Below are 69,406 nucleotides of genomic sequence, written 5' to 3'. Positions count from 1 at the left end.
CATTTGGTGTCATTATCACGGCAACTAAACTTTAAAAAAGGGACATGCCAGTGTTCTGCATGTTTTAGCTCATTTACTACACAGAGCACATCCTTTATGTTACTCCCAACCATTTTCCAAAGTATGCTGCAGGGTTTTAGATGTTGGGTAGCGTTTTCCCTACCTTCCCAGGGGGCCATTTGCTTCCATTCACTTCGGTATATTATGAAAATCAACTTGCAGGGACTTGAAACTTGCTTGAGATAAGTAATCAACCGCAGCAAAACATTCTGTTGGCGTTACTCTTCTGTCCAAGTTATGCAATATTTGCAGGGCGAAAGCGCAGGTTTTGAATACAAGTCTTCCTGGTGGTGCGTTCCAGTGCGCTGGGACATCGGGGATTCGAGAGTCGAGCTGCTGAACAGAAACTTGGTAAATGTAAGAGGCAACCAAATTACCGTGATCTTTTTAACAGGTTCATGTTTGATAACTGTTTATCTCCTGTACATAACAACATAGCTTGTGAATGAAATGCTGTTCAGCAGCAGACTCTTAAAAACCTGGTTTTCAGAGCGCATTGGGACTCGCCACCCAAAAGACTCTTGCAGCAATCTGTGCTTTCAGCTGCAATGTCCAACTACGGTAGAGCAAGTTTGACAGAAATGATGTCTGCACAACTTTTAAGGCAGTGGATTACCAATGTCAAGCAAGTCTCGAGTCCCCACAGGTTGCCTTTCACACCATACTGAAATGAACGGAAACCAACGGCTCCTGGGGAAGGTAGGGGAAAAACACATTCATAAGTTTTGAACCGATCGTATGCTGTGGAAAGTGATTGGGGGTACTGTTAAAAGTGCACCATTCGTAGTAAATAGGCTTAAATATGGGAAAACACCAGCACTACCACACTGACGGTCGTTGTTTTTGTTCAATTTTCCAACACCTATGGCAACATCGGTAACTCCACCCTTAATCCCCCAGAGATCATCCAAAATAAAACGGTCACCAGACTTCACCCACCACCAAACAGGAAAAAAAAAACATGGATGAACCTGAGTTAGCTGTTAATGTCATAGTGTCCGTTGGAAGAGCACTTTAGAGCTTGTTCTGCCATTTCTGCTTGTTAGCCACGACGACTCCACTACTTCTTCCACCTCACCACCACCACCCGCCTCCCCCCCCCCTCATTTGCAAGGCTCGGCGTTATTGGTTTTTAGTTTTCAAAGCCATCCAGCATGCCGAATTTCGCCACGAGGGGGCACTGTTACACAACCTCGCACGAGCAGGACCAACTTTTGGATCCGCGGAAACAGAAAATCCGGGTGAAAATCAGTTTCAAAATCTGGGTATTTTTCAGTGAGAATCGGTAAAAACGCCGAGCCTTGATCATTTGACTGCTAATATCCATGATTTGGATATTAGCAGGTTAGCCTTTTTCTTTTTTTAAATACAACAGGGATAAAATATCAGGGTATTTGTGTCCATATAAATCTTCAGAATTGTAATTTTAAATAATCAGCAACAGAAAATGTCACGAACAGTCTCAACAACCAACCCCGAGCTTTGATCATGGCAACAAGCTCCCTCCTTCCTCACAACGCCGCCATCACAGATGAGTGACGTTCCCTCCTTCCTCACAACGCCGTCATCACAGATGAGTGACGTGTCCTCCTTCCTCACAACGCCGCCATCACAGATGAGTGACGTGTCCTCCTTCCTCACAACGCCGCCATCACAGATGAGTGACGTGTCCTCCTTCCTCACAACGCCGCCATCACAGATGAGTGACGTGTCCTCCTTCCTCACAACGCCGTCATCACAGATGAGTGACATGTCCTCCTTCCTCACAGATGAGTGACGTGTCCTCCTTCCTCACAATGCCGCCATCACAGACGGGTGACGTGCCCTCCTTCCTCACAACGCCGCCATCACAGATGAGTGACGTGTCCTCCTTCCTCACAACGCCGCCATCACAGATGAGTGAAGTGTCCTCCTTCCTCACAGATGAGTGACGTGTCCTCCTTCCTCACAACGCCGCCATCACAGATGAGTGACGTTCCCTCCTTCCTCACAACGCCGCCATCACAGATGAGTGACGTTCCCTCCTTCCTCACAACGCCGCCATCACAGATGAGTGACGTGTCCTCCTTCCTCACAACGCCGCCATCACAGATGAGTGACGTGCCCTCCTTCCTCACAACGCCGCCATCACAGATGAGTGAGCTGGTGCTTCTTCAAGTTACTCGAGTGGCTAAAACGTTTTCCGCACTGAGCGCAGCCATACGGCCTCTCTCCGGTGTGGTAGCGGAGGTGGATCGTCAGGTAGCCCGACTGACTGAACCGTTTGCCGCACACAGAGCAGCAGTACGGCTTCTCTCCCGTGTGAACCCTGTGGTGCTTTTTGAAGTCCCCCGCGTGTCTGAAAACCCGGCCGCAGTGGGAGCAGCAGTAGCCTTTCCCCCTGCCCACTTGCCGCTGGGCGCCTCTCAGGCTGCTCCCGCCCAGGGCGTTCTCATTTGGGAGTGAACTGTCGCGTCTTCCGGCTCCAAAACAGTGTGCGTTGTTTGCGTCAGACCGGAAAGAGGCGGCATTTTTAACTGCCGCTAGCTCTGCCGCGCCGTTCTGGTTCAGACCAAACCAGACCCCCGAGCCACAGCAGGGGTCCGGACGGGACCGGGGAGGTTCCAACATCCTGCTTGTCACAGTGGCATCATAACACGGCGTTGTCCGTGTGAAATCCTCGCCCCATTCGGGCTCCTTTTTGATCTCCTCCGACGCAATGAGTGGAGGAGAAACGGGGCCGCTCCCAGACATGGTGTTCAAAATAAGAACGACAGAGTTCACGTGATTCGAGATAGGTGCAAGTGCCGGATCGGGGGTCTCCGATTGAGAGACTCTGGGTCTGTCAAACAGACCCCAGTCTGATTTGGGCAGACTTGCCCTTCCTGGGCTAAGACAAGGGTTGGTGAATGGCTGAACATTGAGGGATCCTTCGCAGAGAAGTTCTCTGGGGGAGTCCGGAGGGAGAAATAAAGCGGTTTCATTCTTGGATGAAAACATGCCGGTTTCCTCTTTCACCGCTCCTTGCTGTCCTTCTGTGACGGGATGTGGTCTCCCCTTGGCCTTCTGAGACACCGTGCAGTCCACTGGGTCTGGCACAACCTCTACACAATAACGAGCTGAGGAGCAGAAAGGAGAAAAACACAATGCTGCATTCAAGACAACTCAGAAATAGTACACAAGGTGATCAGACTATAAGAATGATGATCAAACCCACTATTAGAGGTATCGTTAGGTATTCAGGTGTCATTTCAGAGCTCCAGTTTATCTGACCCGAGCGCCGGTGATGTCACAACAAGAAATAGTTGAACAGAAAAATAGTGGCATTCGTCTATCATGTCTGCAATAAAAACTTAGTTTAGAGAATTAAAATAAAGTAAACATTCTCATTCATTTTTTTGTCAATGCAAAGGATTCAAAAATGTCATTGTATCTGAAAATATCACTAAAATAACGTTCCATGTTTGCGTATGCCTCGTCTTTCTAATTTGGTCATTAGCAAATTGTGAGTGGAGACTGAAAAGGGGAATAATGTATAACAACAATATAGAAGGGATGCACAGAAAGCTGAATCGGTTCATCTGGACACAACGTTTATCTAGAGTAACGCTTCACCACTCAGATCTGAGGGGCCTCTTCAGTCTCAACCGACTGCAGGTTTCCCCACCCTTATAAACAAACCGGTGCCATAACGACCGAAAACAACGACCGGTTTCATATGCAAGTTGCGGTGACCATTAACTAGAGATACAGTGGTCATGTGTACTATCCACAGAGGATTTGGGAATGTTTGCAATCACAGCATTGTAAGATGGCGGCAGATGTTCTCTTAGCCGCCCCCCCCACCCCCTTCGGTTCAGGGATGGTCGTTCCCTCTTCACATAGAGGGCCTCTTTGACTCCCCGTTCAAACCAGCGCTCTATGGAAAGTTTGTATTGGACTTTATTATTCATTATTTCTGTGACGTGTAACGTAGCTGGTCTCACAACCATCTTGTAAAGGGAAAGTTTACAAGATGGCTGTGAGACCAGCTATGTTATATGGTTTGGAGACATCGGCACTGACGAAAAGACAGGAGGTGGAGCTGGAGGTGGCAGAGTTGAAGATGCTAAGATTTTCATTGGGAGTAACGAAGAAGGACAGGATTAGGAACGAGTATATTAGAGGGACCGCTCAGGTTGGACGGTTTGGAGACGAAGCAAGAGAGGCAAGATTGAGATGGCTTGGACATGTGTGGAGGAGAGATGCTGGGTATATTGGGAGAAGGATGCTGAATATGGAGCTGCCAGGGAAGAGGAGAAGAGGAAGGCCAAAGAGGAGGTTTATGGACGTGGTGAGGGAAGACATGCAGGTGGCTGGTGTGACAGAGGAAGACGCAGAAGACAGGAAGAAATGGAAACGGATGATCCGCTGTGGCGACCCCTAACGGGAGCAGCCGAAAGTAGTAGTAGTAGTATTATTCATTATTTCTGTGGGTTAAAAATAATAAAGTCCAATAAAAACTTCCATAGCGTTCCTCCCTATCAAGGATGTGCACGTCCTCATCCTTGAAAGAGTGGCCGCTGGCCTGTAGATGGTGCAGACTGTGGAGTCCTCCTGTGTTGTGCCATCCTCTTGGCCAGAGTCTGTCTGGTTTCCCCGACGTACAAGTCATGACAACCCTCTTGACACTTAACAACGTACACTATATCGCTCCGTTTGTGCCGGGGGACCTGATTCTTGGGGTGGACCAATTTCTGGCAGAGCGTGTTTTGGGGTTTGACAGCAACTGAGACGCAGCGTTTTGGATGTTTCTCTCAAACGTTGTGTCCGGATGAACTGATTCAACTTTCTGGGATTGTCTTACCTGGATTATTGAGCGCAAATAAACACATATAGAAGTGATCGTTATTTATCTCGCTTTTTGCGAGGTAATGAGAATCTATTGTTATTTTACGGCACAACATATTTGATGGGTCCCGGACCAAGAGGACAGGTGGGTTATGACACGAGAAAGTCTGGGAGCCCTCCCGTACCAAAGGAATCAGCCCCGAAGAGCAAAACACAAAAAGGTTAAGAAAATGCAAAAACAAGAGTGCACTGTTTTCCTTAATGGTTGACTTATTACTGTTGTTTTTCATTGTTTGTGTTTTCCTATTTTTTGTGTGTACTCTTAATGTGTTTTCATTAAGCGTTTTCTTAACGTTGTGTTTTCTTAGTTTGTCTTTTCTCAATTTTTTTTTTTGCATTTGCCTTTTCTTAATATTATTGTGTTTTCTCAATGTGTTTGTGGTTTCTTAAAACCAGAATGAGGGACTTTTGCATGTTGTAGCGAATTCGGGGGACAACGCAACCACGGGAAGTGCCGCGGCCGGGACGCGAACCCGTGTCGCCCGCACCGCAGGAGGCGTCGCTAACCGCTCGAGTAAAACATCAGATCCGCCAATCAGCGGCCGCGTGTCTACTTATCCATGCACGTTACACTATAAACGAACGTCCGTCACATTCAAGCCCTTGCCAAACGAGTTCGCACAATGGCGATGAAGCCCATAACACGGCCGGGTAAAGCGCTCTGGTGAATCTGGTGTCTGGGGCGACATTCCCGCGCCGGAGCGCCGGTAGATGTACGTCAACCAGCGAACTCGGCCTCTGATTGGTCGGGGTTAGCGTTAGGGTGGGGCTAGGGTCGGCCAATCAGAGGCCTGCGAGCGCTTTCGTCACACGGAAGTTGGATCTCAAGTTGTTTGGAAGAACGATGGACGCCATTGCTTTGCCAGAGCCGAAGTAGCGACGGAGTAGTTTCCGACGCTCCAGCGCCAAACCGTCCGGTTTGAGACACGAAGCCCGGCCTCCGGGGGGAGGATTAAAGTAATAAAAGAAAGCCAACCATTGGTTTAGCTTTTGCTTGTTGGAGAGCGCTAGTAACTATTGTAACGTGCATGGATAAGAAGACACGCTGGCCGCTGGCTGGCGGGTCTGACCCTTTAGTCGAGCGGTTAGCGACGTCTCCTGCGATGCGGGCGACGCGGGTTCGCTTCCCGGCCGCGGCACCTCCTGTGGTTGCGTCGTCCCCCGAATCCTCTACACCAGTGTTTCTCAACCCTGTCCTCAAGGAACCCCTATCCTGCATATTTTCTTTGCAACCCTGAACAGGTACCTGTTTGTAGTTATTCAACCAATCAGCAATGAATTTTGTCAGACGTTGCACACCTTGCATAATTAAGTGCTGCGAGATGATTGGTCGAGTAAGTAAAAGCAGGGCCACCTATGCAGGGTTACAATGAAAATCTGCAGGATAGGGGGGTCCTTGAGGACTGGGTTGAGAAACACTGCTCTACACGATTAACTAAACTGGCGTCGTGTTTAATTACTCTCACTGCCAGCAATGCAGGTTTAACAGTTTTGTCTTCTCAATGTGTTGCGTTTTTGCGACGTTTTCACATTGTCTTAATGCGTTTGCGTTTTCTTAATGTTTGTTTTTTCAAGTTTTTGCATTTTCTTAATTTTTCCCCCCAATGTTTGTTTTCCCAAAACCTTGTTTGAATTTTTGTTTTCCACTCAATATTGTAGCGAATTCGGGGGGGGGGGGGGACAACGGAACCACAGGAAGTGCCGCGGCCGGGACGCGAACCCGCGTCGCCCGCACCGCAGGTAACATCGCTAACCGCTCGACTAAAGGGTCAGACCCGCCAGCCAGCAATAATCTTTGTATTTTTTTTGTTGTAAAATTTGCATTTTCTTAATGTTTTGCACTTCAGGGCCACCGGAACGAACCCTTAGCTTGCCCCCAAAACAACGCGGAGCGTGGACGCGTGATGTGACGTCACACGTGTACAACTTGGAACTCCCCGCGTGTCCTTGAACGCAGCACAGCTGCTGACTTGATGTTTATTAGGAAAAACAACAAGTGGTGTTTTCCCCGGGGGTTCGTTTTACCGTCTCACCGCTGCTCCTTCACCCCAACCTGCCCTGGAGCTTTAGCGCGACTAAACCAGTGGTTCTCCACCTTTTTGGGGTCCTGGACCCCCTGCGTATTTGTGATCTACCCTGAGGACCCCTCCACCTGATCTTGGGGGAGGGGGGTTGCAATTTGATAGAAACAGTAGAAACTGCATTTTAAATTGCATTATAGCATTTATTCACTCTTTGGGGCAAAAATAAGAGCTTTCAGTTGTAACTTAGAGATAGTTAACAAAACAGAATTCTTATGCAGTAACTTTCAGATATATGTAACAAAACAGAATATGTATTCAGTAACTTTCAGATATATGTAACTAAACAGAATATGTATTCAGTAACTTTCAGATATATGTAACTAAACAGAATATGTATTCAGTAACTTTCAGATATGTAACAAAACAGAATATGTATTCAGTAACTTTCAGATATATGTAACAAAACAGTATTTTTATGCAGTAACTTTTAACAAGGGAAACGGGAGCGAGATCTCTTATTAAAATACAATAAATTACACTTGTGAAACAGATGTAATTAGAGAAAAAAGTCCCGTTACCCTTTATAGTTTAGGTAGCTAAAGGTCTCAGTCACATTTGAGTAAAATAATCCTATATGTCTATAAATGTCATAGGATCTTTCTTTTTTTTTTAGAAGAGATTTTATTTTCACGGACCCCTTGCAATCACACCACGGACCACTAGGGGTCCGCGGACCCCCGGTTGAGAAACACCGTGACACTAAAACCAACCTTCGTTATTCCTCGTTATCTTGTCCTGGAGCTCCAGCAGCCTCCTCTTCAGACTCACGTTTTCCCTCTGGGTCCGGGCGGTTTTCTCCTGGTACTCCGACACCGTCTCCTTCACCGCCTCCAGCACCTCCTGCACCGCCGCGGACAGCAGCTTGGCCACCCGGGCGTTCAGACGCTCCAGTTTAGACATGGTCCTCACACCGACATACGGCGCCTCGGTGTCGGTCTACACTTGCCTGCGACGACCCTGCACAGCCGGTTCTCGCCAGCGCTGCCGTCAGGCCTGTGAAGGGGGGCACGGCGGTGTTCACGACACGCCTTGATGATCGTCAGCAGCCGTAGTTTTACTGGACTCCTGCAGCATTTGATTTAATCCGGAATAACATTAGTTACGCGAATACCAGCTCCCTCCTCCTCCTCCCCCCCTCCCGATGTAGGCTACTACAAACCGCCCATGTCGGAAACGCGATGACGCGCAGGAGGAAGAGTAGTCACGGATTAGTAAGCGTTTCACTGAAGTTACCGTCGATCAGCATATGAACGTGGAATATTACCACACAAACGCTTCAGACGTCGAGATATGTCATTCGTCCCGGCAAGTACTTCCGGGTGATCGCCTCCGTGACCCGGAAATAGATGTCTGTACCGTCGTGCTCATTTATAAGCAAGTGCTGTAGATTGCCAAAAGAGACCTTTTAAAACAATAGCTTTGCTTTAGTCAGTTGCCAATAATTTGATTAAGACTCAGTAAAAATGACGTCCCTAATGAAAAACAGAAAAACACGTAGCGTATATTTTGAGATCAAACGGTTTTTGGCGCTTAATTGGGATTAGTCAATTATAATTTGGCCACATGGTTGAAATCTAATGTTGATGACACATTAGCCGCCCCGTTATTCTCTAGATCAGTGTTTCTCAACCGGGGGTCCGCGGACCCCTAGTGGTCCGTGGTGTGATTGCAAGGGGTCCGTGAAAATGAAATATCTTTAAAAAAAAAGATCCTATGACATTTAGAGAAATAGGATTATTTTACTCAAATGTGACTGAGACCTTTATCTACCTAAACTATAAAGGGTAACAGGACTTTTTTCTCTAATTACATCTGTTTCACAAGTGTAATTTATTGTATTTTAATAAGAGATCTCGCTCCCGTTTGCATTTTTAAAAGTTACTGCATAAAAATTCTGTTGTTACATATATCTGAAAGTTACTGAATACATATTCTGTTTTGTTACATATATCTGAAAGTTACTGCATAAGAATTCTGTTTTGTTAACTATATCTAAGTTACAACTGAAAGCTCTTATTTTTGCCCCAGAGTGAATAATTGCTATAATGCAATTTAAAATGCAGTTTCTACTGTTTCTATCAAATTGCAACCCCCCTCCCCCAAGATCACGTGGAGGGGTCCTCAGGGTAGATCAAAAATACGCAGGGGGTCCAGGACCCCAAAAAGGTTGAGAACCACTGCTCTAGATGGAGCGTTATCATAATCTAGCGCGACGGGAACATGGGTTGTATGTGTGCAGGCTGAGCTTTTCCTGAGATTCAAAGTTTTATTCTCCACCTCAAGATTTCAGGTTTATTTCCCTTTGTGAGTCAGGAGGAGCAGCGCAGAGCAGATGAAAACGGAATCTATAAATCCTAACACCACACTTAATATTCTCATGCATTTTTTCTTTCGTCTAAATTTTACACCACATATTAAAAAAAAAAAAGTGTTATAAGAGTGCAGCACAAAATAGCAAACCGTTCGAAACAGGCAAAGCTGGGGGTTTGCTTTTTTTTTTTTTCATTCATTGCAGATTATCCCTGAAGGCCAACTTAACTGTCGCCTTAAAAAAACAAAACATTCATTTTGTTCATTCTGGCAGTCTGGTTCTCATGGCTGTCCCTCCGATTCGATTTCCTCAAACAAACCAAGGAGGTTCCTTGGTTCGAAGCCAGGGAGGGGGACAGACTCCTCATCTTTGACCCAGAAACAGGTGCGTCTCTTAATTGAGTCCTTGGAGGAGGAGCGCCTGGTCCTGGTGGAGCAACTGGTTGGAGCTGGGTTTTCAGGCTCAGAGTGTATCAAACTCTGAGTAGGGGACAGGTTGTGCCAGGACCTGTGGGAGTGGATGGGGGAGGGGGCTGGGCTGCGTGAGGGTGAACCCCCCAGACCCAAGTGAGAAGGTGTGTTTGGGGGACTAGGGTGTGTATGCATCTGTGAGGCTGGGAGAGGAGTGGAGGTGCTTCCTACAGACAATCTGGATCCGACCCTGTTGAAAGAGGGAAAACATTTAAAGCACTAACATGAACAGGAAGCGAGATAACGTCTTGTTTGACATTAAAAAAACAAAACTAAAAAAAATAAAAATAAAAATAAAAACTTTTTTTGGCCCAGGAATAGGGGTCAGCCGTCACACTAGCCTGCAATTCGTGATATTTGTTTTTTTTTTTGTAACTGTTGAGCTGGTTGCTAGCATGTTGTCCTGTCTGATATAAAGACTGGGAGTAGTCTTACATTGTCAGCCAAGTAAAAATCTCAAGTTGATTACACCAACTATGAGTTTGGGTCTCGTTTTCCCCTCACAGAGCAATTTCAACCTTATGGACCCATCCAAACTGTGAAAGGTCCAATCACAGCTTTGGAGGCTGATCCAAGGGGGATACATATTTGAAATACAACACAGCAGAACTGTAAACAACAATGGCATCAGAGACAAAGTCATAAATCTTAATGTGGACTGATTTCTACAACAGGGAATAAGAATAACTGCAAACCTAAACAAGTTACTGTGTCATATTTCATGTGTCATACTCATCTTTCTGTTTTTCTACAAACTGGTTGTGTTGTTGTATTGTGTACCTGTGGGAGAAGGATGGGGACAGCTCTGTGTCTGTGAGGTCCAAGGGAAACACGGCATCGTCTCCAGAGCTGTCAGGATCTGTGTGCATGGCGCTGAGGGGCACAGTGAAGTCTCTCTCCCAGCTGTCTTTTGGTGGAGTGCAGGGCATAGGGGCAGTGTAGTGGGGGAAGAAGGGCAGGTGGATGGAAGAGAGGAGCTGCCATCCAAAATCCACAACCGACTGAGAGGGAAGAGAAATTACAGATTAAGGGGAAAGTGGGTCTTAACTACAACACAGACTAGCAGTGTGGATTAAAAAGATACTAAAAAATAAGAATAAGAGTCATTTTAACTGTCTACTACTACTACTTTTGGCTGCTCCCGTTAGGGGTCTCCACAGCAGATCATCCGTTTCCATCTCTTCCTGTCCTCTCCATCTTCCTCTGTCACGCCAGCCACCTGCATGTCCTCCCTCACCACATCCATAAACCTCCTCTTTGGTGTTCCTCTTCTCCTCTTCCCTGGCAGCCTCATATTCAGCATCCTTCTCTCAATATACCCAGCATCTCTCCTCCACACATGTCCAAACCATCTCAATCTTGTCTCTCTTGCTTTGTCTCCAAACCGTCCAACCTGAGCTGTCCCTCTAATATAATCATTCCTAATCCTGTCCTTCTTTGTCACTCCCAATGAAAATTCCAGCTCTGCCTCCTGTCTTTTCATCAGTGCCACTGTCTCCAAACCATATAACATAGCTGGTCTCACAAGCATCTTGTAAACCTTCCCTTTAACTCTTGCTGGTACCCTTCTGTCACAGATCACTCCTGAGACTCTTCTCCACCCACTCCACCCTGCCTGCACTCTCTTCTTCACCTCTCTTCTGCACTCCCTGTTACTTTGAACAGTTGACCCCAAGTCAATCTAACTGTAAAGATGACACATATTAATAACACATTTTCTACTAATTCAAGTTTTCTTGTCAGTTACAACAGGGACAAAGGCAGTGCAAGGAAATATGTACCTGCAGTTCTATTCTTCAAAAAAAAATTAAGTCAAAAAGAATGGAAATGGTTAAGTTTTAGGATGAAGGGAAGGACAACTATGAGGGAAAAAATATGAGAAAACGAAAAACCAGAAGTACATTCAGCCAATGTCTGCATGCAAACAGATCTGTTACTTGGTTTCCTGATATGATTGTTAAACTGCCTTTTTCACCTGTGCAGTTAAGTTTACTTGTTCTTGTGTAAATTGCATTGCACTGGACTTTTATGTACTGACGCCATACAGAATTTCTTAAAGGTTTGTCTGTGTCAGCTATCCTGACAGAGAGACCAGAGGCTAATCTGACCTGACAGAGACCATAGCATCAGCTGACCTGATAGAGGGAGACCAGTTTGAGCATGGCTTCTATGAGGAGGAGATAGAGACGTCTCCTCCACATGTGTCCCCTGACCGAGGGGAGAGAAAGAAGCTCGGTAACGGTGGCTCTTTGAGAGGGATCCGGAGCGAGCATCATCTTCAGGATGGCCTGCAGCTCAGCTGACAGGGCTGCACACAAACAAAATTTTTACATTATCATGATCAATGATGACAGCAGATCTAAATAACATTAATCATTTGAAACTTGTGGAAAAGCAGAGGTTATGAAATGATTTAGAAAGGCATTGAAAAGACAAGTAGTTAAAAACAAAAATGAAATAGTCCGCGGTGGTGTAGCGGTCTAAGCATCGGCTTTGTGTCGATGCAGTCGCCCACTGGGGACTGGGGTTCGCGCCCCGGTCTCGTCAGATCCGACTATGGCCGGACTCGATGAAGCAGCAATAATTGGCAACGCTGTCTTCGGGAGGGGGGGGCGGAGTCGGTTTGTGTTCGTCACATGAATGCGTCTCTGTGTGTGTCGGAAAAAGCAGCGGTTCGGCCTGGAGTCGCCTTGTCACGAAAGTGGCAAGGCGTCTCCTTCGAGACTGCCAGCCGGAGAGATGCAATTGGCGAACGCATGTAGTACGAGGGTGGGTGTTTGAACTAAAATAGGGGATCGATTGGCCACTAAATTGGGAGAAATCAGAAATAAATAAATAGTGAAAACACAGACTGGACAAGAAAGACAGGAAATGAAAGTGTATTACCGCAGGTGAACTCGGCGGGCAGGTAACCTTTTCTGAGCTGCTGCCAGCCCTCTCCACCTTTGGGAACCTCCATGGTGCATGCTAGCTCCAGAATAGAAACACCCAAGCTAAAAGAAAATGAGTAAAGTCACATAACTAGAAAACACAGCAGGGGCATGAACAGTGTTTCAACAGTGTGTCTAAAAGACACAATACATCAACTCATTTATCCCCATCACAGAGATACTGAAGTTACTCTGACTTCAAAAACAGTCATGTAAACACTTCTCTATATAATATCTATCAGGGCAAGGTCGAAAACAGTATTAACATAGCATGCAAGAAATAAATCTTCTTCTTTAATTTATTGGTGCAGGTAAACAACCTAATCTGGTTTCTTCTGGCTGGGTCACAACAGCAGGGTCAGCCCTACACATGCGGTTGTCTATGAGTGCCTGAGTGAGTGATGGAGTTTCACCATTGGTCGGGTGGCTGAGTTGGAGTTTCCCCATTGGCCGTTGTTCTTTCAAAACTAATCTGCGCAAACAGTTTTCTATTATGTCGTCAGATGTTCACGGAACTGATGTCGCGCAAAAACAGCCGTTTGATAAATGTAGTTGCGTTCCAGCCATATACAAGGTTTTAACCTAGTCTTGTTCAAAAGTGTGACACGGTGAACTAGATTTTGTTTGTACAATGCAGAGTCCACAGACCTTAGACGTTATTAAAGGAATTGATGTATACCTGAGTATTGGCAAACCTGTGTTATTGTGCATGTAAATGCTTTAACTGAAATATTGCCTTACTCCGATTACTTCCAGTGCTCAGGGCATATGAGGCTGATATAAGGCTCAACAGAGCTTACGATTGTCTTCTGCATTTAACCCATCCTATTGTATAGCAGCAGGGGGCAGCTGCAGCACCCGGGGACCAACTCCAGTTCTTCTTTCTATTGCCTTGCTCAGGGGCACAGAGAGGAGTATTAACCATAACATGCATGTCTTTTTGATGGTGGGAGGAAACCAGAGCACCCGGACGAAACCACGTAGACACGGGGAGAACATGCAAACCCCACACAGAAAGGACCTGGGACGGCCTGGGGTTCGAACCCAGGATCTTCTTGCTGTTAAGCAACCACTGGGTCACTGTGCCGCTTTTGAACTAACATTGAACTATTTTACCCAGCCATTCCTTTCACCTGTATCTTTTCCTCTAATTTATGACTGTGTGTGTGTGTGTAGTTGTACCTTATCCCTCCACCCATTCTACCAGTCAATTTTCTGACCTGAATACGTCAGCTGGGTGTCCACACTCCCCCCTCAGCAGTTCTGGGGCCATGTATCTGGGATCTCCCTCCTGAACCTCCTCTTTCTCCTTCTCTTTTCCGGACTCTGCTCCCTGCTGTGGGAGCTCAAACAGCAGACCAAAGTCTCCCAGCTTGAGCCGTCCAGAGTGGGTGAGGAATACGTTGGCCGGCTTGACGTCAAGGTGAACAAAGTTCTGGGAGTGCAGGTGCTGCAGGGCCAAGAGAAGATCACACAGATACGTCCACACTGCCCCCTCATCTGGAACAGACCATTTTAATCAGTTTGACAGTTTAATGACACCATTTCAAATCTGATTAACGCTACAACCCCATAGATTGCTTTTATCTAATTTACAGACACTTGTAGTGACAATGAGAATTGCAGTGGTGTGACCACTTGAAATCCCAGAAATCCATTCAAAACAAAACTAAAGCACAATTCACACTACTGGCCAATTTAGACTTCAACACATCTTGTTTTTGTCTGACTGTTCACATTCATTTTGAAGGGATCACTATCTGACACAAGTATGAACAAACCTCAATCGCGACTCTACTCGCATGTACAATTTTGTGAACACATTCAGCAATTTCACTTGCAATTTCTTCAAACACTGGTCGATGGTGATATACATTGAGTAGCGTGAACAGAGAATTTTCCGTGAACAGATCTAAAATCAGTGTCCTCTCTATCTTTCCACTGACTTCTATCAGGATGTCACACAAGTGTTTTCCATGAGCTCATTGGACCATAGTTTCCATAAAACCATCGCAGTGATTGTTCAGTGAAAGAAAAGCCATAGTGTTGATCTAGAAAAAGCCAATTCCTCTGATGTTTGTCATGGAGTGATGGAAAATCCCCACCAATTCCCACTTCCCCATACAAACGTAGGCAGCACGGCCACATATCCGATGCTTCAAATGTATGACCATACATTAAAGTGACCCAAATCACAACAGAAAATGTGTTTTTGTTTTTACTTTCTGAGAAAGCCCTACCAGACAGCAGCCGTTAAAATAAACAACTACAAATGAGCTCATAAATTGGATATTCATGGTTTAGCTATTGTCTTGATCAAACCAGAAAAAAAAAGTTTCAAAAAGGACAATATTTTTGCAGATAAATCTTCAGGATTTAAACTTTAAACTAACTGATATTGAAAAGGATATCTTGTGGAAATCTTCTATCAGTGCCAGTGGTTTTCAGGTTTGACTGGAGAACTCTGTTATGACATGGCAAGAATAGACAGAAAAATAACAGCACCCTACAGTCTTTTCTCCCTTTGACAAACCTGGAGAGGGAAGTTGGTTTTCAGCATGGAGCAGCAGGTTGGTGACGCACAGCTCCATCTGGATATACACACGCCCCCCCTCCTCCCAGGCACCCACAAAGCCCAAGATATGGGGATGAGGGGGGAGGCGTTCATGGTTCCGGGCCTCCCTGAGGCTGCACTTTCGTTCTCTACTGCCCCTGAAGCGATGTGCAGAGCGTTTCACTGCGTAGTGACGACCGTCCAGATGGCTCACAACCTGGAGAAACATGTTACACTGATGTCTTATTCGTCTCTGGTGTTGTGATGTCAGCTGGTTCTACTAATACATTTCGACGCCCTGCACATGCCATCATTTCCAATATTCTCCAAATGAACTGATCAAACATGTCTATACTGTCAGTGTCACCAGCTCCTATCTATATGCTCAAATTTAATTTTCTGCTGGGTCTGCTGCTGCAAACCAATTTTCTCATTGGGTTTAATCAATCAGCCGTTCAGTCTGACAGTCTGTTTAGTCAGCTACTGATCTAGACATTCATAATTTCATCAGTCCATCAATTACTAAACATCCATCTGAAAACTTTTTCCCTTCATTACTCTTCTTCCTTTATCAAATAAGATCTGGTCTAAAATCCAAATAACAAAAAAGATCATACAGAGAAGTCTACAGTCTATACTGGTTGGTTCAAATTACATATACCCCCGTCTCGACCAGAACATATATGAACAATTTCAAGCTCATTTGAGGTCCAACTGATGTCTCGCTCACCTTGTAGACCTCCCCAAAACAGCCTTTCCCCAGGAGGCCCAGGTTGGTGAAGCATTGGGTGAAGTAGGACTCCTGCTTGCTGGGGTTGTACAAGGAGGCCACAGGGGGAGTCTTGTTGAGGGAGGTGGAGAGGGGGGTCCAGGGACTGGGGCGCTGGGTGAATACTCTGCTCAAAGCAGCGCAGCCTTTGGAAGGAGGGCGGGGGGGCTGTGAGCATGAGAGGCAGGCTGGTGAGGGCAGATAGGGGGTGGAGGAGGACGAGAAGGGCAGGCGGCGTTTTTTTAGTGAGAAGGATTGCTCTGCATAGGAGAAGTGGGTGGGAACAGGGAGAGGAGTCAGGGACACTGTGGCCTCCATTGCGACTGACATAATGACGACGATGATGATAATGATAGTCCGAGTGTCTTCTTCACAGGCTGGGATCTGCAACAGATGGGATGTTCTTTCAGTCTTGCAAAGCACTTTTTAGACACAGGTTGGTCAAACAGCAGTAAAACAAGACACACCAACACTGAGTAGGAGCTGCTTTGTCACTGCCCATACTACTACTACTACTACTTTCGGCCGCTCCCGTTCTCATTGCCCATACAAACGCCATAAATCCATATCGTTCACCCTCTGCACACACACCCTTTTGCTTTATTATAAGGTTGATGATTACCCCCTTTTCCTGGTCTCATGTAAAATGCACTGCATTTTCATAAATAAAGTTTGACTGATTTAAGCTTCATCAAATACCGGGCAGTTTGGGTGGGGCAGACGTCATAATTATAGAGAATAGATTGGGCAGAAAACCAAGCTTGATCTCATGTCGCTCCTTGAGCCGAAGTTCAGGTTTAAGTATTCTAGTAGGACCCTTCTCAAAACTTGACAGTGTAAGTCTATCGGCGCATCTAAACGTGCAACTGCGCCGATAACGTTGAAATGACGCGGTGCCCACAAATCAGCTGATCTCACGTCAGACGAATCCCTAACAGTAGCGGTAAGTTTTCATAGAATCCTCTCACCAAAAGCTGAGAGCAGCTCTGAGTGAAGGATAATTAACACGTTCGAATCAGAGAAAATCCACGAAGAAGACCCGATTTGCCATTGGCTGACGGCGATTTTGGAGGCTGACTACCGAGATAAACGTTGTGCAGTTTCTGGCATCGGCACAGTATTATAGAGCAGCATTAGCATCTAAAAGTACTACTACTACTACTTTCGGCTGCTCCCGGTAGGGGTCGCCACAGCGGATCATCCGTTTCCATGTCTTCCTGTCCTCTGCAGCTTCCTCTGTCACACCAGCCACCTGCATGCCTTCCCTCACCACATCCATAAACCTCCTCTTTGGCCTTCCTCTTCTCCTCTTCCCTGGCAGCTCCATATTCAGCAGAATCCTTCTCCCAACACACCCAGCACCTCTCCTCCACACACCTCCAAGCCGTCTCAATCTTGCCTCTCTTGCTTTGTCTCCAAACCGTCCGACCTGAGCTGTCCCTCTAATACAGTGTTTCTCAACCCTGTCCTCAAGGACCCCCTATCCTGCATATTTTCTTTGCAACCCTGAATAGGTACCTGTTTTTAGTTATTCAGCCAATCAGCAATGAATTTTTGTCAGACGTTGCACACCTTGCATAATTAAGTGCTGCGAGATGATTGGTCGAGTAAGTACAAGCAGGGCTACCTATGCAGGGTTACAATGAAAATCTGCAGGATAGGGGGGTTCCTTGAGGACCGGGTTGAGAAACACTGCACTCCTTCCTAATCCTGTCCTTCATCACTCCCAGTGAAAATCTTAGCATCTTCAACTCTGCCTCCTCCAGCTCCACCTCCTGTCTTTTCATCAGCGCCACTGTCTCCACACCACACAACATAGCTGGTCTCACGACCACCTTGTAAACTTAGCATCTAAAAGCAGAGTACTGCAATGAAACCGCGTTTGTACGGACGCCTTCCCGTTTAACGGCCAGTTCGCACGTCACCAACTTTCCCGATCCGGCGTCGTCAGCAGGCTTCCATCAGCAGCCGATTCGTCATAATAACAGTATAGCGGGCTAAGCTAGCTAAGGTGGGCGGGGTTTACGGGTAGACAGAATGTTAAGTTAACGACGCGTACGTTGCGTTGGTCTAAACGTTTTCTAGCACCGGCTACATTTGACAGAGACGAACCTATTCCCGGGTGACTTTACTTTCCAGACTGGCTATAGTTACCCCTTCTCCAGGAGTCGCGTCGACGCTAGCCGACCCGGACCCGGGCGGCTAGCCACGTAACCGTAGCGCTTGACCGGCTAAGAGTGTTGGCTCGTGAGCCGACGAAACCGCGGGTTAATCCTCCAGTACTTCGAAGACGGACCGTGAACTTTTAAGTTGACATTAGCTAGCCGGCTAACAAACGACAACGTCCGACTAACCGTGGTCTGACGCCGGGGAACTGGCCCAGGCTTCCCCCGCCCCCCCCCGCGGTTCCCCCTTCGAATCCCGACCCCGACGACGTTACGCGCCAAATTCCGAAACCGCATACGTCATAACCGCGCGACGGCGAGCGACGCGACGTAACGTCGGAAGCGCTTTGCGGTCCGTCGGGTCTACTGAGGCGCAAACAAGAGGGCTGGCGAACCGGCTGGCTAGCTGAGCGCCCAAAATGGTAGGTCCCGCAGAAAACGGGCTTCGCGAAAACGCCTCTCGGCCGTTTTTACGCGAGCTCGCGTCGAGCCCTTTCCCCCCGCGGAGCCGGGCCGCGCCGCGCCGCTACGGGGCTCTCGTTTCCCCGGGTTGTCTTCGTTAGCTGACGTCTCCTAGCTCGCTAGCCTAGCATAGCCTAGCTAGCTAGCTAGGCTAGGCTCTTATCCTTCGCTGTAACGTGCCGGTGTGCTAGGTTACCGAGGCAAATACGTAGTAGCCGCCAGGCTAACCCTGAATGTGATCATAGCGATTGTGCTGACAATATCGTTAATGAACTAAGCTGGCGAGATTGGCGTTTTTGGACGACTGTCGCTGTCTAGAGATTGTGAAGAAGCCGTTGTTTTTCTGCGAATCGAGAATCAGGAAGCTTGACGACTGAGCCTGCATCGTCGTCTGGCTGGTTGCCCAAGCAGGCTGTTGTTGGTGACTGAAAACCAACACCCCCCCCCCCCCAGCATTCATACGAAGTGTCTTGGTGGTTGTTTTTGAAGAAATCAGAACTGGCAAGCTAGCCAAACTCCAGCCTCGTTTTCTTTGCAGTGTTTAACACGAACACGACAAAGGTATTCGGACACCTAGAAATTATAAAGACAAAGACTCGTGCCGTCAAAACTTTACGCCGACTTAATGTCAACAAAGAGTTGCTGAGGCCCTCCTGTCAGGTTCTCATGTTTGGGAATATTCTGTGTTAATCGGACTGTGAAGTGCTGAGATCTCTATTTAGCCTATCTTCATTCGTCTTATGAGACTCATCCTGAAGACCGCTTCTCTGCCGTGTCCCCAAATGCGGCTGATTCCCTTCTTTCACTTTCTTTTGTCGCCCTCTCAGGATGTCTTCTTAATGATCCGACGTCAGAAGACGACAATCTTCACAGACGCCAAGGAGTCCACCACCGTCTACGAGTTAAAGCGCATCGTTGAAGGAATTCTCAAGAGAGCCCCTGAAGAGCAGAGGCTCTACAAAGTGAGTCACGGACTATGTTTCTTGCCATTACAGTCCATCTTTGTTGGCAGGAAGTCCATGTCAGTGTTACAATGGGTATCTTTTACATGGATTATATATACACACAAGCACGTTTTTTCTTGGTAAGACGGGAGTGTTACCATATAAAGAAGAAGGGGTTCGCGCTCAGAAATACACCAGTCAAATAGATTTACTATATCATCTGTCCGGCGAAACACAAAACGTTTTCAGCCATCCGGCCTACATCAGTGTGTACACGCTGATGGTGTATTTATGGTATATTTGTGAGTGTGACCCTGTCTTCTTTATATGGTTACATTCGTCTAGGATAACACACCAGTTGGTCAGAGTGCAGTGGCAACCCTACAAATAGAATTAAGATGGGAGTGTTTCCATTGACAAAGCAGTGCTTTTGTTTTCAGCATATCTCATTGACATCTGTGACATCTTGTTTGTACTTATGTGCAAACAAATGCTGCATTTTTTCCCCCCAAAGTGCGTGTTCCTATGATCTCAAAAGACATTCTGTGTCCGAAATCACTCACTTTGGGTTCGCCATTTTGTAGTGCTGTCCAAATGTATTGTGAGAATTATTATGCCCTATTTAGTGGACTCAAAAGTATCCCACAGTGCATCGTGAAAAATAGAGTACAACCGATGGTCACTAACCAAGCACTATATACCATCACGCATTGTGCTGAAAGAAAACTGAAAAGAAATATTGATATTGGGTGGCATTTCCACAGAGCTCTAAAAGCTGATTTTATAAAGAGTATTATTAAGAAGTATTTTCGATGGAGTGTAGTTTGTTTTTCCTTATGATGACAGGCATGAGACAGCCATAGGGCTAGGTTCAATTAATTGTTTTCCCGATTCGAATCGATCTTCATCATAACAGTCAGATTATTCATTTAATCCCTGAATCAATCTTTTAATGTTTTGATGTTCCCCGTTGACGTGTCATACAGAAATTACAGACTGGGGTGCCCCAGTGGCTTACCTGGTGGAGCGCATACCACATGGGGCTGGGTCCTTGCCGCAGCGGTCTGGGTTCAAGTCTGGCCCGGGCCTTTTGCTGCACGTCATCCCCTCTCTCTCCCCTGCCTTTCCTGTCTCGACTCTCGCTGTCTAATAAAGGCGGAAAATGCCAAAAAAGAAAGAAAGAAATTGCAGACCGGAATCTGCTTTGGGGGTTAATTCTTAATGTAAACATTGATATTTTTAATAATGCACCAGGTTAGAGGGTCCTTGTACAATTTATAGCATTAGTTCTGAGAATCTCTTTCATATCCAAGCAAAATTAGTATTGCAACCGAATATCCCTAACTGAATCAATACTGAATCGAATCCATGTGGGACCTTGTGAATCGGAATCGATTCGGGAAATCAGTGGTGATACCCAGCCCTACAAATCCATGAGTTGTGGCGTGAAGAATATGTTTAATGTGAGCAGAGCAGCACATCACAACACAAACGGCCAAGAAGTACTTTTGATTTATTAATATGGGAAAATACACGCAATATAATATGTATTTATTACAAAAATGCATGCCGGTATTTATTATGGATGGTCCACCAGCTGACGTTGATTTGGTACATTGTAATTGTTTGACAGCAATGACTTAATTAACAGCAGAGAAAATGACCCAAGCAGTGTACGAAAGTATTTTTTAATTTTGCTGATGAGCTCACTATATATTCCTCTACATAGAACTCACTAGATAGTGAGTAGGGAGTAGTGAGTGAGTGAACGATTTTGAACACAGCGTCAGAGATTTGAAAGAATTTCTTGATTAGTGTGGCATGAATTTCTAACCCTTGTTCACCCAGGATGACCAGTTGCTAGAGGACGGCAAAACTCTTGGCGACTGTGGCTTCACCAACCAGACTGCCAGACCTCAGGCCCCAGCTACAGTTGGTCTGGCTTTTCGCATTGGTGGTACGTTAACATTTTGTGAATTCTGGACCTCTGATGATTTGAGATATTTTTTTGACGTTTGTACACAATTCAGCGTTTCCTATTTTTCTGCTTCTTGTATGTGTGTGTTAGGGGTTTAACGGTACAGGTATTCGTACCGAAAATGTTCGGTATGGGTCTTTTGGTTCGGCACATGTGTACCGAACGAATTTAACCTTGTTTTAACCACTGCATGTGCGGAATTGAATTTAAAACTCGACTTTCCCCCTAGAACTTTTGCAAAGGGCCAGATGTTGTACGTTCAGCCACCCCACTGAGCATGCACGCACAGAGAGATTGCTGGTAATTTAGCACAGCGCAGCCTCATAGTTATGGAGAACGCAGATAAACCAGAGCTTGAAGATCCAGTACAGTTAATTTTCAAAATGCCATCCCTAGTTTTTTTTTTAGTAAAAAAGGAACAAAAAGAGAAGCCATTTTCTGTTTTGTTTCTTTTCCCCTCGCTGTACCGAAAATGTACCGAACCGTGACTTCAAAACCAAAGTACATACCAAACCGTGGTTTTTGTGTACCGTTACACCCCTAGTGTGTGTTGTCCTGGTTTCTGATTACTCTGTTACAGTTGTTCCTTTTTTGAATCGTTATATAAGACTGGAGAATAGAGTACCATTGTTATTTGTATGATTTTAAAAAGTAACCATGTGGTTCGTTGATGTGCTTTGATTGATCCGTCCTTGAAGCTTAGCAGTGTGCTTTTGCTGTAGGTGAGTGATGGAGGAGTGTGAGGGTTGTTTGTCTTGCTCGTCCTTAGGCCTGTAGCTCCGGGGAGTAAAAGTTCCCTTCAAAACTCAGGTTTCAGAGAAATCAGTTTCCACGGATTCTACTTCACCCTGCATCTCATCTCATCAGCCGCTTCTCCGGGGCACTCCAGACGTCCCTCTCCCCAGCAATGCCCTCCAGCTCCTCCTAGGGGGTCCCAAGGTGTTCCCAGGCCAGATTGGACATGTAGTCCCTCCAGCGAGTTCTGGGTCTACCCTGGGGTCTCCTCCCAGTTGGACGTGCCCGAAAAACCTCCGAAGGAAGGCGCCCAGGAGGCATCCTGATCAGATGCCCAAAGCACCTCAACTGGCTCCTTTCGATGCGAAGGAGCAGCGGTTCTACTCCGAGCTCCCTCCGGACGTCCGAGCTCCTCACCCTATCTCTAAGGCTGAGCCCAGACACCCTACAGAGGAAACTCATTTCAGCCACGTGTATCTGCGATCTCACCCTATCGGTCACTACCCAAAGCTCGTGACCATAGGTGAGGATTGGAACGAAGATTGACTGGTATATTGAGAGCTTTGCCTTCCAGCTCAGCTCCCTCTTCACCACAACAGTCTGGTACAACGTCCGCGTTACTGCTGATGCTGCACCAATCTGCCTGTCAATCTCCCGCTTCATCCTACCCTCACCCGTGAACGAGACCCCGAGATACTTGAACTCCTTCACTTGAGGCAACAACTCCTCCCCAACCCGGAGGGAGCGATGTACAATTTTCCGGTTGAGAACCGTGGCCTTAGACTCGGAGGTGCTGACTCTTATCCCGGCCATTTCGCACTCGGCTGCAAACTGCCCCAGTGCACGCCAGAGGTCGCATTCTGATGAAGCCAACAAAACCACATCATCTTCGAAGAGCAGAGATGTAATTCTGAGGTTCCCAAAACGGACACACTCCTGCATATTTGACTTAATATACCCAACTTAGTGGTTGGTAAGTTGCTTTAATATGATTGGCAGATGAAATTCCCTCTAATGTCCTGATACTGGTGGGGATTCATGGTTTGCTCGAGGACATTTCAGCAGGCCAGATGTGTGTGCGAGTTATAACCTGGGTGTCCAGTATGGAGACACTCTGGCCATGTTGTGACTATCCGCCTGTTGGTCATATTACAGAAGTACTTCTTTGATACTACGAGGGATTTCATATCTATTGTCAAGAGCATTTGCGTACAACACGCAGTCACAGAGTCTGTCAGACAGTAAAGGGTGTTGGTGTGTTTGGGTTGTTGAGCAGAACGGAGCTCACGGAGCAGAGCAGGGACCCAGTGCCACTGTACTGTTGTGATTTCTTGTGAGACCGACATTCTTTCCTCTTCCCTTCAGATGAGATGTTCGAGCAGCTGTATGTCGAGGCCTTCTCCAGCCCTCCGGAGCTCCCAGACGTGATGAAGCCCCAGGACTCAGGCAGCACCACAAATGAACAGGCCGTGCAGTGAGGCGGGCAGGAGCAGCGGGGGGTGGACAATAGCGGTGGAGGATATATGTACCATACTTTTTTAGTTGATGGAAGCCAATGGAACGGGGGTTGTTATAGTTAACCAAATTGAGTCTACCCACTTAACCTTTACCTTAAACCTGCAATTTGCTTCACCTAATTTGTTTTTGATATTCTGTTATTGTTAACCCTCCTCCTTGCTCCTTTCTTTTTGGCGCCAGCTAGCTCGAACAGTGGCCTGTTGGTCTCGCTGCGTTTAAATTATCATCACTATTGTTCTGAAGATGACGTCACAGTGGAAGAAACATGCATGGGGAAGCAGGCCGATGTCCAAACACTGCATGAACAAATTCTGCTTTCTTTTTCCAGTGTGATGATGGCAAGCTTCTGGCTCCTATGTCGAGTCCTATGTTTTTACTTTATATTTCAGAATAAATCCAAAATGACCTTGCTCAGACCAGGGGGGAAACAAACAGCTCTGTACACTGTAAAAAAACAAGTTTTATGTTGTGTTCATTTTGTTTGTTCAGCATCAGCAAAACTGAACACGTTCTCCGCCTCGTAGCTCTGCTGTGTCTCTTCGTTGCACTGTGGTACCTCTTAGATAAAGTAGGAGACATTTCTTTGGAGTTTAGTTCGTCTGTAACATAATTCCCAGGAGCAAACTGTGGCGTTAAACTGCAGTCCTCAAAAAGTCACCTACCCCCCCCCCAAAAAAAAAACACAAAACTTAACCCCAGCCAGAAACTGTGAGCTTAATTAAAGTTCTTTCATTTTTTTATGGCACTGTCTCATTTTCGTTTTTAACAGTACTTTATAATGGCACCTATGGAAGACCCGGGTAGCACACAAGTCTCTCGCGTTGTAACGCCGCTTCCTATAGGGGAGAGGTGACTGTGGGTAAAGTCGCCAGGTTTGGGGAGGTGTTTGAAATGAGACGAAATCCGGACCTCCCGGGACGGAGTCGGGGACGCCGTCCGTCGGGGGGGACGCGCTGTGCCACAAGCTAACACGTGTTCCAAAAGGGGCTTACGTGTCGCCTCCGACGTTTTCGTTACAATGTAGCCGCTCCGGCGAAACAGAACACGCTTTCCGGACCCACTTAAGGACGGCTGTGACGTCACCTCACAGCTGTCGTCAAACCCCCCCCCCCCATCACGGTACTTCGTTGTCCGCCGCAAAATCCCGTATTTTCTATCCCAAATATGGACTAGGAATGTCGAGGGTGACGTCATCCGTCGGGAGGGAGGGAAGGGGGGGACCGCAGTAATGGAGCTACGCCTTCTCCGGTCTGAAGGAATTACACAGGAAGAGAGCGGCGTAGAGGAGGAGGAGGAGGGAGGGAGGGAGGGAGAGGAAAAACCGTCGGGACGCCTCTTATTCTCACCGGAATAACGGGATCGAAGAAGTTTATTCTGGACCAGCCTGGAGACCCAGCGGCCAGCGCCGTCGAACCGACAACCCCGCGAGGAAGGACCCGCGAGAGTCGGCGGCTCCGAAACACACCCCCACCCCCCCCCCGCCCGGGCCGGCCCGCCCCCCCCCTTCCCGAAACGAGAAAAGCCTCCCGTCTTTATCGGCTCGCAGCGAATGCTGGCTCTGGTTTTCCCCGTCAAGAGGAAGAACTCCGCCGTGACTTTATCATGGACGACCTGGGTATGTTTCACACACGCCGGGGCTACGTGTTGCGTTGTCTTGTCCGGGACGGGGGAGGGACGGGGGGAGGGGGGGCAGAGAAAACGTTTTCGGTCGTACAAATCCCAGCTTTATTCATAATATAATAATGTACTATTAGAAATGTGCGCTACAGAGCCTGACGTGACTGAAACTCGCATCGTAACCCCGTCAGATGCCTCGGCCCTGTAACCCCCCCCCCCGGGGGGTCTGCAGGGTGAAGCCAAACGGGGTGTATGTGGACAGGAGGACGATTTGCCTGGTGTGTGTGTGTGTGTGTGTGGGGGTAAACTTTATTATTGTTGTAAGCGGTGCCCTGCGAGGCCTGCACGACCTGATGTCGCTCCTTTCTCCCCCACCCCACCCCCACCCATCCATCCACCCACCCGCCCCACTTTCAGGAGTCGCTTCATCCCGAGACGGGGGGGGTTTTCTTCTTTGTTTTTGTGGTTTTACTAATATGTGCGCGCGCCGCACACCCGGGGAGAGGCTAATTACTACCACGTTACGCGCGTGGCCGGCGCCGCTAGCGCCGCAAATTCCAAGTCCGATTTTGAATCCCGATTCCGCACAATCCGATCCGACGCCTGGTCCGTGAAGTGGGAAAGTTGGGAACACGGCGAGCGGCGACGGCCGCCACGTGACCGGGTCGGCTCGACTTTTCTCCTTCCCGTCGACGCGAAAGTGCGCGCGCGCGCGCGCACACAACTAAAACGAGTGCGTTTTTCCCTCCCTTGGATCCCCCACCCCACCCCACCCCACCCTCCTCCACCCCCAGAGGTGGCGAAAAGCCTCGGGAGCTCAGCAAAAATAGAAGGGTTTGTTTTCCGAGAGAGAATAAAGCATCGGGCTCTTGTGCCGGTAGGGCTCTCTCTTGAAACGGTCTTTTCAGAAAGGAGGAGGAGGAGGAGGTGGTGGGGCCAGCGGGTCTGGTTGGGAGGAGGGATGGAGATCTCCGGCCCAGCACATCTGGATTGGATTGCGCGCGCGCGCGCGCGCCGAGAGTCGGTCGCAGGGCGAGAGAGGCATAAGCGCTGCTCGGACGTGTTTAGAGCGGAGTGTTTACGCTGCTGGCCGCCTCCGCCTGCCGAGACTCGGCGTGTCCAATGCGGGGAGGCTCAAGGCGGGAGAGACCACTTGTTGAGCAGGCCTCCGGCCAAGACAAACAAGCCGGCGGGGCAGCACTAAATATGGTCATAATTCCCATTGAGAGAAGATCAGCTCCTTATATGAGCAGCCCGGGCTGTGTGTGTGTGTGTGGGGGGGGGGTGGGGGGGTCTCGTTCAGCTATGTTTGTGATGACTAATTTGACCATAGGAGTGGGAACATTTTGGCAAATTGAGGATATTTCGGCTGGCCCTCGTTTTTCGTTTCCTCAAGGGTCTTTTGAGGTTAGGGCTTGGGTTTAGAATTAAGCCGAGTCGAGTCAGTTTCAGTCGTGTAGCCCAAAGTCCCCAAAATCCCAAATTTGCCTCAGCGGGCTTTACAGCAACACAGCATCCTGTTAGGCTAAGGTTAGGGTAATGGTTAAAGCTGGTCATGTAGTTCTGCTGGTTAAGCTTGCAAATAGGGTTCAGCTATGTTTGTGATGACTAATTTGACCATAGGAGTGGGAACATTTTGGCCAATTGAGGATATTTCGGCTGGCCCTCGTTTTTCGTTTCCTCGAGGGTCTTTTGAGGTTAGGGCTTGGGTTTAGAATTAAGTCGAGTCGAGTCAGTTTCAGTTGTGTAGCCCAAATTTGCCTCAGTGGGCTTTACAGCAACACAGCATCCTGTTAGGCTAAGGTTAGGGTAGTGGTTAAAGCTGGTCATGTAGTTCTGCTGGTTAAGCTTGCAAATAGGGTTCAGCTATGTTTGTGATGACTAATTTGACCATAGGAGTGGGAACATTTTGGCAAATTGAGGATATTTCGGCTGGCCCTCGTTTTTCGTTTCCTCGAGGGTCTTTTGAGGTTAGGGCTTGGGTTTAGAATTAAGTCGAGTCGAGTCAGTTTCAGTCGTGTGGCCCAAAATCCCCAAATTTGCCTCAGTGGGCTTTACAGCAACACAGCATCCTTTTAGGCTAAGGTCAGGGTAGTGGTTAAAGCTGGCCATGTAGTTCTGCTGGTTAAGCTTGTAAATAGGGTTCAGCTATGTTTGTGATGACTAATTTGATCATAGGAGTGGGAACATTTTGGCAAATTGAGGATATTTCGGCTGGCCGTCGTTTTTAATTTCCTCGAGGGTCTTTTGAGGTTAGGGCTTGGGTTTAGAATTAAGTCGAGTCGAGTCAGTTTCAGTCGTGTGGCCCAAAATCCCCAAAATCCCAAATTTGCCTCAGCAGGCTTCACAGCAACACAGCATCCTGTTAGGCTAAGGTTAGGGTAATGGTTAAAGCTGATCATGTAGTTCTGTTGGTTAAGCTTGCAAATAGGGTTCAGCTATGTTTGTGATGACTAATTTGACCATAGGAGTGGGAACATTTTGGCAAATTGAGGATATTTCGGCTGGCCCTCGTTTTTCGTTTCCTCGAGGGTCTTTTGAGGTTAGGGCTTGGGTTTAGAATTAAGTCGAGTCGAGTCAGTTTCAGTCGTGTGGCCCAAAATCCCCAAATTTGCCTCAGTGGGCTTTACAGCAACACAGCATCCTGTTAGGCTAAGGTCAGGGTAGTGATTAAAGCTGGTCATGTAGTTCTGCTGGTTAAGCTTGCAAATAGGGTTCAGCTATGTTTGTGATGACTCATTTTACCATAGGAGTGGGAACATTTTGGCAAATTGAGGATATTTCAGCTGGCCCTCGTTTTTCGTTTCCTCGAGGGTCTTTTGAGGTTAGGGCTTGGGTTTAGCATTAAGCCGAGTCAAGTCAGTTTCAGTCGTGTAGCCCAAAGTCCCCAAAATCCCAAATTTGCCTCAGCGGGCTTTACAGCAACACAGCATCCTGTTAGGCTAAGGTCAGGGTAGTGGTTAAAGCTGGTCATTTAGTTCTGCTGGTTAAGCTTGTAAATAGGGTTCAGCTATGTTTGTGATGACTAATTTGACCATAGGAGTGGGAACATTTTGGCAAATTGAGGATATTTCGGCTGGCCCTCGTTTTTGGTTTCCTCGAGGGTCTTTTGAGGTTAGGGCTTGGGTTTAGAATTAAGTCGAGTCGAGTCAGTTTCAGTCGTGTGGCCCAAAATCCCCAAATTTGCCTCAGTGGGCTTTACAGCAACACAGCATCCTTTTAGGCTAAGGTCAGGGTAGTGGTTAAAGCTGGTCATGCAGTTCTGCTGGTTAAGCTTGTAAATAGGGTTCAGCTATGTTTGTGATGACTAATTTGATCATAGGAGTGGGAACATTTTGGCAAATTGAGGATATTTCGGCTGGCCCTCGTTTTTCGTTTCCTCGAGGGTCTTTTGAGGTTAGGGCTTGGGTTTAGAATTAAGTCGAGTCGAGTCAGTTTCAGTCGTGTGGCCCAAAATCCCCAAATTTGCCTCAGTGGGCTTTACAGCAACACAGCATCCTGTTAGGCTAAGGTCAGGGTAATGGTTAAAGCTGATCATGTAGTTCTGTTGGTTAAGCTTGCAAATAGGGTTCAGCTATGTTTGTGATGACTAATTTGACCGTAGGAGTGGGAACATTTTGGCAAATTGAGGATATTTCGGCTGGTCCTCGTTTTTTCGTTTCCTCGAGGGTCTTTTCAGGTTAGGGCTTGGGTTTAGAATTAAGTCGAGTCGAGTCAGTTTCAGTCGTGTGGCCCAAAGTCCCCAAAATCCCAAATTTGCCTCAGTGGGCTTTACAGCAACACAGCATCCTGTTAGGCTAAGGTCAGGGTAGTGGTTAAAGCTGGTCATTTAGTTCTGCTGGTTAAGCTTGTAAATAGGGTTCAGCTATGTTTGTGATGACTAATTTGACCATAGGAGTGGGAACATTTTGGCAAATTGAGGATATTTCGGCTGGCCCTCGTTTTTCGTTTCCTCGAGGGTCTTTTGAGGTTAGGGCTTGGGTTTAGAATTAAGTCGAGTCGAGTCAGTTTCAGTCGTGTGGCCCAAAATCCCCAAATTTGCCTCAGTGGGCTTTACAGCAACACAGCATCCTGTTAGGCTAAGGTCAGGGTAGTGGTTAAAGCTGGTCATGTAGTTCTGCTGGTTAAGCTTGCAAATAGGGTTCAGCTATGTTTGTGATGACTAATTTGACCATAGGAGTGGGAACATTTTGGCAAATTGAGGATATTTCGGCTGGCCCTCGTTTTTCGTTTCCTCGAGGGTCTTTTGAGGTTAGGGCTTGGGTTTAGAATTAAGTCGAGTCGAGTCAGTTTCAGTCGTGTGGCCCAAAATCCCCAAATTTGCCTTTACAGCAACACAGCATCCTGTTAGGCTAAGGTCAGGGTAGTGGTTAAAGCTGGCCATGTAGTTCTGCTGGTTAAGCTTGCAAATAGGGGCCAGGGAATGAACGTAGTCACCGAAGGTCCTCACAAGTACAAACAAAGTGTGTGTGTGTGTGTGTGAAAGCGAGATAATGCGGAATAAATTAGGCTAATCTAAATCTGACGCGTAGCCGATAACTCGCCCATATAACGGGGATCCACACAGAAGCATGAAACAGAGAGAAAAGCAACTTATAGAACGCCATACCCCACCAGAGAACTAAACGGATGCCAAGTAAGATGTCTGGAAGGCCAAAATAGGGAGCCGGTCTTACAATTTACCCCAAATGCAACAGCCTGACAAATACAGCCGCCCGGCACATGTCCGCCACCTCTGGTCCAGGACAGAGAAAGTGATTATGTCACGGCCGGTGTCACTGAATGAGCGGTGCTGTCGGGGCGGGAGGGTTTCCTGCTCGTCAGCTCTTGCTGGAACAAACCGACCACCCGCACAAAACAACGCTGATCACTGACTAGAAGTTCAGACACGCTTACACCGAGTCCCGATATCCACACACGTCAAGCTGGTCCGCGTAGGCCGTACGCTTTTATCAAGCGAACGCAGCCGACGGGAACCGCTCCCCCTCCATCTGGATCAGTATGATATCGGCTGCTGAGTAGACCTCCTGCCCTTCCTGCCCTTCCTGCCCTTCCTGCCCACGCTGGCATGCGTAGATACGAGTGCAGAAATGTTTGTTTGTTTGTTTGTTTATAACGCTGTGAATGTGCTGTAGAATTGTGCGACTGCTGAGTCTCCCGTCTCCCGGCTGTCCAGTGTCTGTCTGTCCAGTTTCTGTCTGACCGGTGTCTGTCTGACCAGTGTCTGTGTGACCAGTGTCTGTCTGTCCAGTATCTGTCTGACCGGTGTCTGTCTGACCGGTGTCTGTCTGACCGGTGTCTGTCTGACCAGTGTCTGTCTGTCCAGTGTCTGTCTGACCGGTGTCTGTCTGACCGGTGTCTGTCTGACCAGTGTCTGTCTGTCCAGTGTCTGTCTGACCGGTGTCTGTCTGACCGGTGTCTGTCTGACCAGTGTCTGTCTGTCCAGTGTCTGTCTGACCGGTGTCTGTCTGACCGGTGTCTGTCTGACCGGTGTCTGTCTGTCCAGTGTCTGTCTGACCAGTGTCTGTCTGACCAGTGTCTGTCTGTCCAGTATCTGTCTGACCGGTGTCTGTCTGACTGGTATCTGTCTGTCCAGTGTCTGTCTGTCCAGTGTCTGTCTGACCGGTGTCTGTCTGTCCAGTGTCTGTCTGACCGGTGTCTGTCTGACCGGTGTCTGTCTGTCCAGTGTCTGTCTGACCGGTGTCTGTCTGACCAGTGTCTGTCTGTCCAGTATCTGTCTGACCAGTATCTGTCTGTCCAGTGTCTGTCTGACCGGTGTCTGTCTGACCGGTGTCTGTCTGACCGGTGTCTGTCTGTCCAGTGTCTGTCTGACCGGTGTCTGTCTGTCCAGTATCTGTCTGACCAGTGTCTGTCTGTCCAGTGTCTGTCTGACCGGTGTCTGTCTGACCGGTGTCTGTCTGACCGGTGTCTGTCTGTCCAGTGTCTGTCTGACCGGTGTCTGTCTGACCAGTGTCTGTCTGTCCAGTATCTGTCTGACCAGTATCTGTCTGACCAGTGTCTGTCTGTCCAGTATCTGTCTGACCAGTATCTGTCTGACCCAGTGTCTGTCTGTCCGGTGTCTGTCTGTCCAGTGTCTGTCTGACCGGTGTCTGTCTGACCGGTGTCTGTCTGTCCAGTGTCTGTCTGTCCAGTGTCTGTCTGACCGGTGTGCTGTGTGTGTGGTTTGTGTCGGCTGACCGCTTGGCTGCTGTTTTGCCATTCACCGAGCCTGTGTGTCTCCCTTTAGGAGAGCCCGAGGCACCTAGTTACCCTCTCAGTCCTCGTGTTGTTGTGTTTGGTACGTAACTGTCTCTCCGTTTCTGCCCGTGCACCTGCCTGTCTGTCTGTCCATCTATCTATATATACCTGTCTGTCTTGAGCTGGACCGTGTAACCACCTGCTGCTCATGGGGTTGGGCCTTACTAACACACTGTTAAAACAAACACACACGTAATGGTTCATGGAGGAGCACCGTTCTGAATCCCCAGTGCAACACCATCCTGAACCTGAACCTGAACCTGAACCCGAACCCAAACCATCGCTCTTACTACATGCTTTCATTTCCATGACGCTATTCTCTCCACATGTCTGCTGTCCTCTGCCTGCCTCTTTCAGTTCAGTCGGTGGGAAATCTCCTTGACTGACTTCAGTTCATTTCAACTCAGTTCACAATGAGCTTTCTTGAAATTGAGTCAAGTAGCGCCCAAGACTTGCCAGGGTGCATCAGAGTACCGCAGAGCAGACCAGAATGTCCGAGAACGGATTTAGAAATTGAAGCTACACTATTCAATATCAAGAAAACTTGGATCGATCGATCGATCTATCTATCTATCTATCTATCTATCTATCTATCTATCTATCTATCTATCTATCTATCTATCTATCTATCTATCTATCTATCTATCTATCTATCTATCTATCTATCTATCTATCTATCTATCTATCTATCTATCTATCTATCTATCTATCTATCTATCTGTCTGTCTGTCTGTCTGTCTGTCTGTCTGTCTGTCTGTATCGATCAATCGATCTGTCTATCTGTATCTACCCATCTATCTATCTATCTATCTATCTATCTATCTATCTATCTATCTATCTATCTATCTATCTATCTATCTATCTATCTATCTATCTATCTATCTATCTATCTATCTATCTATCTATCTATCTATCTATCTATCTATCTGTCTCTGTCTGTCTGTCTATCTGTCTGTCTATCTATCTGTCTGTCTGTCTGTCTGTCTGTCTGTCTGTCTGTCTGTCTGTCTCTGTCTATCTGTCTGTCTGTCTGTCTGTCTGTCTGTCTGTCTGTCTGTCTGTCTGTCTGTATCGATCAATCGATCTGTCTATCTGTATCTACCCATCTATCTATCTATCTATCTATCTATCTATCTATCTATCTATCTATCTATCTATCTATCTATCTATCTATCTATCTATCTATCTATCTATCTATCTATCTATCTATCTATCTATCTATCTCTGTCTGTCTATCTATCTGTCTGTCTGTCTGTCTGTCTGTCTGTCTGTCTCTGTCTGTCTCTGTCTATCTGTCTGTCTGTCTGTCTGTCTGTCTGTCTGTCTGTCTGTCTGTCTGTCTGTATCGATCAATCTGTCTATCTATCTATCTATCTATCTATCTATCTATCTATCTATCTGTCTGTCTGTCTGTCTGTCTGTCTGTCTGTCTGTCTGTCTCTGTCTATCTGTCTGTCTGTCTGTCTGTCTGTCTGTCTGTCTGTCTATCGATCAATCAATCTGTCTGTCTATCTATCTATCTATCTATCTATCTATCTATCTATCTATCTATCTATCTATCTATCTATCTATCTATCTATCTATCTATCTATCTATCTATCTATCTATCTATCTATCTATCTATCTATCTATCTATCTGTCTGTTTGTCTATCCATCCAGATGCCCTCCTGGCTGACTTAGAGAACACCGGCTCTCCCCTGGCCAGGCATCCTGTCCTGTTGACCTCTGACCCTCCACCAACCTCTGGCCCTGCTCCCCAGGACTCCGCCCAGACCAGGCCGCCCCCGCCAGCCTACACGCCTCAGCAGGTAGGAGGCTCATCGGAAAACAGTCTTCAGTTTCTCTAAAATGTGATGGGATGGCAAACCTTTTTTAATATTTTCATCATTAGGTATTTTTAGTTTTATATTTGAAATGGTTTTTTTTTTAATTATTGTGAAAATCCCTTAAATCGTGATGCATTTTGTACTTACTGCCCCCTCCTACTGAAAAAAATACCTAAACATAAAAGGTAGAATTTAGTTCTTCTAATGTCCCCCTTTTGTTTAAAAGTGCTCCGCCTTCTGCTCCTCTCAGCGAGTCTCTTCTGACGCTCACGATATCAGACCCTCATTTGCATACAGCCTATCAAATCAAACTAAGAAACCCCACCCATCCTTAATTCCCACTTGTCACTCAAAAGTCCTCTTATGAATATTAATGAGGACCAGACCACGCCCTCACAGTTCTTGAGACAACTGAGTCCGGCTATCAGTAACGGGGCAAAAAACACAATATTTATAATTTAGAAATTAAAAAAAAAATGTGAGTCGAATGTTTCAGTATGCCCTATTGATGATTTTAGACGTGAAAAGTTCAGTCTGGTTACTGATTTGTCTGACTTTAATCATATCGTTTTAATTAAGGTTTACCAGCCTTTGTCCAATTTTCAGACGGTTTCGTCTGCGATGAAGTCCAATGGCTCCCACCCCTCCAACCCCGAGAAGTTGTACAGGTAAACCAGCTTCTCAGTCTCTTCTCTCTTCTTCCTATGAATGAATCTGCTTCCCTTTGTCCACAAGAGGAGGAGACACCGGCCCCGCCTAGGCAACACAGACTGCAAAAAGAACACATGTCTTGTGTACCAAATGCACCAATAAAGTATAACTTACTTACCGACTTACTCCTAAACCCAGTTAGGAGTCATGTGGATCTAATATCAGACTGGAAACAACATGTAATGTGGTTTTTGTGTGTGTGTGTCTGTGTGTGTTATTGAATTATGGAATAACTTTTTTTTTTTCTCTGAGGAGATGGGAGCATCTGTTTACCAGATGGCTCATTGCAGGACATGTGTCATTCCGAATGGGTTCTTAATTATTGACGTGATGGGCGGTCTGTCTGATACGATGTCTGTGAATGGGTTTTAAACTGAGGAAGCTGGGCGGGTTGCTATGGAGGCAGTATGTGACACGGACGGTGATACGCTCTTAGCTGCGGAGTAACTGAGGAATACAGAGAAGTTATCGGCGGGAGAAACTCAACGGCGCTCCTCTCTGTTGACCGAAATGTCCCGGTGAGTTGGCTGTTAGCTAAACAGCAGATTAGCACTCTGGTTGTTGCTAACCTTGAGGATTGTTGCCTGATGTGAGGGTCTAAGGACAGGATGTTGTGTTGCTGTAAAGCCCCTTGAGGCAAATTTGTGATGTTGGGCTATTTGTGATATTGAGCCAGTTGAGGTGGTTCGGGCATCCGATCAGGATGCCTCCTGGGCACCTTCCTTTGGAGGTTTACCGGGCACGGCCAGCTGGGAGGAGATCCCGGGGTGGACTCAGAACTCGCTGGAGGGACTACATGTCCAATCTGGCCTGGGAACGCCTTGGGATTCCCCAGAACTCACTGGAGGGACTACATGTCCAGTCTGGCCTGGGAACGCCTTGGGATCCCCCAGAACTTACTGGAGGGACTACATGTCCAATCTGGCCTGGGAACGCCTTGGGATCCCCAAGAACTCACTGGAGGGACTACATGTCCAGTCTGGCCTGGGAACGCCTTGGGATCCCCCAGAACTTGCTGGAGGGACTACATGTCCAGTCTGGCCTGGGAACGCCTTGGGATCCCCCAGAACTCACTGAAGGGACTACATGTCCAGTCTGGCCTGGGAACGCCTTGGGATCCCCCAGAACTCACTGGAGGGACTACATGTCCAATCTGGCCTGGGAACGCCTTGGGGTCTCCCAGGAGGAGCTGGAGGGACTCCATGTCCAGTCTGGCCTGGGAACGCCTTGGGATCCCCCAGAACTCGCTGGAGGGACTACATGTCCAGTCTGGCCTGGGAACGCCTTGGGAGCCCCCAGAACTCGCTGGAGGGACTACATGTCCAGTCTGGCCTGGGAACGCCTTGGGATCTCCCAGGAGGAGCTGGAGGGCGTTGCTGGGGAGAGGGACGTCTGGAGTGCCCTACTTAGCTTGCTGCCACCGCGACCCGACCCCGCAGAAGCGGCTGATGAGGACGAATGGGCTGTACAAATAAAATGGACCTGACTTGACTTCAATGGGAGAGCCCTATATGAGCCTCCTAGAGGGCGCCATCCACTCTCTCCCTGAGCTGGGACTATGCTGTCTCGCAGCTCTTCTCCCTACTGGCACTGCTTCTTCACTTGTGCCAGATCCTCCCAGCTTTGGATCGCCTGCAATCTGGCGCCTGGTTGCTGAGATCCCGCGCCTCTCGTGGCGAGCAGGGTCCATTGTTGTATGTTATGTTGTTTTGCGGAAAAAAAGACGATCGCCGAGTTGGTTTCTAATCCGCTCCTGTATCGGCTTGTCTCTCGGTGAGGACGGGAGAGGAATTTATGGCGAGCCCGGGTGGCGCTGGTGGGGGACAGTGAAGTGGACGTGAGCCGCAGCTGGAAATCAAAGCGGGCGTGCTGGTGGCCATGAAGGCAGTTGGGATTTTTGGGTTTTTTTTTATATTTTTCTGTGTGTCAGTCAGTGTGATGAGCAGTCAGGTCAGAGGGCACAAGAGTTTATCTGTGTTTCAATTAATCTGGATGTTAGTGTGTGTGTGTGTGTGTGTGTGACAAACACACTCTTATCCGGAGCGCCACACACCAGTTGTAAAAAAGGAACTGAAGTTGGTGCATTTTGGTCATGTTGATGATGAGGACGATGTCTTCTTTTCTGTCTGCCACCTCCCAACCCCCCACCCCACCCTCACCCCACAGCACGGTGTGTAAGCCCCGCTCCCCTCGCACAGCCGAGCCCCCCGCCTTCTCCTCCTCCTCCCTCCTGGGCGGGGGTCTGAGCGAGCTGGACCACCTGTTACAAGAACTCAATGCCACCCAGTTCAACATCACAGGTCAGTGTGTGTGTGTGTGTGTGTGTGTGTGATCCTTGTGTGTTTTATGTGTTGTGTGTAATCTTTGTGTGTGTGTCTATGTATACAATGTGTGTGCAGTTTGTTGTGAGTATAGTGTGTATATACAGTATGTTTGTAATGTGTGTGTGTGTGTGTGTGTGTGTGTGTGTGTGTGTGTGTGTGTGTGTGTGTGTGTGTAATCTTTGTGTTGGATTGTCAGATGAGATCCTGGCTCAGTTTCCGTCCAAAAAGGAAGAGAAGGAGAACGTGAAGGACAAGACTCCGCCCCCTTCTTCCAGGTACCGTCTGTGTAATTTACCCAGAGTCCCCTAGATGGCGCTCTTTACTCTCGGCAGGGTGACGCGGGGGCACGCCATGGTGAAAAATGTTAACCAGTGACCAGTGACTAAATATTTCATCTTCTGAAGGCAAAATTGATGAGCAAATATAAATCCTTATATTTAATCAAGCTTTTATTTTTAGAGGTGAGTTTTGATTTTGGGTTTTTTTTTTTAAAATTTTAACAAAATTGACTTCAACAAACAAGTAACGTCCTGTCTGTCTGACATCATTTTGTCCGAATCTCTGCACCGAATGGGAATTTAGTCTTGAAAAAGCGTCTTGACAAATATTTTCCATCATAGTCTCTCATCATGGGGGGACCACTGACCCCCCAAGTGTGGGGGGGGGAATCTCTCGACGCACATCATCAGAATACCGCAATAATATTAAAGTTACAATCCTGGAGATTTTACGTGCAGAGGATTCTTTATCACAGTCATATTTACAACCACGGCAAAAATACAAGAAGGCTTTTGTAGTTGAGTGTGGTAGTACTTAAGCATGTAGTGATGTAGGTCTTCGTCATAGCAACCAAGTGAGGAAGAGGGAGGCAGGTAGTGCTGAGTTTGAAGAACTGAAAGTTGTGGCTAACACTCAAGACATGGCAGATCAAGCTGGTAGACGACGTTTACTGACCAGAGATTACAATCTAGTACTACTACTACTACTACTACTACTACTACTACTACTTTCGGCTGCTCCCGTTAGGGGGCGCCACAGCGGATCATCTGTTTCCATCTGTTCCTGTCCTCTACATCGTCCTCTGTCACGCCAGCCACCTGCATGTCCTCCCTCACTGCATCCGTAAACCTCCTCTTTGGCCTTCCTCTTCTCCTCTTCCCTATTCAGCATCCTTCTCCCAACATACCCAGCATCTCTCCTCCACACATGTCCAAACCATCTCTCCTGCTTTGTCTCCGGCCCGTCCAACCTGAGCTGTCCCTCTAATCAGGAACACTTTATTTGTCGTTTCCCCCCCAGCCCACAGCAGTGCAACACAAAGACAAAAACACATCCAGGAACTACAAGAACACACATACCCAAACTAACACGTATGTCCAAACTAAACAAAAAAATCACTGTCTAAGGGAACGAACACCAGCCAGGATGACTGTCCGAACCACCGGTCTGCGTGGGCTAGCAGTTAGCTTAGCCCGCCCCACTTCCACGTCCTGCCAGATCGCCCTCGGCGTTTCCTCCTCAGACGTAGCTCCAGGCAGGGGCCGTGGTCCCCTGCCCCACCGGACGAAGCAGACCAAGCGCTCCCAGACACCCTCGACACACCTCCCCGCACTCTTCACGACGACATCACAACACCTCAGTCAACGCCAGGTGAGGCCGCCGCCAGACCGCCCTCGGTGTTATCGGAACTGCCGGCCTGCACGGGCTAGCAGTTAGCTTAGCCCGCCCCGCTCTCCCAGCCGATCCAGCGCCAGCTCTCCCAGCCATCAAACAAAGACAAAACTTAGACGCAGATGTGGACAAAGACACTGCATGGACGGTACTGGGTGAGGCCGCCATCTTCCTACACCGGCACTCGGTGCGGCCGCTGCAAATGCGAATTCGCACGGCCATCTTCCTACACCAGAGGCGGAAATAATATACTCGTTCCTAATCCTGTCCTTCTTCATCACTCCCAATGAAAATCTCGTCATCTTCAACTCTGCCACCTCCAGCTCCGCCTCCTGTCTTTTAGTCAGTGCCACTGTCTCCAAACCATACAACGTAGCTGGTCTCACTAGAAAACCTTCCCTTTAACTCTTGCTGGTACCCTTCTGACGCAAATCACTCCTGACACTCTTCTCCACCCACTCCACCCTGCCTGCACTCTCTTCTTCACCTCTCTTCTGCACTCCCCGTTACTTTGAACAGTTGACCCCAAATATTTAAACTCATACACCTTCGTCGCCTCTACTCCTTGCATCCTCACCATTCCACTGTCCTCCCTCTCATTCACGCATATGTATTCCTTCTTGCTCCTACTGACTTTCATTCCTCTTCTCTCCAGTGCATACCTCCACCTCCCCAGGCTCTCCTCAACCTGCTCCCTACTCTCGCTACAGATCATAATGTCACCGGCAAACATCATAGTCCACAGAGACTCCTGTCCTGCCTGATCTTGTCCGTCAACCTGTCCATCACCACTGCAAACAAGAAAGGGCTCAGAGCCGATCCTTACCGCATACCTCACCACTGTCACACTGCCCTCATACATATCCTGCACCACTCCTACATACTTCTCTGCAACTCCCGACTTCCTCATACAATACCACACCTCCTCTCTCGGCACCCTGTCGTATGCTTTCTCTAAATCCACAAAGACACAATGTAACTCCTTCTGACCTTCTCTATACTTCTCCATCAACATTCTCAAAGCAAACATCCCATCTGTGGTGCTCTTTCATGGCATGAAACCATACTGCTGCTAGCTAATCATCACCTCTCCTCTTAACCTAGCTTCTGTTACTATTTCCCATATCTTCATGCTGTGGCGGATCAGCTTTATACCTCTGTAGTTGACTGGTTAGTGCAGTCGCCTGTGGTGCAGGAGACCCGTGTTCGCATCCTGGCTGCCCCCCGAATTCGCTACATTGGTGTCAGAAGTGGGATGGGGAGACCGTGAGGCCACCGGAAGCGGGTGTGCCCAGAGGCGTGAGGGAGCTGGTATGCTGAAGTGCGGGGACGCACTTCCTGAAGGGGGGGTAATGTAATGACCATGAATGTGCAGACTCGCTAGCCGGTTGGCTAACGGGTCGGACCCTTTAGTCGACTGGTTAACGTAGTCGCCCGTGGTGCGGGAGACCCGGGTTCGCGTCCCGGCTGCGGCGGTTCCCGGCTGCCCCCCGAACTCGCTACACAAATACTTGTTTGTACAAATACAAACAACAAGCTATGGTGAATTAAGTCCATAAGTTCACTATAACTGCATTATCATATTTATGATGTTTTAGGTCAAATATATACCGTATACTAAGACAAAAACTTGACTAGATGTGAACTGTACATAACTGTTCCGACTTACATACAAATTCAACATAAGAAGAGACTCAAAAACGAAACTTGCTCGTAACCCGGGGACTTCCTGTATATCAGTTATTTTAGACTGAAGTCCTTTTTTTTGTACAGGGTAGAGATAGTCAAAACTAAATGTTCTTAGCTTTGAATATCTCTATATAATAATAATAATAATAATAATAATAATATATACGTATATATTTATATATATATAATAATATATATTCTAATATTAATAAATAACTAATATTAACAATTAATATTATTTCTTTTAATATTTCAATATAATGATATATTATATTAAAATTAAAAAAGTTATATGTATATATTTTAGCTTTTTTTAAAAAAAATTAAAAACTGTTTTGTACTCTGTGACAGACCCTCTCCTGTAGTCTGCTGACAGACTCACCTCTCTGTATTATATCGGGACTGTGTGAAGGTAAAACCTGGATGTTGTGTTTTAGTTCTGCGAAGCCCTCGGCCACCTCCGCCACGCTGGAGCTGGACAAGCTGATGGCGTCTCTGTCGGACTTCAGGGTCCAGAGCACAGTAAGTCCCCTACACGAACCCAGCACGACAACACGGGGTTAAGTTGACGGTCAGACTCAAACGTTAAGGGGGGTCTGTGTGTGACGCCGTTTGAATCCGGCTCTCTACGGTTCAGGGATGTGAATTACAACAACAAATCATAACAAGACAAGACAAATTCAAATACAGAGGGACACCTGCCACGTTCATGCACCCTCCATAGACGTCAGTTTGCTGCGATGTCAGACATCCCTGCCGGTATGTACGAGTCATATCGCAGGCTCGGGCGATCGGACGAATATATCGGCAATCGGCGATTGGCTGAGTCCAATCGGCAGGGGATTTTTTTCTGCGCGCGCTTTTTATCCTTTTATTTTGCTGATTTAATCATCTGCCTCCTTGAGAATTCAGATCGTTAAATAAATAACCTGTAAAGCGCAAGTCAAAGAGTGTGCAAATAGACCGGGCAGTCAAACTCAAACAACAGTAACACACACACACACACACACACACATATATTTATATATATATATGTATATGTATATATGTATATAAAATCCAGTGAGTCAAGTAAATTTTTGACTCACTGGATTATTTTGCTCCTTATTTGTTGAGCACTTTCTCTACCATTGAGTGTTTCTTTTAACAAAGTTTTATATAATGCATACACATATATAGTATGTATATATGCACACACACACACACACACACACATATATACATTGATATATATATATATATACACACACACACACATACACACACACATAAGGCCAATGATGGTTGTGTTGTCCGCAAACTTCAGGATGTTAACAGACGGGTCACCTGAGGTGCAGTCATTGGTGTAGAGGGAGAAGAGTAGAGGGGAGAGCACACATCCCTGGGGGGCGCCAGTGCTGATTGTCTGGGTGCTGGATGTGATTTTGCCTAACCTCACCAGCTGCCTCCTGTCTGTTAGGAAGTTTTTAATCCCCTGGCAGACGGGGGGCTGGTACAGTGAGCCGGGTGAGTTTGGAGTGGAGGATATCTGGGACGATGGCGTTGGAACGCCGAGCTGAAGTTCACAAACGGGACCCTTGCGTGTGTCCCTGGGGAGTCGAGCTGTTTGAAGATGTACTGCAATCCCATGTCGATGCATCATCCACTGACCTGTGTGCTCGGTAGACAAACTGCAGGGGGTCGAGCAGGGGGGTCTGTGATTTCCTTCAGGTGGGCCAACACCAGTCTCTCGAAGGATTCCATGACCACAGACGTTAGGGCAACGGGCCTGTAGTCATTTAATCCTGTGATACGGAATTTCTTGGGGACCAGGATGATAGCGGAGCTCTTGAAGCAGGAGGGGATGTCACACAGCTCCGGTGATCTGTTGAAGATCTGTGTGAAAACGGGGGGCCGGCTGGTCAGCACAGACTTTAAGACAGGAGGATGACACACCGTCCGGGCCCGGTGCCTTCCTGGCCTTCTGTCTCTGGAAGAGCTGGTGCACGTCCTCAACACAGATTCGTGGGGGTTTGGTGGGGAGGGGGGAGGGGGAGTGGCTGGCAGGGAGTGCAATTGGTTGTGTATTGTAGACGGACAGGGGGAGGGGTGTGAAAGTTTGCTTTTCAAACCTGCAGTAAAACCCATTTAGGTTGTCAGCCAGTTGATGGGTCCTTGCAGTGGGTGGGTGGGGGGGTCTCCTGTAGTTGGTTATATCTTTCAAGACTGATGATGGGTCTTTGGCGGAAAACTTGTTTTTCAACTTTCCAGCATAGCACCTTTTTGCCCCTCTGATCTCCTTTGTGGGTGTATTTCTGGCTTTTGTTGTACTGGATCCTATCTCCACTCCTGTAGGCTTCCTCTTTGGCCTGGCGAAGCAGCCTGAGTTTAGCTGAGAACCAGGGCTTACTGTTGTTAAAAGGCAGTGTTGTAGTCGAGTCACTAAACGTCGAGTCCGAGTCGAGTCCCCAGTGTTCGAGTCCGACCCGAGTTCAAGTCCAAGTCGCCAGAGAAGAGTCCGAGTCGAGTCCGAGTCAAATCCCCGTTACCCGAGTCCGAGTCATCAAGGTTGAGTCTTGAGTCGAGTTCCAAGATGGGCTCCAGTGCTCCGCCCTGGCACCGTGAAAAAGCTGACATACAAATAAAAAAAAGGTCCGCATGAAACAAGTGGCTGGCACCGCTTCAAAGGGAGCTTATTTACTTTGTGACACAATAGCCAAACAAATGCACTTGCGAGCACGTGCGCACACACCAGTGTTGTAGTCGAGTCGCTAAACCTCGAGTCCAAGTCGAGTCTCGAGTCCCCAGTGTTCAAGTCCGAGTCATCAGTGCTCAAGTCCAAGTCAGGTCACGAGTCCTAAAAATCAGGACTCGAGCCGGACTCGAGTCCGAGTCCTGGACTCGAGTACTACAACGCTGGTTAAAGGTACAGAAGGTTTTGGTTTCTTTCTCGCCCCACCGTGGCTGTGTATAAAATGAATGAAGCGATGAAACGACAGAAGGCTCAAATCCCCAACACTCCTGTGTGACGTCATCTATTGTCTCTTTTCTATTAGCCAGCTGCACCTGTCAGTCCAGTGGTCTCCACCCCACAGCAGCCAGCCCCGCCCCCACAAGCCTCATCTGGTGGCTCACTGGACAGCATGCTGGGCCTCCTCCAATCAGACCTGAGCAGACAAGGAGTTCAGACCTCCTCCAAGGGGAACTGTTCGGCCTGTCAGAAGCCGGTAGTTGGACAGGTAGGAAACGTCTCCAAATTCAAACCGCCAAACAAACCCCAAGTCAATGTTCCTGGCAGACGAGGCGAAGTTAGTGCAGAGCTTAAAAAGCAGGGATTTGAACCTGTGACTGTTTGGTGACATTGTTGCCTCCGTGACCCCTGACCTCTCTCTCCTGCAGGTGGTGACGGCGTTGGGCAGGGTGTGGCACCCCGAGCATTTTGTGTGCACGGAGTGTGAGATCGAGCTCGGCAGCCGCAACTTCTTCGAGAAGGATGGCAGACCGTTCTGCGAGTCCGACTATTTCAGCCTCTTCTCTCCCCACTGTGCACAGTGCAACAAGCCCATTTTAAATGTAAGAGCCCTGTGTGTGTGTGCCCGTCTGTCTCGAGTGACATGTTGCGTCTCATTTTGTTTGAACACAAACGCAAAAGCCCGGCCCAACATTTTTTGTTGTTGTTTTTCTTCACCCGATTTAGAAAATGGTCACGGCCCTGGACAAGAACTGGCACCCGGAATGTTTCTGCTGCGTCAAGTGCAGCCGAGCGTTCGGGGAGGAAGGTAAAAACTGTTGCACGTCCCGTCCAGGTCTTTCCAACGCAAAAAAACCCCAGTGAGACAGGAGGCTGAGGAGGATTTTGTGGTGTAACACGGCCTTTAAAAACACGAAGCGATAATAAGTGTAGATACTTGTGTCAAAAAGACTGGTAAAAGTAGAAGTTCTGCTTCAACTTCTTCACTCAAGTAAAAGTAAAAAGTACAGGCTCTGAAATGTACTCCAAAGTGTAAAATTAAAAAGTAGCCCTCTGAAATTTCTACAGCCCTTTTCTTGCTGCCTCTCACGTCGTATGAATACAATTTGAAGACTATTAAACTTAAACCATTCTAACTTCAAATAAAATAAAAAAAACAATACTGAAGATAATGAACATTGACTTCGCTCCGGTGTGCAAATCAGTTTTTTTTCCCCCAAGGAAAACAAATTGAACTGAACAATTACAGTTGAAAGACTGTGATATTTTTTACATTTTAACACCCCCAAATCCCATTTACCCACATCCTGCTCCCCTCTATCTACTCCTGCCCCTTCCTGCAGGCCCCTTCTCGGGAACAGAATTAAACCACATTACAGCAGGTTAAATATAAACATGAAAATGGAAACAAAATTAGATTAAAAATACAAAATAAATAAAATAAAATAAAGAAGCGAGTAAATAAATAAAAGTATAACTACTGCACTTGCATCTGAGCCATTTTAATGGCCTTTTTGGGTTTTATGGGGTTGGGTAATTGCTGGCTGTGTATGTGCTGGGCAAGCCGCAAGGTACTCACTCGCCCCAGGCCGGCCCAAGCCCGATTTCTATGGCGCCACCTCGCCAGGAGAGAGGCAGTCAACATAATAGTCAACAAAACAATCAACAATTCCCCTCGAATGCATTAAAACTAAAAACTAAAGAGCCTGTTTTAAAAATGTAAGGAGTACAAAGTACAGATATTTGTCCTGAAAATGTAGGGAGTGAAAAAAGTTGTCAGAAAAATAAGTACTCAAGTAAAGTACAGATACCTGAAAAATCTACTTAAGTACAGTAACGAAGTATTTGTACTTCCTTACTTCCCACCTCTGCCGTTCAGCTCTCTCTCTCTCGTCTCCTTTTCTTTAGGTTTTCATGACCGTGAGGGCAAACAGTACTGCCAGCAGTGCTTTTTGACCCTCTTTGCCTCCCGTTGTGAAGGCTGCACTCAGCCAATCCTGGAGAACTACATCTCAGCCCTCAACTCCCTGTGGCATCCACAGTGCTTCGTCTGCAGGGTGAGAGTCCGTCTGTCTCTTATAATGCCTATCAACTGGAATACCACAAAGTTGAATCAGTTCATCTGGACAGAACGTTGTGTGCAGATGAACTGATCCAACTCTGTAGTATTTCCTTACCTGGATTATTCAGCATTCACCAAGACATTAACTGGAATATTATCAGTTGTAATAGCCATCATCTGGAATATCAATAGCTAGTTATAATATCCCAACAACAACAACAATAATAATAGCCCAATGACTGCTGGGGTAGGCTCCAGCATCCCGCGACCCTAATCGGCTCTGTGCATAACTGTAGTCCACTGACTTCCGGTTTCTACTGCAGCGGTCATACCAGTTCCCTGTTTGTTGGCGTGTGCTATCGACAGTGGCACGTTTTTCGCAATGCCTGCAGGATTTTCCATGGATAAATGTCAACGACATGCACAGAATTGTCGACAAACTTTCCCCTGCACCTACCAGCAAACGGGTGAAAAGTTTCAAGTTGTACATATCAGGTGACGTCCACACTTATGTACGACTTGAAACTTTTCACCCGTTTGCTGTTAGGTGCATGGAAAGTTTGTCGACAGTTCTGTGCATGTCGTTGACATTTATCCATGGTAAATCTTGCAGGCATTGCGAAAAATGTGCCAGTGTCGATAGCACGCGCCAACAAACAGGAAACTGGTATGGCCGCTGCGGTAGAGACCGGAAGTCAGTGGACTACAGTTATGCACAGAGTCGATTTAGGATAAGCGGCTTGGCTAACGAATGGATAGATAATATCCTATATTTGGAATATTAATAAACAGTTATGATATCTGTCATTGTAACACATTTGGCCTTGTCACTAAAAGCGGGTTTGAATTGCTGATTTTGTCAGAGATAATTTATTTCAGATGAAACTCAGACCAGTTACTCACTGTTTTATCACGTGAGACTTCCTGACAAAGCGTCTGTCCTCTGTACAGGAATGCTACTGTCCCTTTGTTAATGGCAGCTTCTTCGAACACGAGGGACAGCCACTGTGTGAGGCCCACTACCACCAGTCCAGAGGCAGCGTGTGCCAGGCCTGCCAGCAGCCAATCCTGGGCCGCTGTGTGACCGCCATGGGCGCAAAGTTTCACCCGCACCACCTTGTGTGCCACTTCTGCCTCAAGCCTCTGAGCAAGGGATGCTTCAAGGAGCAGGAGAACAAACCTTACTGTCACCCCTGCTTCATCAAACTCTTTGGCTGAGGAGCCACAAGCAGCCCCCCCCCAACACCCACCCACCCACCCACACATAGGCTACATCAGCATATGAGAGGCTGTGCCTGTAGAGTTCATCATCACATCGTATGAAGTTGTCTGTCAGCAGGTGGAGCTGGTCTCTTGCAGGGTTTCGAAGTGGGGGGGGGGGTGATGAGTTTCATTCTGAGGTAGTGTAATAAAGGGGACCATGTTTTGACAAACGGTTATTCCAAATCTGCGCCACAGCGACCAAATCCAACACACGATACCAAATGAGTTGTAAAATTGCTTAATGACAATGTGTTAATGTATGTAAATTCTTAATGTACTTTATGAATTAAAATTGAACCCTGACCAGAATTCTTTTGCAAAAAGATAAGGCAGATTTGGTTTAATTTAAAATAACGTTTCAGCGAACGAGCTGTGCTGTGGTCCAAAAAAACCAACCAAAAAAAAAAAACCCCCAAAAAAAACCCCCAACCCTTTAATATATTTGCTTTACATTGCATTTCTATGTCTCCTACCATTGTGCTGTGTGTAATAAGGAATCCACTATGTATTTGTTCAAGTGCCAAAGATGCTTTTGCAATATTCTGCCACTTCTATGCAATTACTTCAAAATAAAACCAAAGAATTTAATAAAAAAAAAAAACCGTTGCCAGACTTTTGCCGCGGGGTGTAACGCTGCCTTCCAGACAAGTCGGAAGTAGTCGTCTGACGTCACACAACAATGGCCGCACCCATGGAGGCGAACCGTGTAAGTGGTAAACCATCAACTAAAAAGCAGCGTAACGTATATTTGCCTGCATTTAATTCAAATAAAGCATACTAGCATATAGTGAAACCTGTTCTGCGTGTAACTACATGTCAACATATGTCGCCATGTTATCAGGTAGCTGGTTACGGTAAACAGTCTGAAAACTATTTTCTCTGCACAGGTTATTTGGAAAAACGTTAAAAATACCAACAAAAAAAGTGTGAACATTAGCACATTTACTGATTTCTGCAGATGATCGGGAACACAGTTACCCAGATAGCAAAATGGCGGTGGCCCGGACCCGCCCCACACCCGACACTTCATCCGGCCCACATACCGCGTGGAATGATGGCACTTTCCGCTCCTGTTTGCCAGATCTGGGCCAGAACCGAACCATAGCAATGCCGCACGTGCCACATATTTGCCAAAGGTGGCCCATATTTGTTTTGTGATATTTGGGCCATATTCACCATTTACCGCACGGGCCACTTCAGGGTCACATCCAGATCACGTGTTGCCCAGAGCACCGCGTCTTTGCCAAATAGGCCCACATTTGATTTGGCATATTTGGGCCATATTTGCTATTATACATGTGGGCCACTTCAGGCTCACATCCATTTTGTCAGGGCCAGAAGAAGACCGTCAGTGCCGCATCGCTGCCTGAAGTGGCCCACATCCGGATGCTGTCTATCTAACGAGTGACGTATATGTCTGTCATTGAGTCTCTGAATAATGTGCGATTTTGAATGTCAGTAATCATAGTCATTCACATCCATCCATTACGCAAATATTAGATACATCGTATCGTTTTATTTGGTTTTTTTTTTGTTGTTTACGTTTGGCGTCGTCGTCGTCCCCCCCGGAAGGCTTTGGGGGTCGGACGCCGGACATTTCAAGCGGGAAATCCCGACTTCCGCCACGGAACGGAACGCGGCATCGCTAATTGGGTAAACCGCCCAACATGGCCAGCTGAGGCTCATTATTAGTGTGTAATAAGGAATCCGCTATGTATTCGTTCAAGTGCCAAATACTTAAGTTATATTCGGCCACTTCTACGCGATTACTTCAAAATACAACCAACGAATTTAATAAAATGTAAAAAACGTTGCCGGACTTCCGCGGAGTCGAATTAATTGGGCAAGCCGCCCAACGTGGCCAGCTGAGGATCATTAGTGGCTCAAAGAAAAAAGAGAAGAAGAAGCCCTTTACGCGTCGGAGCAGCGAGGCCGGAGACCCCTCGACTGCGAGCGAATCCGGATTGGGGAACTAAATGAGCGGTTCGGAAGAAGTAAGTCCTCCTCTCATTGTCATTTGTTTCGGGTCAGCGAGCCACCGTTCTAACGGCCCGTTGCGGTTCACTTCTTTCGCTAACCGGAAGACCGCTTTTGTGGGCTCGTTGGGTTTTTTTAAAAAAAAAAAAAGTCATTATTAGCGGGGAAACTTGTCGTTTAAACACGTAAGAGAAATGTTTCTATGATCGAATGTGTTGGTTAGACGTTTGTTTGAAATTTAAAATAAAACGATTTGAAATTCACAAGAATCCCGGCGGTCTTCCGGTGTTGCTAATTCGTTAGCATCGAGTCTTTAGCATCGGACCGTGCCGGTGTTTTAGCCCGTTTACTGCAAATCTCGTATGACGCGCACGACTCCGCCATTTTCCAAAGCGAACCAGAGTTCGTTAGGGTTTCTGAAATGTTTTCCCCCCATCTATTTATCTGTCCTATCTATCTACTAACGTTACGCGTTACCATCATGGCGGGCCCCATTTCACGCCGCGGCCATCTTGGATTTAAAAAAAAACAAGTGGTGGGAATTTAGTCACGCCCCCTTCTTACTCAATCGGGAATCGATGCAGCTGGGGCCAGCAGCAGCAAACATGGTTTGGACTACCAACCTCGAGCACCTACCGTCATTTACCACAATATGAAAACTAAGCTGGATCTTTTCTTTTTCCGAGTACTTTCTGCCTCTCCTGTGCCAGTGAGGAGAGACACACACACACACAGGGCTGTATTCAAAGAAGCTGTTTAATCACAATAAAATAAAAAATAAGATACATTTCATTTTTATACGGTACATTCAATATTTATACATTAGATTGTCCCATGTACAATATTTTAATTCTTTGTACTTTAACAAAACTGTTGGTTCATTTTAAACTAAAATATGTTCGGTCAACTGTCATTCTGTTGTAGCAATAAACTGGAACTCACTACCAACTCAAATCATCAATTGTTTGCTAAACTAAGCTAGTGATTGCTCATCTCAAGGTGTGGGCTAAAAAATGGGACTGTACTGAAATGAAGTTAAATATGTTTCAATCTAAGGTTTGTGTGCACTATTTTCTTGTCAGCTGAATTTAACAAAGGTTTAAAACAGTGGTCCCTGAAAATGTGTTAGGAGAGCACACACAGTGCACAGTTGGTTGACTGTTCCACTTAGTGAAAGGGGTATGACTCCATCAAAAATGTGGTACTCCTTTATGCGTCTTATTGACCGTTCAACATGTATTCTCAAGCCAGCAATACTCTGTGTGTCTGTGAGCTCATCACAGCTAAACTGTCCACTTGGGCCTAAAAATGCAGGGATTACAAGTTTTACATCTATTTCATCGAGCAGGTCTTTGATAAGGAAGCCCTTATCGGCCATGACCTCATCACCTGACCCTAAGAGGTCCAGAACACCTGACCTCTTAGTTATCTCCTTATCAGAAATACATCCTGTGTATAGATTACTTACCAGGCTAACTGACCCTGAGGGAGTGATCCCAATTAGGGATTTCAGTGTAGTGTTACTTTTATAATGGGAGTATGTCATGGTGTTCAAAACCTTCAAACTAGCTGTCTCGATGCGGATCTCTGTGCAGTCTAGTATCACTCTTGTATTTGGGTAGAATTCCCTGAATACTGGTGGCATTAGCTCGTCTACTGCTGCTCTACTAGGCCATATTGGGAGGGTCCCTAACATAAAGAGCAAATAGTTGGCCCACGTCGCACAGTTCTTGCTGACTGTGGCCGGCGACACATTGAATCGTACAGATAAATCCAGAGCAAAAAAGCCCTGCCTCACACGGCACAGGAACAGGAAAAACTGATCAGTCAGCGATACATGCTCTGCATGGAAGCCAGACACAGAAATGTGTTCTAGGTTATGGCTGTTCCTTTGCATTTGAGTCCATCGCACCATGGACTCTGCAGTAGGCTGTAAAGCTAGGAAGAGTGCTTTGAGGGTGTGGTAATCCTTAAAACCTGATCAGATTGGGCGCACACTGGAAGCGTTCTAGACCAAAATGCTCTTTTCATTTTCGTCCTCCAGGAAAGCGATGCGTTTCTTTACTGCGTCAAGCTGGTCTTCCACAGAAAGGGGCTTCACGTCGTAGTCATGATCAGGTAGAGTCGCCCAAACCTCACTGGACACATGAGGATATGTCATACATGTGGGAAGCAAAATAAATCCTCACATTTTCCTGTTATCAAGATGATGTGTCAGAACAGAGCTATCCACTATTGAAAGATTAGTGAATATATATATATACAGATTTATCTCTTTCCCTTCTTTGATAGGAGTTGCAGGATGGTACACAGCAGTACGGCATGTTGCTTCCAGCAGTGTTTTCAATGAAGTAAGAAGGGGGCGTGGCTAAGTTCCCACCGCTTGGTTTTTTTAAATCCAAGATGGCCGCGGCGTGAAATGGGCGTATGCCGTTGGAAGCGCGGATTGATTTCGCGCGAAACGCCGGATAACTTGTGAAATTACTCCGCGTTTATTTACCTCGTCAAGTCCCTCCAACTTGGTTCGCATGTGGACTTGCTGGAAGGTAGGAAAATGCATTAAAAAAAAAATCTAAAACACGATGGCAGCGTTTCTTTGCAGACCAATTACTACTTCTGATCAAATTAAAGCGTCCAAGTATTTCACCACATCCACGCCAGCGATTTGTGCGCCACAGAAACGTCTCACCCCACGTGAACGCACGCACCCATTCCCAAGGGGCTAGTTCTCAAAAGTAGATGGCTTACGTGGACATGGGTTTCTTCATAAATGCACCACCTTCAGCAAGCTGCCGTTGTCTTGGTTAAATGAACCACAGACTTGGAACCTTCAAGTATTGTGGTAGTTGGACGTCATAATGACAGCAGTTCGTAATCATATTGTAACGTGCATGGATAAGAAGACCGAATTCGCTACAATATTTCATTATTTAGAAGGCAAATTTGGTACTGGAGCCCCTCTTACCTGGTTTGGGTGTTTTTGTGTGTGTGTCCTGTTTGAAGGACCACCTGCAACGTGCCCAAACCAACCACAGCGTGAACATCACCAACAGGAACACTAAGATTTCATATATACGTCACAGAAATAAAGATGACGTCGCGTGCCGTGTAGAACACTTCTTTGTTCTAATACATGTTTGACATGTAACCGCCTTCTACTGTTACAGGAAGTACGTCAGCAGTCAGTCTGCCGGTTACACAGCGTTCTGTTGTTCCAGTCAATAAACGTGTTAAAAGTTCTCCAGTGTCTGACCGCACGTCATTCTATATGACGGTCAAGGGTCATCCTTTTTTGTTGCGTTTTCCTCCCTTTTTGTCCCCCCGATCTCTGCTCCACCCCCTGCCGATATGGGAGGGCTGCAGATTACCACATGCCTCCTCCAAAACATGTGGAGGAGTCAGCAGCTTCTGCAACAGTTGCCCCGACCGACCAGAGGAGGCGCTAGTGCAGCGACCAGGACACATACCCGCATCCGGCTTCCCACCTGCAGACACGGCCAATTGTCTGTAGGGACATCCAACCAAGCCGGAGGTAACGCGGGATTCGAACTGGCCATCCTCGTGTTGGTAGGCAATGGAATAGACCACCACGCCCCCCCCCCCCCGTGTTGTGGTAGTTTTGCCAATATCTCAAAGCATGCAGCAAATTTCCAGCACCATCTGACATGTCTGCGTACTGCCCATTTTATGTGTACTGTTGTTTAATAACCAAGCATACGCTGAAATATGCAATAACAGTTTTTGTTGGCTTCTGTAGTCATGCCGTCACTCGACTGCAATGTTGTCCCCCTCCATCCGTCTGTCCAGCAGCCGGGGAGCATGACCCAGTGGTCAGAGTTGTATGAAAGCTGGAGTGAAGAAGAGGACGTTGATATGAACTGCGGACTCCTACAGGTGATGGCCGAGGAGGATGAAGAGAAAAACCTCTACAACGATGAAACTTTTGGGATGGGTAAGTTTGTTATTTAATTTACTTTTTTTTTTTTGTCCCCCCCCCACCCCCCTTTTGAAATAAATTGGAAATCTGCCCTCTGACTTAGATTTAGATGGAGAGAACCCAGGAGAAGATCCTAGTAACGGTTTCCTACAGCCTCTGCTGCCAGCACCAACCCCACCACCTCCACCCTCCCCTCAAAAATGGAGGACCCGGGCCCTGACCAACGGCCCTTTGGGGCAGAGAGGCAAGGTCCAGTGGGCTGGGAAGGGCAGGGCTCGCATGTTTGAGGACCCGGCTGTGATGAGCATTGTAGAAGGGAAAATTAGCCTGAAGGTAACGCAGACTCATTTTTAGTTGTTGTTTTTTTTTCTACAAGGGGCACATGGTGCTGATAACAGTGCAAAGTTTGTTGTGATGGCTTACTGATGTTCTCTGTTCCAAGAGCCTTGACACTGCAATAGTGGATTGTGGGTCTGCTGTGTCTGGGGATGTCTTTGATTCAGATGCTGTGAGTGTCCAGATTCTTGCTTTTAAAAAAAAAAAAAAAACTGGTTTATGGTGCTTTGCTTTTTCATAGTGGATGGATCCATTATACAGGAAAACAGGACAACTTTTGGATGAATACTACAGGTTAATCTTGATGAACAAGTGTAACTCAATGGTTTTTATATCTGGTCCTCAGAATCCCCTGACGTTGAGTTTTCTATTCTGTTAGGTATCCAGCTATCTGATCTGGGAGGTTTTGTTTTTTGTTTTTTTAGACCTGGGGGACAGTTATTAACTACCAGGCAAAAAAGAGGACCAGCAATACTTCGAGGTCATGTTCATGCGTTTAAAAACAAACAAACTGTAATGTCGTTCTTTTTTCTCATAGCATAACACAATAGTGTGTGTGATTGATGGTAACGGGGGCAGACGTCATCGTATGCCCTCCAACTTCCTGGACTCAATGCATCCTTGGTCCTCTCTCAGAGGGAGAGGGGACCCCAGGAGACCCTACTCAAATAGACCCTTTGGTCAAAGAAGCCTAACTCAGGTCTTTCCTATGGTGACTTTTACTAAATTTGATATCGCACTTTTAAAATACAGATGTCTGGTTTCCCCACTCACATTTCCCAGCAAATATTGAAGATGTGCTGTTTTCTCTTACAGATGAATACAACACCAGGGTCACCGTGCATCTCACAGCAACCTTTATCCCCACAACCAGTCAATAATCAGGTCTTTACTTTTGGTGTGTGTGTGTGTGTACTTAACGGGATGATTTACCATCCAAAAAGCAGCTCAGTTGAATAAAACGTTGCCATTGGCTAAACTTCTATGGGCATTATTCCTACATCCTTCCTCTGTGGTTCCTGGAGGCAACTGGCATTTGATATCTTCCTTGTAAATGAGTGCTGCATGTGTAACGACCATGGATGACTAGACTCGCTAGCCCTTGGCTAACATGTCGGACCCTTTAGTTGACTGGTTAGCGTGGTCGCCCGTGGTCTGGGTTACCTGAGTTTGATTCCCGGCTGGCCCCTGAATTCGCTACATTGGTGTCGGAAGTGGGATGGTGAGGCCATCGGAAGCGTGCGAGCCCAGACGCGTGAGGGAGCTGATATGCTGAAGCATAGGGACTTGCTTCCCGAAGGAGGGGGGTAGTGTAACAATCAGTGGGCCTCACCATCCTACTTCTGACACCAATGTAGCAAATTCAGGGGGCGGTTGGGAATCCGCCGCAGCTGGGAATCGACCGCACTAACCAGTCAACTAAAGGGTCCGACCCATTAGCCAAAGGCTAGTGAGTCTGGTCATCCGTGGTCATTACACGGTAAATCAGATTGATCTGCTATTGAACAGCAGACACTGAGAAATGGCCTGTAGGTATATGCAGAGATGTCCCCTTGGTCGTCTTTCCCATTGAAATTATTAAGTCTGAAATGTCAGATATAGAAGTTCTGTTGGCTTCCTGAAGGATTTTAAATGAATCATCTTTGTTGTCCTGGAGTTCTTTGGCTCTTAATCAGTGAACTTCAACTGTCCTTTTTCTTCAGCCTCTCACCCCCAAGATGATGCAGCTCCGCTTCGGCGCACACTCGCCAAGACCCTCATCTTTCTACAGCCCCTTGTCCAATTCAGTTCAGCATTTCAGGTCTGTCAGTTTGTCTGAAGAATAATCGGAGTAGTTCGATACAAAATACAAACTTCATTGTGTTGAGTGATAAACTTAAAAATGTGGTGGCTGGGGCTTCCAGTGGTCTATTCCGTTGCCTACCAAAACGGGGATCGGTGGCTCGACCCCGTGTTGCCTCCGGCTTAGTCGGGCATCCCTATAGACACAATTGGCTGTGTCTGCGGGTGGGAAGCCGGATGTGGGTATGTGTCCTGGTTGCTGCACTAGTGCCTCCTCTGGTTGGTCGGGGCACCTTTTCGGGGGGGGAACTGGGCGGAATAGCGTGATCCTCCCATGCGCTACGTCCCCCTGGCGAAACTCCTGTCAGGTGAAAAGAAGCGGCTGGCGACTCCACATGTATCGGTTGAGGCATGTGGTAGTTTGCAGCCCTCCCTGGATCAGCAGAGGGGGTGGAGCAGCAACTGGGACGGCTCAGAAGAGTGGGGTAATTGGCCAGATACAATTGGGGGGGGGGGGGTTTAATGTGGTGGCTTCATATCAATGAAAGACATCAGTCCTGGATAAAACCCTAACACTTGTCCAAACGTATTTGCTTGCCTTGTAATAAATTTGCCAACATTGCACCCCTGCTATTGGCTTGCAATTCTGAACGCTTAAGTGACCAGGCAGTTTTATCCAGACATGTCTCGCGTGAAAAAAGGGTATGAATGACACCCCTTCACAAATGTCCTATTTCTGAATAATTTTCAAAGACGATGGAGGCAGAGGAAGATCACGCCATTTCCCCAGTCCCTAATAAAACTATCTTATCTGTCAAGCTCATCTATAAGAATTCTAAGAGATTAGCTCTCGACAGGAAGCCTTGTTACAGTATATCTGGACTCGGATGCATCCTTTTACAGCTCGTAACCACATATTAAACCACGTTTTTTGGATCAAACCCTCCTGGTGATTTAAAAAAAAAAAAAAAAATATTGTGGACAGAACATCAGGAAATGGAAGAGTGGCGAGATCAATCTGAAAGGAATTTAAATTATTGCTGAATTTTCTGTTTGTTTTGTTTTGTGTGAAGACCTGCTAAAAACCCAAACCATTTAACATGCTGGAATAAAGTGCTCATTTAATAATTCAGTGTACAACACCATCAGGGTGTAATGAACAGAGACCACCTACATCCAGCATGCTTTTAAGATGAACACTGGTTCTGTTTGCCAATCTAACCAACAGGTACCCTGGTCCGGTCACTCAGCTCCACCCTGAACACAGGCGACGATTTCTCAACCAGAAACAAGAGACGAGGCACAGGTTGCTACCTCACTTTTTTTTTTTTAAAGTTATAGTAGATGTGTCCTAAGTGTGTGACTGTTGTGAGGCGTTAAGACGGGCACTAGGTGGTAGTGAAAAGTTGCTGGATGACTGGGCAAGCACTGCAGAAATAGTGAGGGAGACAGCTAGGAAGGTACTTGATGTGTCGTCAGGACAGAGGAAGGAAGACGAGGAGATGTGGTGGTGGAATGAAGAAGTAGAGCAAAGTATACAGAGGAAGAGGTTGGAAAAGAAGTGGGATAGTCGGAGAGATGAAGAAAGTAGACAGGAGTACAAGGAGATGCAGCGAAGAGAGAGTTGGCAAAGGAAAAGGTGTCTGGTGAGCTGTATTAGAGGTTAGACACTAAGGAAGGAGAAAAGGACTTGTACCGATTTGCTAGACGGGCCGAGCTGGGAAGGATGTGCAGCAGGTATGGACGATCAGTGATAGAGATGGAAATTTGCTGAGAAGGTGGAAGGAGTACTTTGAGGGGCTGATGAATGAAGAAAATGAGGGGGAGAGAAGGATGATATGGGGATAATGAATCGGGAAGTGCGGTGGATTAGCAAGGAGCTATGAAGAGTGGAAAGGCAGTTGGTCTTGATGACATACCTGTGGAGGCATGGAGATGTTTAGGAGAGATGGCATTGGAGTTTTTAACACAATCTTGGAAAGTCAAAGGATGCCTGAGGAGTGGAGAAGAAGCATACTGGTACGGATTTTCAAGAATAAGGGCGATGTGCAGAACTATAGCAACTACTGAGGTATAAAGTTGGATCAGCCCACAGCATGAAGATATGGGAAAGAGTAATAGAAGCTAGGTTAAGAAGAGAGGTGATTATTACCAAGCAATGGTTTCATGCCATGAAAGAGCACTACAGATGGTGTGGTGTGACAGAGGAAGATGCAGAGGACTGGAAGAAATGGAAACTGATGATCCGCTGTGGCGACCCCTAACTGGAGCAGCGGAAGGTAGTAGTAGTAGACGTGGCCTAAAAACACGAAAGAGCACTACAAATGTGATGTTTGCTTTGAGAATGTTGATGGAGAAGTATAGAGAAGGCCAGAAGGCATTACACTGTCTTTGTGGAGTTGGAGAAAGCATATGACAGTGTGCCAAGAGAAGAGGTGTAGTATTGTATGAGGAAGTCGGGAGTGGCAGAGAAGTATGTAGGAGTGGTGCAGGATATGTATGAGAGAAGTGTGACAGTGGTGAGGTATGCAGTTGGAATGACAGATGGGTTCAAGGTGGAGATGGGATAACATCAAGGATTGGCTCGGTGCCCTTTCTTGTTTGCAATGGTGATGGACAGGTTGATGGACAAGATCCAGCAGGAGTCTTCGTGGATGACATTGTGATCTGTAGTGAGAGTAGGGTTTAGGTTGAGAGCCTGGGGAGGTGGAAGTATGCACTGGAGAGAAAAGGAATGAAAGTCAGTAGGAGCAAACCTGAATACATATGCGTGAATGAGATGGAGGACAGTGGAGTGGTGAGGATGCAAGGAGGAGAGTTGATGGAAGGCGGATGAGCTCAAATACTTGGGGTCAACTGTTCAAAGTAACGGGGAGTGCAGAAGAGAGGTGAAGAAGAGAGTGCAGGCTGGGTGGAGGAGGGTGTCAGGAGTGATTTGGGACAAGGTTACCAGCAAGAGTTAAAGGGAAGGTTTACAAGATGTTTGTGAGACTAGCTATGTTATATGGTTTGGAGACAGTGGCACTGATGAAGACGGGAGGTGGAGCTGGAAGTGGCAGAGTTGAAGATGCTAAGATTTTCATTAGGAGTGATGGACAGGATTATGAACGAGTATATTAAAGGGACAACTCAGGCTGGACGGTTTGGAGACAAAGGAAGAGAGGCAAGACTGAGATGGTTTGGACATGTGGAGGAGAGATGCTGGGTATATTGGGAGAAGGATGCTGAATATGGAGCTGCCAGGGAAATGTAAAAAAGGAAGGCCAATGAAGAGGTTTATGGATGTGGTGAGGAGGAGGACATGCTGGTGAGACAGAGGAAGATGCAGAGGACGGGGAGAGATGGAAACAGATGATCCACTGTTGCAACCCCTAACGGGAGCAGCTAAAAATAGTAGTAGATGTGTCCTAAAATATGAACAAAAAATACCACCTTGTTGTTAAACAATAACTCCATGAGTTTTCTCTTGTTGGTATGGTTTAACATGGACATAAGGACATTATCACAATGTTTCAAAGAAACCAAAATGGAAGTATCTGCACATTCCTTACTATCCACCCCTGCCCAACAGGATGGGATATTGGTCCCCTAACTTTGATGCAGCTAATTTAGCAGATGATCTTGATGCCTGTCCCCCTCTCCCCTCTGTTGTGGTGCCCCTAATAGAAAAGTCTGATTTGGAATGGAGGGTATATGGGATGAGAGGTATTGCGCGCTCTCTCTCTCTCTGTAGGAAATCCAAGAGTTGGGATCCATATTGTAATCTGATGAGTGTCAAAGATAAGGAATGGATCACCAGGTTACAGATGATACAACTTCAATGTGAGAACCCCTACCTAGAAGACTACTATTACCAGGTAAACTTAACCTTAACGGGAGGATTAGCACTACCAGGTCCACAGACTGTTAAAGCAGGACTCTACACTCGGTGACCAGAAAAATTGAAACCCCTGTTTAATAATGATAATACATGTTATTTGTGGGCGCCTTTCAGAGCACTCAAGGACAGTTTAAAAAAAAAAGGGAAAAAAAAGCAGCACTGTATCAGACAGCATAAAATCAAAACAAAGCAGGGTAGACAAAAAATTAATACAACAGATAAGTATAAAATCATCATCTGCACAAAACTCAATGAAGCGTGGGTTAGACTGAATATGCCAGTTTGAAAAGGTATGTTTTGAGATGGGATTGGAAGGTTGAAAGAGAGTCAATGTTGCGAATGTCTTGTAGGAGAGCGTTCCATAGGCGGGGGGCAGAATGACTGAAGGCTCTGGTCCCCATGGTAGTCAAGCAGGTGTAGTCAGTTGGAGAGCAGAAGAGGATCTGAGAGTGTGGGAGGGCGTGTGGATATGAAGTTCAGAAAGGTATGAAGGAGCTAGGTTATTAAGGGCCTTAAAGGTGAGAAGCAGTATCTTAAAGTCAATACGGTATTTAATAGGGAGCCAATGGAGTTGCTGAAGAACAGGAGTGATATGATCTATCGAAGGTGGTCTGGTAATGATACGGGCAGCTGAATTCTGGACCAATTGAAGTTTATGAAGACACTTTAGGGAAAGACAAAAGAGAATAAAATTGCAGTAGTCAATACAGGGTGTGAATGAGTATGGCAATACTGTTAGGTGTAAGTGACGGGCGAAAACGATTACTATTGCGTAGGTGGAAGTATGCAGACCGAGTAATATTGTTGATGTGAGCTTCAAAAGATAATGTGCTGTCCAAGATGACGCCCAGACTCTTAACCTGAGGTGATTGAGGAACTATAGAATTGTCAATAGTTGGGGAAAACTATCAGGTTTAGCCAAAGTAGATTTAGTACCTACTAAGAGGACCTCAGTTATATCACTATTAAGTTTGAGGAAGTGGTATGAAAACCAGGATTTAATTTCTAGTAAGCAGTCTGAAAGGGAAGTGGGTGGAAGAGTGGAGGTAGGCTTGGTGGATAGACAAAGTTGGGTGTCATCGACATAGCAATGAAATTGAATGCCAGATTTCCTGAAAATGTGGCCAAGAGGTAATAGGTAAATAATAAATGGGAGGGATCCCAATACAGAGCCCTGGGGAACACGGGTAGTAACAAGGAAGGACTGTGATCTAAAATTTCTAAGTTGGACAAACTTGAGTGCGGCCAGAGAGATATGATCTAAACCAGTCAAGGGGGGTGTCAGTTATTTCAGTGGAAGCTAATCTCTTTAGGAGGATGTTATGTGAGATGGTATCAAAGGCTGCACTCGGGTCAAAAAGGACAAGTATGGTTAAGAACCCAAAGTCAGCTGCCATCAACAGATCATTAGTGATTTTCACCAAGGCTGTCTCCGTACTGTATATGGAGTGAAAACCAGACTGGAATTGTTCAAACAGATTGCTTTGCATCAAGTGAGTGTGTACCTGAGATGCAAGTGTTTTAGAAAGAAATGGTAAATACATTCATGATGGCCATGAATGGATGAACCTGGTCTGCTACAATGTTAAAGTGTGCTCTGGGATCAAGGAGTCGATCTTCTACAGGTGTTAATGGACTCGGTCTATGTCAACTGGGTGCCCACCAAACCATTATACCTCCCCCAATGGCCTGTACAATTGTAACCATGTGTGCTGGGTCCATCGCCTCTTGTTGTTTACGCTACACCCCGCATCATCTTGGTGGTGCAGTTGGAACCAGGATACATCAGACCAGACGTCCTTTTTTTCAAGTCATCGACAGTCTAGTGCTGATGTTTCTCAGCTCACTGTGAACTCGGTTGGTGGTTTACTACAGACAGGAGAGGAACCTTGTATGGTCATTTGCCGTTATACCAGGTATAGACAGTGAAACACATTGTGTTTATCAAATTGATCGCTGTAACCTACAATTGTATTGTAATAACTGTCAAACAGTTGACTGGTGAATTAAATGTTATGACTCAAGCCACCCAGCATCTACCAAGGGCCACCTCCCACATAGTGAATGTTTTGTTCTGGTTCATTAATTGTAGCTTTTTTTTTCTAGATTGCAACCTTCAAAAAGCCCAACAATTCTACTGTCCTGGCAATGCTGCAATTCACCGTCTTGGTATCCACGATCATGCTTTTTTTAAAAGTCTGTTAGATCACACTTTAAGCCCATTCTGTAATCTGTTCACATGTGAAACAAGTGTGGAAGTGGGAGTTGCTGTTACATGCACCTGTCTCTGTAGTGAGACTGATGCAAATTGCCAGGGAGGGCCCACTCCTTTTGCAGGGGCAGGGTTTCTATTTTTTTGGTCACTTGAATGTACTCAAGTTTTCACTGACCTCCACCAAATAACTTGATTTTCTGTAAATGTAATCAGTAACATCAACAGTAGACTATTTGCTTCCTCACCTTCCTGTGTGGGGGAACCCCCCCCCCCTTGTTCACCATAGGAGTTCTACCGGCGAATGGAAACCAAGATGGCAGAAGAAGAACTGGGCATCAGAAACAAAAAGGAGCCGCTCAAACTCACCACACCATACATCTCAAAAACGGGCCCCTATACACCAGGTTACTTGACTGATAAAGTGCTGCCCACACAGGGTGGGATGGCCGGCTACAAAATGGCAGCTTTGGAACTTGTAGGGACTGGCTAAAGGGTGTCTAGCTGAAGGAGACTTCAGCAGGGTTCGAGCCTCTGATTTCTAGCTAATGGACAATCTTAAAAACTAAAATTTTAGATTATCTAAAATGTATGTCCATAAACTTCCTGTTTTTATGAACTCCTTTCCAACTTTTTTTAAACAGTGGTGCACATCGAGGGCTCGTTGGGTCAGGTTGCTGTGTCAACCTGCAACTCCCCTCGTCGTGCCATCAGTGCTGTTCATGCGGCTTCAGTTCAAAGTCAACAAGAGGTGAAACTCTTTAGTTTGGTACCTGAAAGCTGAATTTCCTTTGCCGTGCTAGTTATTACACTGACCTTTCAATCTACAGGAACACAAAGACAACAGCCGCCAACGATTGGAGGTCCTGAAAAAAATCGAAGAGGTAAAATGTCTGTTCCGTTGTGATACTTTCCATTGTCTTCTCCAGTCAGGACGGTCAGTCATACCTCCCCTATTCTCCAGATGTTCCTAGTACTTCTGGAGGTAGAAGAGGCAGACAGGATGAATACCACGGTGGTGGCTGAAACCACAGAACAAAGACTGACAGAAAATCCCCGAAGGAAGGTGGAGCAAATCTTCACCCAGCTGCAGCACCATGACGCCCTGTGAGTTCTGCTCCTCGCTGTATAAATGCATTGAAACAAAGACTTTCACAACAAGATTTGTGAAGTGACAAGTAGATTTACACAATGATCGGTGACAGACAAGTTAGTTAAAGAATTTTCATGCAAACATTTTTTTTGTTGTTGTTTAAGACGATGGCTAATCAACAAAATCCCAAGTCATGAAGACTTTGGTAGTACCTCCTTCTTAATGGTTATGGACTATTAGGAATTACCTGAGAGAAATGAAATGGTGTGTAGCCTTTTGCGTCATGACCATGACTGAAGGGAAGTTATTCTTTTGTTTTTTAAATTTATATACTATATTAATCCCTGTGGGGAAATCCCTCTCTGCATTTAACCCATCCTAGCTGCGTAGCTAGGAGCAGTGGGCAGCGGCCATGCAGTGCCCAGGGACCAACTCCAGTTCGTCTTGCCATGCCTCAGACAGGCGTATTAACTCTAATATGCATGTCTTTTGATGGTGGGGGAAACCGGAGCGCCCGGAGAAAACCCACCACATACACGAGGAGAACATGCAAACTCCACACAGCAAACTCCACATGCATGGACGGTACTGGGTGAGGCCACCGCAAATGTAAATTTGCGCCACCATCTTCCCACACCGGTACTGGATTAAGCCGCTGCAAACGTGAATTCGCACCGCCATCTTCCCACACCAGAAGCAGAAGGGTAGAGCAATATAAAGAAAAATCCCATATTTTAAAGAGTACATGATTCTTTGACTTTGTCAGCCTAAATCTTGTGTTATGGATCCCCCAGTGATGAAGAGTGACTTTAATCAGTTTATCACAGAAAGTTGAATCGGCTCATCTGGGCATGTCTATTGAGAGAAACGTTTCATTACTCATCTCAGTGACCTCTTCAGTCTCAACTGACCTGGATTATTGAGCATGCATAAACACGTTTAATTGCTTTATTTTAGGGAGACGGGTGTCGAGTTTCTGTCTTGTTTGCTGATCCCCAAAGGCAAGAAGCTTCTTGCCCGACTTCTCCCATTCTTGGACCATGATTCTGCACTGGAAATCCTGTATGTGGTCAGCGCTCAGCTACCTACCCTGATGAGCAGAGACATGGATGAGGTAGGAGGTGCCGTAAGGTTCATGTTTTCCCAACTAGTGGATACATTTTTTCTTATTAATGCATTCATCTATGAAAGGAATTTCGGTATAAAGCAGTGTGTGAACAGTTTTTGTTTTCCCATCACGTCCCTTTTCCAGTCTCTCCCGGTGCTCTACACCCCTCTGCAAACTGTAATTGGAGTCCTGACCTTCAGTCAGCTCACCAAGGTCCTCAGAGACTTGACGATGTCATCAGAGTCTGTGGCGACCTACGAGTGTCTTGCGTTGGTTTGTCAGAACAAGGTCTGTGGTTCCAACAGCGCCTTTGCTCTGTGAAATATTTCTGTGAACCTGTTACTCATTGACTCAACAGGGGATCAAGGTATGCTGTGAGTACCTTTACCTGATGTAGCCTATGGGGGCACCCAAGTGACATGAGCCATGTTTGTGCAGGTTCATTCACTGCAGCAACTGATTTCACTGCAGACATTTTCCGCCCGATGGGAGGACCTACTTGAGCAATGAGGAAATAATAAACAGCTGGTGTCTGATTGATGTCTGTATGTCTGAGTTCCCATCACTCTGCTGGGAGCCACTCCATATCTCCGTAGGGCCACGGACCCCTGGCTGTGTCGGCGTCGTTTATACTTGAGCAACACTGATGCGCTGTCTTTTAGTTGTCTTTTACTCAGTTTTGGCTTAATCTTAATGTGGCCGTCCTGATTTCTGTCCTCAGTTTGGCCTGTCGTTACTCTACACCCTTCTTTCCCAAGGAGAGACGCTGCTGTCCTCAGGTGTCCCTCTGGAGCCCAGCATTGGAGACTTTGAAACATGGTATATGGCTCTCCAGCCCAAATACTCATGCATAAAAACCTATTTAAAAATCCTCTTGAATTTACTTGCAAGCGACTATATTTGATGCTTATTATTGCTGGGTTATTTAACATGATGGCTTATCCAAAACACCAACACTTGTGTGGTTTAATTGTTACTGTCAGGACTTTTCCGGGGAAAATGTTAACGGCGTATAGTGTTTAATGTCTTCAACATGGCAGCTGGATGCAGAAGGGGAGCAGATTGAGTTTGAAGTCATTGCAGCTAACCAGCAGATATGACGGAACAAGCTGGTAGATCTTTACCAACAGATGCTACATCAATGGCTAAAACCATGGTTTTTTTTGGGGGGGGGGTGGGGGGATCGTTTGATAGTAGGGAAGGTGCAGACACAACAGCACAGTATTTTGTTGCATTTTGAATGGCTCCATGACGTGAATGGCTAAACGCCACTGCATTTATCTTCAGGATTGTCTCTTCAGTTTCTGGGTGTTCCAACTTAATGCATTTACAGTTCGTTTATAACCCCAGTTTTCAGAAGTGCTATAGATTAAAGGTACATGAAAGAAAAGCATGAAGTGGGGGCATCAGGGTAGTGTAGCGATCTATTCCGTCGCCTACCAACACAGGGATCGCCGGTTCGAATCCCCGTTACCTCCGGCTTGTTTGGGCGTCCCTGCAGACAAAATTGGCTGTGTCTGCGGGTGGGAAGCCGGATGTGGGTCTAGTGCTGCCTCTGGTCTGTCAAGGTGTCTGTTCAGGGAGGAGGGGGAACAGTGTGATCCTCCCTGGGGCTACATCCCCCTGGCGAAACTTCTCACTGTCAGGTGAGAAGTAGCGGCTGGCGACTCCACATGTATTGGAGGAACCATGTGGTAGTCTGCAGCCCTCCCTGGATCAGCAGAGGGGGTGGAGCAGCGACCGGGACGGCTTGAAAGAGTAGGGTAATTGGCCGAATATAATGGGGGTGGCATAAAGTTAATAGTTAATGGATTGAGTATGAAATGGAGAAAGGAGCGGGGGGGGGTGAAAGATGGAAGGGAAGGCGTTTCTGAACATGGAAGTTGTTGCTTGTTAAGTGGCTAGAATCTGTTGTCAAATGAGCACACCTTTTTCATCCACAGGACAGACATGATCTTCCAGGTTGCGGGTCAGCTGTCCCAGTGTTCCCTGGTGGAGCCCCTCCTCCTCCCATCCAACCTCCTGACCCTGTTCTGCCGCTACGTGGACAAGTGCACCATCCATCAACTGAAGAACAACATGGAGTGAGTCCGCTGGCCTTGGCCATCACTGGGTTTGACTTGGAAGTGTTTTAGTTGCTCCAGAAGAATATTAAGTTGTTTGGATTCTTTTTACTCCAGATCTGCTACAGGTTTCCTGGCTCTTCCATCATAGGGTCAAGGATTCGAAGCTCAGACCTTCAGTATGGGGTTTGGTTGTAGACCTTCAGTATGGGGTTTGGTTGTAGACCTTCAGTATGGGGTTGGTTGTAGAGGGGAGCCATGAGAAACTCCCAAGAGTTCTCAAAAACACACCGGCTGTGTGATCCCTTCGATTTGTGTTTAAAAAAACACATTTTTCCCCTGCTCACTTTTTTTGTTCTTGTTTTTTTGTTTGCATTGTCTCCAAACTGTTTCCCTTAATTTAAAATTGTTTTTCCTGGTTTAAATGTTTTCATGGTTTAAATGTTCGTTTGAATAAATCGTTTTAGTTGATTTGGAAACGGATAATGTAAAATAAACTCTTGTACAGCACTGCAACATGAATAAAATTCTTTCAAAAAAGCTCAAGACGTTTGAACTTCAAATGCAAGAAGGTTATATTCACACACTTACACTGCATTCACATGACAAGCAGAATGTGATCCAAATCACATTTATTTGCCACGAGTTTGGTTTTTTTTTTTTATGAGCCGTGTGGATGCAACCCCCCCCCCCCCATCAGACTTGGGCCACTCATATGTGGTACTAGAATATGATAGATACGACTGTCAGTGTGAACTGTCATCCGACTATCTGAGCAAACTGCCTCAGCAGTGAATGCTTGCACTCAGACGTGTAGCACAGAATTCTGGGCCCTATACGTGAGCAGTCTCTGTGGGCCCCTTTCTTTTGTCTCTCACGCATCACTTTTTTTTTTTTTTTGGTTCTAGCATACTGTATATATCATTTACAATCACAGTACATTAATCTACTTTAACCTAACTTAACTATCTTGCAGTGATTGAGAAAATGTCCAGTATCCCTTCAAACTGTGATGCGTGTTAGGGTACTGATGCTGACACCCATGATGTTTGTTCCCCTGTAAATGTGCACTTCTCTGGGACCCAGATTTGGCTTTGTTTGGGAAAGACAGGACTATGTGCTTGTGTCAGCGCTCGCAGCAGGACTAGATGAGCTGCATGGAGAGAGACGCTCGTGAGGGGCGGACTGAACCATTTTGCACCTTTGGTGAGGGGTGAGAGGGGCCCCAGAGAGCCTCCACTATTTTCTGAGTTTCAACCGCTGTATCGAGCAAGTTTTAACCGAAGTTATGACACTAATTAGTTAGAAATAAAAATGTGCCAACCAAAAACTTTTAATTCCAGGCTTCCCGAGGCCCCCCTCCCTCTCTTTGGTTCACCACTACCCCCCCACACGAGGTCGCTGTTTGTACCACTACATATTTTTTGTCTGTCTCGCCATTGTCACGCGTACTCGTTATTTGTCGTAAATGCGCGTGCAGGGTGCGCACGCTGTCAGCTGTGCGTCACTGTGAAGGACCAGGTGCAGAGACCGGATCAAGGCACACGGGGGGGGGGGGGGGGGGTGACTGAGCGTGAAGACCTAGGAGAATGTGGACGTGGTCAAACTCGGTCTGCTGTTAGTACGGGGACAAATCAGGCGTTTTTATTATTTAACTTTGCATATCTTTTAACACATACAAACTAATAATTAAACTAAACAGTGAAATATGTAGTTACGGTTGACAATCAGGCGGCACGCTGGCGCAGTGGTTAGCGCGGTCACCTCACAGCGAGAAGATCCTGGGTTCGAGCCCAGGGGTAGTCCGACCTTGGTGGGTCGTCCCGGGTCGTCCTCTGTGTGGAGTTTGCATGTGGCCTGGCGTCAGGACACACCCACATCCGGCCTCCTACCCGCAGCGTTCTTATCCTGCAACATGGCCGACAATACGTTTTTGGTGACTTTTGGCGTTCCAACACACAGTATTGTGTCTCTAGGCAGGGGCGGGTAGTAACGCGTTACAAGTAACGCGTTACTACCGGTTATTTGTAACGTGTTATAAGTAACGCGTTACAAATAACGCACGAGTAAGAAGTTTTTTAAGGACTGAGTACTTCCATTCCTTTTTTAAAAAACCGTACTTCTCTTTACTCGAGTGTATTTTAGAGCCAGTAATCGACTTTTTACTTCATTACATTTGCCATTTATGCCTTCGTTACAAGTAGTCTGCTCAAAATGCGGGGAATGGGTGTCGGGGAGGGGGAAGAGCCCCTCTCCTGCAGACGCCAAACAAGCGCCCCCCGATGATGACGACGGAGCAACCGGATCAGGAGGCAGCGTCCAGCGACAGTCCCTGGCCACACTTTTAATACCAAAATCTAAAAAAGCAAGTTACATGATGGTGTTCGCTGTGCCTCCCGAAAAACGCCGAGATATCGGCTTTTTAAAACTCCTCTTCCAACCTCCGCAAGCACACCGAAGTAAGTTGCACTGAACATTTAGCTGGCGAGTGTAACCGGTTATTTTCTTGCCCGGTGTGGGATTCGATACGAGGTGTGCTGCACCATAAGGCGACATCACTAACCGCTCGGCTAAAGCGTCAGACCCGTTTGCTAGGGACTAACGTTATTAGTGGTTTACACTAGCTAGCTAACGTTCGCTATGTTAATTTTTCATGTGTCACGTTAATCTTTGAGGTTCTGATAGTGGCATTAATTTATATCTTTATGCATGCTCAATAACCCAGGTGAGGAAATCACAACAAATTCGTCGGTCTCAACTGGTGGCAGTTTACCCCAGACACAGTACAAACCATCTAAACTGGGACACTTGCATAGTAATCAAATATAATGTAAACTACTGATAAGACACATTAGCCCCTAGCTAACGGGTCTGACCCTGTAGTCGAGCGGTTAGTGGTGTCGCATTGTGGTGCAGTACACGCCGTATCGAATCCCGCACCGGGCAAGAAAATAACCGGTTACAATAACAAAACACAAATAAGATGTAACCCTCTTTCAGGCGGCGAGCCTTAGGAAGGTCTCTGCGTTGTGTCAAGTGACGTGTACGAGGTCGGGAAGACAGACAGGGAACAGGACTCCAGGTGGCGGTTGGGGCAGAACAAGATTGCTCCCATTTATTTTCCTAAAAACACCGAACAAAACTAATCGGTTTCCAAAGCACTTATTGGCTCATGAATGAAATATAAAATAAAATAAACTCCAGCTGCCTCTATCAAGAAGAAATTAGTGTAACCGGTTATTTTTTTGGCCCGGTGCGGGACTCGATACGAGGTGTACTGCACCACAAGGCGACGGCACTAATCGCTCGGCTAAAGTCTCAGATCCGTTAGCTAGGGGGCTAACGTGTCTTATTAGTAGTTTACATTAGTGATTAGCCCGCAACTACACACTTTTAGCCTTTTTTAGCGATGGCAGGGTAAGCTAGCTCGCTCATACCGCAAAATTAGCGATTAGCACAAACATCTTCTCGACATGACATTTACAAAAAAACGGTTCCATCCTGCACATAATTACACTTGGAACAGGAGTGCGGCACTATGTTATAACACAGACAGTGGTCTTAATGGTTTAAACTTTAGTGTTTTCAGTCGTACGGCGCTCAGGAAACGTCTTTACCCTAAAAACGGTGAACCAAACTGATCTACGGTGGCTGCGGAGGACCATAAAAAAAACCCCAAGAAACAAATCGGTTGCATAACAATCAGAACCAGTGCTGTACTAGCTGTAATATTCTCTAGAATATAATTCCAAACTGACAGAAAGTCAGACAGTAGCCGTGGCCATTAACGCGTGCCATGGCCCGTACACCATAAAACAAATTTAAAAGTAAAAGTAACGTATCGCAGCGACTACAGGAGACGCATCTGGCTGCGGACAAGATGGCGGACCTCCGCAAGTCACCTCCGCAGTTGACAGGAACATTACGTGACCTCCGCGGTTGACAGAAAACCGGACGTTGGTCTTCTTCGTGTCGTTTTTGAGATCGCAATCCGCCATAAAACGGAAAGAAGACGTAGAAGATACTGCGACAGCGGTAAGAAGATACTTTAAAAGGTTAGTTGTCTTTTCTAAGGTTTTATTCAATGTTGTCTGTCAAACTTAATGTATCGAAGAATCCAGCGAGCGTGCGTATAACTGTTACCGGTATGGAGAAAATACATTCGAAATGTCAAGTGGCTCTAAGCATTTAGCTAACGTTAGCTAGCGATGTGTCGTTGCAGGTCATGTAGCTAGCTAAGCACTTATTAAATATCTGTGTAAATGAATAAGTTGAATTGAGTTTAAAATGGATACTGTTTGAGTACAAACTGTTTGAATCGCTTCTCCGCTAATGGGCAGTGGCTAGGGTTAGCTGGTGGGATGCTCAGGCTGGCTAACACCCAGAGCGTGCAGTGTAGCACGCAGCTAACGTTACTAGCCTGACAGCCAAGGTTAGCGGGCTACTACTAGCTGTTGAGTAGCCTGTTGTATGATTACATTCATTTTATTTAGTGTATTTAAGAAAAATGTAATGCACAGCAATAACCTTTATAAGGCATTTGTTGAGAGTTTTATATGGGCACGCGCAGAACTGGCAAGTGCCCCGACGGCTTTGTGTGTATTACTGGTTAAAGTCACTTTAAAATAACAATCTAGAATGGCCCGAAATAATACTAATAATAAAAACTACACTGTTTTCCAGATGCACCCATCCATAATCCAGCCTGGTAGCTAGTTTGGACGCACAACCCACGGGTTACAGTTGGGTTGTCCTCTGTGTCCCAAATTTGCCTCGGGGGGCCTCCATCCAGCCCTC

The 69,406-nt window shown here is 46.6% G+C and overlaps 5 protein-coding genes across 10 annotated transcripts; 3 read left to right on the top strand and 2 right to left on the bottom strand.

Annotated features, from left to right (window-relative positions):
• Positions 1–2,096: 2,096 nt before the first annotated feature.
• On the bottom strand, positions 2,097–8,095 carry LOC130127071 (zinc finger protein 16-like). The gene is made up of 2 exons (XM_056296624.1): positions 7,724–8,095; positions 2,097–3,158 (listed from the first exon to the last, which is right to left on the bottom strand). The coding sequence occupies exons 1-2, from the start codon at positions 7,911–7,913 to the stop codon at positions 2,188–2,190; spliced, it is 1,161 nt and encodes a 386-aa protein (XP_056152599.1). The 5' UTR covers positions 7,914–8,095; the 3' UTR covers positions 2,097–2,187.
• A 730-nt stretch (positions 8,096–8,825) lies between these two features.
• On the bottom strand, positions 8,826–18,632 carry pkmyt1 (protein kinase, membrane associated tyrosine/threonine 1). Of its 2 annotated transcripts, none has more exons than XM_056296617.1 (8): positions 18,402–18,632; positions 16,009–16,431; positions 15,258–15,495; positions 13,945–14,224; positions 12,681–12,787; positions 11,930–12,102; positions 10,575–10,795; positions 8,826–9,984 (listed from the first exon to the last, which is right to left on the bottom strand). In XM_056296617.1, the coding sequence occupies exons 1-8, from the start codon at positions 18,507–18,509 to the stop codon at positions 9,606–9,608; spliced, it is 1,929 nt and encodes a 642-aa protein (XP_056152592.1). In that variant the 5' UTR covers positions 18,510–18,632; the 3' UTR covers positions 8,826–9,605. The 2 variants fall into 2 exon arrangements, with proteins under 2 accessions (XP_056152592.1, XP_056152593.1); XM_056296618.1 differs by having other exon boundaries at positions 18,202–18,513.
• Positions 18,520–24,575, top strand: LOC130127075 (elongin-B-like). The gene is made up of 4 exons (XM_056296629.1): positions 18,520–18,634; positions 19,502–19,636; positions 21,467–21,575; positions 23,697–24,575. Exons 1-4 carry the CDS (start codon positions 18,632–18,634, stop codon positions 23,807–23,809), a joined length of 360 nt encoding a protein of 119 aa, XP_056152604.1. The 5' UTR covers positions 18,520–18,631; the 3' UTR covers positions 23,810–24,575.
• Positions 24,576–25,156: 581 nt separating this feature from the next.
• LOC130127069 (transforming growth factor beta-1-induced transcript 1 protein-like) lies at positions 25,157–46,804 on the top strand. Of its 5 annotated transcripts, none has more exons than XM_056296620.1 (12): positions 25,157–25,464; positions 31,714–31,764; positions 33,385–33,533; positions 34,158–34,219; positions 36,429–36,562; positions 36,783–36,861; positions 40,384–40,468; positions 42,982–43,164; positions 43,325–43,498; positions 43,623–43,704; positions 44,805–44,953; positions 45,910–46,804. In XM_056296620.1, the coding sequence occupies exons 1-12, from the start codon at positions 25,452–25,454 to the stop codon at positions 46,174–46,176; spliced, it is 1,428 nt and encodes a 475-aa protein (XP_056152595.1). In that variant the 5' UTR covers positions 25,157–25,451; the 3' UTR covers positions 46,177–46,804. The 5 variants fall into 5 exon arrangements, with proteins under 5 accessions (XP_056152595.1, XP_056152594.1, XP_056152596.1 ...); XM_056296619.1 differs by having other exon boundaries at positions 34,131–34,219; XM_056296621.1 differs by lacking the exon at positions 31,714–31,764 and having other exon boundaries at positions 34,131–34,219.
• A 5,213-nt stretch (positions 46,805–52,017) lies between these two features.
• On the top strand, positions 52,018–64,760 carry patl2 (PAT1 homolog 2). The gene is made up of 17 exons (XM_056297604.1): positions 52,018–52,150; positions 52,239–52,468; positions 52,578–52,643; positions 53,010–53,183; positions 53,288–53,356; positions 54,175–54,272; positions 55,482–55,559; positions 57,987–58,110; positions 60,635–60,752; positions 60,990–61,096; positions 61,176–61,229; positions 61,310–61,452; positions 62,396–62,552; positions 62,691–62,834; positions 63,268–63,365; positions 64,490–64,630; positions 64,727–64,760. The coding sequence occupies exons 1-17, from the start codon at positions 52,018–52,020 to the stop codon at positions 64,758–64,760; spliced, it is 1,968 nt and encodes a 655-aa protein (XP_056153579.1).
• Positions 64,761–69,406: the final 4,646 nt, after the last annotated feature.

Source organism: Lampris incognitus, chromosome 17 (assembly GCF_029633865.1).
Source record: "Lampris incognitus isolate fLamInc1 chromosome 17, fLamInc1.hap2, whole genome shotgun sequence".
In the NCBI taxonomy this organism is placed as follows: Eukaryota; Metazoa; Chordata; class Actinopteri; order Lampriformes; family Lampridae; genus Lampris; species Lampris incognitus.
The sequence above is the reverse complement of the archived record's forward strand: the minus strand, read 5'-3'. Positions and strand labels throughout refer to the sequence as shown.

Excerpts from the sequence above, each read along its gene's own strand:
- LOC130127071 (XM_056296624.1), bottom strand. The coding sequence starts at position 7,913 with ATGTCTAAACTGGAGCGTCTGAACGCCCGGGTGGCCAAGCTGCTGTCC. Across the intron at positions 3,159-7,723 it reads GATAACGAGGAATAACGAAG|CTCGTTATTGTGTAGAGGTT; the intron begins GTTGGTTTTAGT and ends TCTGCTCCTCAG.
- patl2 (XM_056297604.1), top strand. The coding sequence starts at position 52,018 with ATGACCCAGTGGTCAGAGTTGTATGAAAGCTGGAGTGAAGAAGAGGAC. Across the intron at positions 53,184-53,287 it reads TAACTCAGGTCTTTCCTATG|ATGAATACAACACCAGGGTC; the intron begins GTGACTTTTACT and ends TTTCTCTTACAG. Across the intron at positions 61,230-61,309 it reads TCCTGAAAAAAATCGAAGAG|ATGTTCCTAGTACTTCTGGA; the intron begins GTAAAATGTCTG and ends CCTATTCTCCAG.
- pkmyt1 (XM_056296617.1), bottom strand. The coding sequence starts at position 18,509 with ATGCGGTTTCGGAATTTGGCGCGTAACGTCGTCGGGGTCGGGATTCGA. Across the intron at positions 12,788-13,944 it reads CACCCAGCTGACGTATTCAG|CTTGGGTGTTTCTATTCTGG; the intron begins GTCAGAAAATTG and ends ATTTTCTTTTAG. Across the intron at positions 9,985-10,574 it reads TCCCCATCCTTCTCCCACAG|GGTCGGATCCAGATTGTCTG; the intron begins GTACACAATACA and ends CTCTTTCAACAG.
- LOC130127069 (XM_056296619.1), top strand. Across the intron at positions 34,220-36,428 it reads AACCCCGAGAAGTTGTACAG|CACGGTGTGTAAGCCCCGCT; the intron begins GTAAACCAGCTT and ends CTCACCCCACAG. Across the intron at positions 44,954-45,909 it reads CACAGTGCTTCGTCTGCAGG|GAATGCTACTGTCCCTTTGT; the intron begins GTGAGAGTCCGT and ends TCCTCTGTACAG.
- LOC130127075 (XM_056296629.1), top strand. Across the intron at positions 19,637-21,466 it reads AAGAGCAGAGGCTCTACAAA|GATGACCAGTTGCTAGAGGA; the intron begins GTGAGTCACGGA and ends TTGTTCACCCAG. Across the intron at positions 21,576-23,696 it reads TCTGGCTTTTCGCATTGGTG|ATGAGATGTTCGAGCAGCTG; the intron begins GTACGTTAACAT and ends TCTTCCCTTCAG.